At 39.9% G+C, this 60,948-nt stretch overlaps 1 protein-coding gene across 1 annotated transcript; it reads left to right on the top strand.

Moving 5' to 3' along the window:
• Positions 1–14,453: 14,453 nt before the first annotated feature.
• Positions 14,454–54,892, top strand: CDC40 (cell division cycle 40). Its single transcript, XM_065631793.1, has 15 exons — positions 14,454–14,645; positions 23,856–23,942; positions 26,063–26,192; positions 35,771–35,854; positions 37,828–37,967; positions 38,575–38,671; positions 40,359–40,498; positions 42,009–42,083; positions 42,757–42,802; positions 44,185–44,286; positions 45,555–45,670; positions 45,752–45,885; positions 50,506–50,582; positions 52,753–52,897; positions 53,844–54,892. The coding sequence occupies exons 1-15, from the start codon at positions 14,454–14,456 to the stop codon at positions 54,019–54,021; spliced, it is 1,743 nt and encodes a 580-aa protein (XP_065487865.1). The 3' UTR covers positions 54,022–54,892.
• Positions 54,893–60,948: the final 6,056 nt, after the last annotated feature.

Below are 60,948 nucleotides of genomic sequence, written 5' to 3' on the forward strand. Positions count from 1 at the left end.
GAAGATGGAAAGAAAAGCGGTGTGACTTTAAACTTCACTCCTCCAGGAAAAAACATAACGTGATCTTTCTGAGATGAGTTTGGGTGAGGAAGAAAAGTTTGTAATCACACATGAAACATGATTCTGAATTCTAACAAGGTTGGTTGGTTTTTTTTTCTTTGTCTGGGTTTTTTTTTTTTTTAAATCAGTGTTTATTTTCAAGCATACTTCATTTTGCTAAGGAATGCACTAAGAAAACAGACACTATGACTCTATTTACAGAGATATAAGTTATCACCTTTCATTTAACAGATACATTTTTCAGTACTGCATAGGTAACTTTATTCTCACGCACACACAAAAAAAGCCCAAACACCTTGTACAGTTGAAGACAGCTATCTGTTAAGGTGTCTGGATATGAGCTAGCAGCACGGCCCCAGCCCCGTCCCTATGCCCATGGCAGTACAGACTGCCTTTCACAAAAGAATCTGAATTTAGGCTTCTGGACTACCCACATACAGCATGATGTGGAGAGGGTACAATCTAAAATAAATCTATGGATGACAGTAAAGACAGGTAAATTTTATAATCCACCCTTTTTCTAGATCTCACCTGTCAGATTCAAATCCATAAGCCAGCTTTTTTCATCCACTAAAAAAGAACACAGCTCTTTACATTCATTCCTTCACAGAATGAAATAGATGTCCTTATTTTCTCTTATCAAATGTGGCCAGGATGTGTGGCCAGAGTGTCCATCTTTGATACTAGGTCTGTCCCCTACAAAGAAGTATCTTCCGTGGTTCTCTGTGAGTTCCAAAGCACCTCTCCTGCTTCCCATGGGGGAGAATAAAAACAAACACAACTTAGAAAGCTATTCACCTTCTCTTTGCAGTTGTTCCACCAACTACAAAACAATTCAAGATTGACAACAGCAGAAAAAGAGCAAGCATTACTGTATGACTCAGCGGTTAGGGCACACAATGCATTCTTCAGAGAGTCTGGCTGTATTTCATTTAATAACTGTCTACAATTCTCTGTTATTACAACAAAAAATGTTACCAACTCAGAACACAGGCAACATCCTTAAAAGTGTAATACAGGAGAAATGTATGTTCTCAGAAGTCTGACATTGTTATTTTCATTTGTTAGAAAAAGTAGGTAGATACTAAACAGGACAAAACATTGAGGACTGATGATGTGCCTGACAATTTTTATTCAGAGTCTAAAGCAGCAAGCAGTTGACACCTTTTTTAAACAGTAAGGTCCACCACAAGAAACATTCAGTTACAGTTCCCTGATTAAGGTCTAGCATTCTACCACCACCTTCTTGAAAAACAAGATCCATGAAGTTTTCTATCCCAAGGTCTCAGATACTGAATGCACTATATCTCAATTAGCACTAAAACAATGCCAAACCACTTACTTTCTCCTTTTGTTTTCCTGCAAGTTACACAAAAGAGACAAGAATGTACCTAACGTCTCAACCAAGTTGGCAGGCATTAATTTCATTCTACAACTTTCTGACAAAACCCAAGCTGCAGCAGACGGACTGAAACACACTGTGTATTAAACAGGATAAAAATGACCATTGTTTCCTATTAATACTTAAATTACAGCTATTTAATTGAAAGTGTAAGTTCTGAACTTACTGGCTTTTATGTTGGTTTTCATACTCAAAAAGAGAAACTTCCTGTCTACTAACAAGTAAGGTTTCTTCTTAATATTGTTGGTTGTACTAGAGTCAGAACATTAATTTCTCCAATGCTAAACAAACTTAACAAAAATTATTTTCCCGTATAACACATACTAGTCACCTGAGATTTTTGGAGTCCTAGCATTTGAATCTTTAGGAAAGCCTGAAAGTGGCATTCCAGGTGAAGCACACTAAAATTATTAAGCAAGAGTCCTGTATCATGATCTAATTCTGATTTCATCAATAAAAGACAACTTGTCATATAATTGATTGATACATAGAAATTGAAGAAGAAATAACAGTTTATGTAGGGGGGGATTTGTTAAAGCCTGTGCTTCTCTAAGTTAGTTTTAACATCGATATTCTTCAAAACACACTTCCGAAACAAGCTTGAAATGCTAAAAATAAATGCAGTCTCAGGAAAAACTGAAACTCAAGACTTGGCCAGAGTATGACTTAGATTTGTACTTTTGACACAGAAAGTCTGGAACACAACTGATTGGTTTATAGAAGAGTTAAGCAATGTAATAGAAGAAGCTAACAAACAGATCCATTTACTCCTTGTTTATCTGAAGTAATATTAACACTGCTTCTGATGATGACCTTTATAATGTGCAAACACGTCCACTGAAAATATTAAGTTTGGGCTCGTATTGGCCTTGGACCAGAATCAAACTGGATGCCATTCACTCACCTGCCCAACTTATGCACTGACCAACTATACTTAGACAAATTTCTCTCCCTAGGGTATCCACTGATTACGGACTATATTTTTTAAATCCTAACAGCTGCACAACAGCAAACAGTATTAGCAATACTTTTACTTTCTACATATGTAATGATTACAATATATTTCATTTTTACTAATAAACTTTCACTAACTTTGGATAACAAGTGATTTTGAAGCACTTGATTGTAATTATACCTATAACACAAAACCCTCAGCATTTGTAATAAAATAAATAAGACTACATGTCAGTAATTAGCATGGTTTTGCCTAATTAAATCTAGAAACTAAGTTACAATTTTATCATTTTTAAATAGATCTGCATGTCACTTAAATCTTATATCTAAAACCTGCACAATCCTATGCAAAATTGCATATGCAAAAAATACATGTATTACAGTGACACCATCACATAGTAGTTATAAATTTTCATAATGGAAAATAACACCACTCTGAACAACATCATGATTGTCACTATATTAAAATGTTTCATTGTCTGTTTTCTGCATCCTAAAATGTCTGCACTTTTTCAAGTGCTATAACTCTGTGCACTGAACATGCATTTTCTGTCTGTAAGTCTCTAGATATTTCAACATTCCTACAGTCTTACAGAAATAAGGTCCTGACACAATATGTATTTTTCTGAAGTATATCTTTTGAATTAAAGTACTATTCTCAAGTACAGGTAAATCAGGCTTCTCCAGAATCCTTTCAACAACAATGTCCAAAGGGTTCCTCATGTTTCAACATGAAATCAAAACCATTTATCATTTTGCCTGCAACTCAAGCTTAGAGATAGCTGAGTACTCTAGAAATAAGGCTAACAGATGTGTCTTGGGGTCTAAACGGACATTAACGTCTCAAAAATTAACAAACTGCTAACCTGCAAAAATGGTATATAGGCAAGTTGCAACTCAGAAGAAATATTAAAAGCCTCATGTTGCTAGTCAGACATTTGAGGAAGGTGGGAAATCAAGATTAAACACTCTTAATGTGTGTGCCTGAAAGTGTTGCAATGTGAGCTTATGAATTCCTGAAAAAGGAGGCATAAAACAGGTGAAAGAATCTGTCTTTCAGAGTCTTTCCTGTCCTGCTAGAAGGTTACCATCAAGCAGAGTCCTTAGCTCTTTCTAGCTAGCATGCTTCAAAACAAAAACTGACCAGAACAGGTAATCAACATCCAACACCCTTGGGGAGCACATCATACAGTTTTAATGGTTTCTTTTTCTAGTTGTTTCCATTGAAAAATCATATCCTTATATCTTTGCTTAATACAGTTAATCTTTTTTTCTAAAGAGATTCTTTAATAATACAGAAGGTTTCAAAGGAAAAATTACTAACTCTGAGTAAAGAAGCTCATTATAATCAAGGACGGACTAGAACATCTACAACAAGCATATGGTTCTGAAAAACAGAAACATTTGCTTTCTGCTACATAAAAAAGGATTGGATGCTACACTCAAGCTCAAAATTCAGCATTGGTAGCCATTCCCTCATATGCAAGCACTAAGCTAGGGTAAAGTGCTTACATTTCTGAAAATACTCAGACATATAAGATGACCCATTTAGATTGCTTCTACACACAAATGGCTTTGTTGTTCAATGTTTCCCCAGGAACAATGAAAGATAGAATTAAGGGACTTCTTTATGTGACAGGGCGAGAGTCTGAAAATACTCAAAGTAACACGGATTTTCTCTGCCAATAGGTCATTCTACATGAAACCTCTTACCAAGTATCACTTTAGAGCAACACTAATCATTAAGTACTATTCCCCACGGGAACTCTCCAACATCTAGGCAGAGAGTGCATTCAGTTGCTATTAAAAGTTCAGAGTCAAGATATACATAGTATACATTCACCAAGATGTCCCATTATTGGACCACACTGATACACCACAAGGTCACACCAAGTATAGCATGCAATGCCATATTAAACAAATCCACAGACACTCAAAGGGATGGTCCACAGGTTTCAAGAGAATAATCTTTGGGCCACACTGATCAAACCTCTAATGAATAAGCAGATGGTAAACTTGTGAAGAACACAGAGTTTACTAGAAGAAAGCTGTCCCAGGTTTGGTTGGGACAGAGTTAATTTTCACAGGAAGCTCGGAGGGGGCACAGCCAGGACAGCTGACCCAAACCAGCCAAAGAGATATTCCACACCATACGATGTCGTACTCAGTATATAAACTGGGGGAAGGAATCACTGCTTGGAAGCAAGCTGGGTATTGGTTTCTGGGTGGTAATTGCATTGTATACCCCTTGCTTCTTTTATTGTTATTGTTTATCTTTTCTTTCTTGCTATTCTATTAAACTGTTTTTATCCCAACCCATGAGTTTCACCTTTTTTTACTGATTTTCCTCCCCACCCCACTGAGCTGGGGGGCAGGAGGAGTTAACTAGCAGCCGCATAGTACTTAATTACTGTCTGGGGCTAAACCACAACAAAAGCCTATAATTATATTATTCCTTCAAGAATCTATCAAATATAGGAGATATTAAGAACCAATCCCATCTACCTCAATTGCAATAGAAAGTTTGGTATGTAAGGAGTCAAGTAAGGACTGAGGAGCCACAAGAGTTCCTTTTCTCCTTCAATGTAATATTGCTGCTATCAGTGTTCTTCACAAATACTGCCAATACCTGTGAAGATTTGAGTAATGAAGCCCCACTCTGAACCTTCCCACAGATCGGAGAAATATATAAATCCTGGAATAAAACAACATCTTTATCAGCAGAGCAGCCACAAGTGTGGAATAGAGGTCCAACTCTCCTCCAACAAGAAAAAATAGTATGAACAGAAATCTTTCTTCTTGTTAATAGAACTTCTTTCTTCTCCTGTATCATGGAAGTTGCTGAAGGTAGATTTGCTTGAAGGTCATTCCCATGGGAAATGAAAACTGTTAATTCCTTTGTAACTTACTATTTTGGGGTTTTTTTAGTAGACCACTTATGCTAGCTAGAGCCATAGAATACATTGTTGTCCTGCCTGGGGATGTAGACAGTCCTGTTTCAAGTGGGCAGCCACATCTGAAGTTTCCAGAGTGTAATACTCTTGAATCTTCAAGCCTATGGCATAACATCAGTTCATTCTGTGTATGAACGACATGCATAAGTATTCTGCCATATAATGCCATTCTTCAGCTGCAACGTAGACCCCCACAACACCGAATACTTGTATCATTTTTTTATGTGTTTTCCCCAAGAGCAAATTCAGATCAGACTGCAACGCCAGAAACTTTCATTACCACCTCTACAGCAGTCTAGGCCACCTATTCTCCTCAATTACTTCTATGATATTTTTTCCTCCTGCTATGAAGATCATATAATCATAGAATATTTGAGGTTGCTCAAAGCAGGATCAACTAGAGCAGGTTGCTCAGAGTATTAAGAGGTAATAAACACCACTGTCTTCTATTACCAGCAGAGACTGACATTTGCCACACCAGGTAGCTGGGAGGCAGAGAACATTTCTCTCCCCACAAATGACACAGGGTTTTGGAAAGCCCTTGTTCCTAAGGAGAGGCTTCCAAAGAAAGAGCACCTATGGCAAACTCAACTTGTATTTTTGGTTGTATTCTCAAGCCCAGGAAGTTTCACAACTGCACAGAGCATCACAATTGGAAAAGTTTGTCAGTCAGAGCCTTCTCCTTTAATATCAACAAAAAGGCAGAACCAGCTGAGCGTAAAAGACTTCTCCAAGCATTTCTGCACACACGCTCAGTGGCTAGTGGCTGAACAAGATTTAACAAGTTAAGCATTTCCTTTTTTACTGAAAAGCTGACTCTACACGCCATTTTTACAACAGCTGGTTGAACTACTTAAGGTCACATGTATTATCAAGCTATAAACAACTTTTTATTTTCCTTTTTTTTTCTTTTTTAATTACTTGAAGGTCTGTGCCAACAATCACTGCAGAGGGTACTATTTTATCTTATGATAAGGAGAATTTTTTGAGGAAACCAGTCTCAGCTACCAACAACAGCTCTTCAATAGTGACCCTACTTATCTTGTATAGCTGATCTGGCAGACCATTTGAACCCACATCACCATCCTGACTGTGCCTGAAGGTAAAAGATTCTGGACCCTCAAACCATGAACAGTATCATGTTGTAGAAATACAGCTGACAACTCTGATTTTGGCTACTCCATAGCCCCTACTTAAAGACGTCAAATGGGTGCTGCCAGACAAGCTGGTGTAACACAGTATTTAGCGTAAGTGCAACTAGTAAACTACCTCAGTGTCAATCAAGTCTTCCAGTTTGCCATAACCTATCAGTGCTGATACTAAGTAAAAGGGTTAACCTGAAAGAAGACTCCACCCCCCAAAATGACTCTCATGCTCCTTTGGCATATACCTTCACCATAACCTTGCTGGATTGGCCTAAGAAGGCTTCTCTTCAAACACAATTTTCATCCATGGTTTGTGTCCAAACTGGCTACCCCCATGCTACAAGCCATTTCCATATTCAATACTTTGATGTAAGAGTTTCTCTCATTACTCCCCTCATTTGGACTGTTTCATTTTGTGTAAAACAGTTAATTACATCAAACAGCCAGAAAATTACTCCGAAGTCCAGCAATTCCAAAATTCAATTCAGCTACAGAAGACTGAGAATAGCTTATTCCAGTGAATATTAATTTATTTTAGCAGTCACCTCTGATGAAAAAAAGCAAAGTTCAAATTATTGGTTTGAAGCAAACAAAGCAAGGAGTTTAAGCTGGTTCTGTGTATTCAAGAGAAATTATCTAACACTGAATGTCAAATAGATAGACAAATACTTATATACAAACATGGAAAGACAGGTACATTGAGTGGAAGCAAGAAAAAATTCTAAATTCCCCTTTCCTTGAAAAAAAAAATAGTATAGCTGCAATAAACTGTCTTTTACTGAATGCAGCTTTTTTTTTTCTTCTACATATGCTATTTGAGAGCATAAATTCACATCTGTTTTATAACTTCCCACTCCTCACTTGTTTGATCTGCATTTCACTTCCTTGGGTAAATAATTCCAATCTTTTCAGTCCCTTGAAAAACTCTGCCATATCTTTTGTGCCAAGCTCTCTACAATACTGTGGTTTATCTTTTTAAAACTAATTGACAGTTAATAACACACTTTGAATAGCAGATAAGAATTAATGAATTTGTACAGAACAGCGCTTCCCCCTCTATGCTTTTTTCCCCAACTTCTGATTACAGCTATAAATTAGGTAATGATACGTCAGGAAACCACAATGATGCCCAGATTTTCTTTGTTATATTGATACTGTTAATTAAAGAACTTTTAAGACATACAAATGGTATCTTATTTTTCTGCCTCCAAAACATATAGCAACAATCAGTTTTACTTGTGATTCTGCTGTCCTTTCACACAGCTTACTTAGACTTCTCAAGTGACCTTTGCAGTAATTCTCAGTTTGATTAAATAGTTTTGAATCCCCAGTAAATACTGCTACTTTATAAATCAAATTCTACAGATGATTAATAGAAAATATTGAACAGCTCCTGATTTAAGACAAAACACTAAGCTTCCTATACCTTAACATTTATTTCTGTTATTTCCCCTCAGAGATTTTTGTGACCCATGAAAATATTTTGCCTCTCACATCACAGCTTCTTTATTTAACAGGCTGGTGCAAGGAACCTTCAGTTACATGTTTTAAAAGTATATGTAAATTACAACTATATTAAAATTTAATCTGCTATTACTGCAATCAAAAATCCATAGTAGATCAGTGAGGCACCATTGTCTTTGCAGAAGCAGTACTAACTACATTAGTAATACTAGTTGGTACTACTGAGTCTACCATCAGTCTTTGTTGTCATCATGTACTTCTATCTACAGGCAGTTGCAACTATGACGGATGAGAATTACATGTACATGTTTTTTCTTTAAGAGTGCCCAACAATCTTCAGGCCTGTTTCATATGCAAACAAAGTTTATGAGATCACATGCAGAGTATTTGTTGGAAGCTCTCCTTCAGTAACTTAAAACCTATTGACCAATTTCTACCAAATTGGACTCAAGTATATTGAGGTTCTCAAAATTTGTGAAAACAAGAGCCAGCCAGCCAGAGACTCTACTAATACTCCCAGTAAGGGAATGCAGCTTACCACTAAGCAAGGAAAAAAAAAACAAAACACAAAAAAAAAAGGAAAAGAAAAAAAACAACATCACAAAAAACAACCACCACACAGTACAAATGCCCTAGCTATAAGAAATGCTTCAACAGAAGTTAGTGTCTTTTGTTAGATGTCAAAAATCCCACCTGTGTTTAGAATAGATTCTTGTTTTCTAATAAGTTTTAAGTGTCAGACAGTTATGGTATTCATAATAATCTACTCCTGTATGGAGCTTGCTGTCAGAAGACTAAATTCATGTTGTAACTATTGCATCTAAGTAAAAAGTCAATCAACAGCAATCACTGAAAACTATCCATTATTTCTGTTCTTCATTAAGTGTTTTGTTAAAACATAACTGCCTTTGTTATTCTGTAGTTCTTTGTGTGTATAAGGTAATTATGATACCAACACACTAGCATTTTACAATTCAATTTAGCTTCCCACCCTCCCAAAAACATAACCATCTAAATTGATAAATACATTTTCAGAAATGTACACTTTTGCTGACACTTTCTGTCCTTTTAACTGATTAAATTTTTTTCAGACAATTAAGAAATCCCATATTAAAGATATGAGAATTTCTAATTATACTAACTAACTAGTTTGTTTTCCTGGAAGTCTATAATTAATGTTTTGCTGCCCCTCTGGCACATTCTTTGTTCAACTTGTGTTATAAGATACATAAGAACTTGAGTAGTTGGAAGAGGCTACACAGCTTCTGACCTCTAGGGAAGAGGTGGTTCCACCAAAAAAAAAAAAAAAAAAATCATTTGCAAAGTCATTTGAAAGAAGTATGACAGTCTAAATTGTTCCAGTTCTATCCCATATCTTTTTTCTTTGAAACCACATCTTGTAAACATGAAATACATAGCCTGTAATCTGTGTCAGATGACATCAAGATCCCTCCCAAAAACCTTAAAGAGACTGATTCACAGATGTACTGGAACACAAAACTCCTTCTATTGCAATCTGGCGCCTTGATATCTTTGAGAATCTGGGACATAGTCCAAAACAACAAAAACTGGAAAAGAGGTATTATCACCCTTGCAGCAGTCAGAGGCTCCAAGGTGGTAGAAAAAGCAGAGCACGAGTTATAAAAGATGCTTTGCTCTCCAAGCAGTTAAATTATATAGAGTACGTTAAGATGCACCAGACACACAAGCAGGTTATAAAAAGGCCCAATCCAAATGCAGCAACAGTAACCAGATAAGACTTCCATCATACCTTTTCTCAGCAGCCAAAAACATAGGAACGAAGAAAAAAAAAAAACAAACACCTCATTCTCTTTCAAAATCCATATTTCCCACAGACAATAGAACCTCACATTTCAGTTCAATCCTCTGTCTGATAAGTATGGCTTTTTTTTTTTTTCCTTCCCTCTAAACTGCAGACTTACAGATCTTGGTGAATGAGAAGTGAGTGCATACGCAAGTGGGTTGATATCAGTTTAGAAGTGTTAAAATATATACATACTATATATATATATAACAAAAATAGAACAAACAGGATTATATGCATCATGTTCTGTGTAGAAGAAAAACCAACAGAAAATACAGGGTATGAAATAAAGCACATCCACCATGGAAAGCAACAAAAAAGAACTATGAAAGATGAAGTAAAGGGGAAATAAAGTAGGATAAAGCACATTAAAACCACAGGAAAAAAGATTTAGTTATCTACTACAGGGAAGAAAAGACTTATGTGAGGGAAAAACTGTGAAATGTTGAGTTAAAACAATATATTTTACCCCAGCTTTTTAAGGAAATTAGTCTCTTGCAGGAAGTGTTGGGGGGGTTTTCCTCCACTTGGAAACTGTCTGACTGAATTCAATCAAATTTGACAGAAGGGTAGAGGTCTCAAAGATAACTACCTAAGAAAATGTAAAGTTCATGAAATCAAAATGTTATAAGTGTCCTTACTGAAGGAAAGGCTGCAGTGTGCATTAAGACCTTATTAGACATTAGATGATCCACAAGAGTATGAGACTGTAATTGTTTCAAATGGGAAAAAAATTTCCATTACAGCTTACGATCATCCATGAGATTAAGGAAAAAAAAAAAAAAAAAAAAGAAAAAAGAAAAAAGCCAGGTTTCTACTACTTCTCAAGCAACTACGCTTTTAAAATACTTCCTCCTTTATCACCTGGGGAAAAAAGGGAGACATGGTAATGCTTGGTATGGTATTCACCATCGGGAGTAGTAACAAACAAGTGCCAAAAGGCCCTTTTTATATGCAGAAGTGCTGTACAAAATGGGACATTTTTATCTCCCTTTGGAGAAATCAAAGCAATAGAGGGAAAGTGACTGTAAGGAACAACAGCAGTGGAAAAGCTGGATGGAAAGAAAAGCTGAGTAACCCAAATCGCCTTCCACCCACTACTCCAGTCTGCCTTCAGAACCAGCAGCATCCAACACATAACATAATACGTTTTCTGTAACCTAATTAAAACAGAACGTACTTACAGCATACAATAATCGATGAGAAGACTTTTAAAAAAATCTGTATCACTCTCGATTTGTTGTATACTGATCAACCCCTCCTTGAATTCACAAATATTCCGTTAGTAGTCACTGTGTTAACATATTATCTTGACACAAATTATGAGCAGCAATTCCTCAGCTTTTCCAATAAAATCAGATTTAGATAATTGTGTATATTATCCATCTACACTTCTAAAGCATAGACAAGTCAGTATTTCATATGCAAAAATGGCAACTGCATGCTTGCAACTACAGCATTTAATTTTTATTAATCTTTGCTACAATTTCAGCAAGGAGAAACTTCAGTTGGTGTTCCACTGAATGCCGCCTTCTCTGCTTGCTTATATACTAGCCCAAAGGTACCAGAAAGGCAAATAATTTAAACCAGTAAGTGATTTTCATAGGTTCTACCATGAAAGCATCTAGAATCTCAGATGATTAAATTTTATTGGGAAGCGATCTAGGATGCTTGGATACAACATAGCTGAGCATACTTATGCCAAAGGTTTGTCAATTAAACAATTGAGATTCAAGGACAACAAAGCAGAAATAGTTTAATCATTTTCAACACAGTTCTTCAGATAAAATATGACAGACTGGTTGCATGCATGGATCTCGGAATATTTCACTTTTCAGGAAGCGCACCTTTCAACTTCAGAGAACACCCAGCATCTACATGCCAAGAGTAAAAGGAATGCAGTCATATGGAATCAGTTAACAATTACAGCCAATAAACAAATCCGCTGCAGTGGAAGATCCATGTTTGATATTAATAAGCAGTGATTCATGCGAAGCGGCATATAGCTCTCCTTACTTATAGATTCATCATCCACAGATTTAAGAGAAAAAGTCGACTCATTACCATATGAAATGCTAGTTAAACGTCATATATTTCAGCTGTTGGAGATGCAAACAAAAGAAAGGTCTCAGTGTTGAGAATGTGGGACTTCCACCTAAAATCCTGATTCAAGCATACAGAGGCATGTCCACATTCCATAAAACGGATCTAAATGCAGCACCTTGCTCCACTCCATGCTATGAACACTTTCTATTTGCCTTTACATTTATTGCACCGTTTTTTTCAAAAAGAACCCAAGTTATTTCTTCCCAAGCTCAGGTATTTGTTTAAAACCGTGACTGTTGAAAAGCGTGGAAAATCCAACTACAGCATTTAATCTGATTAAATGCCACTGTGTCACAATTAGATGTCACTGTATGTTCACTCTAATCCCGAAAGCACATGCAGCATGAAAGGAAGCCATGGCAATGTACCGCTCCAGGTGCAAGCGCACGCAATGTATATACCCAGCATCAAGGCGAGCCCTTCAGCGCTCTGTACTTTGTATTTAATCCTGTCGGCGAGTGAAGCGGGCGCACAGAAAGGCGTTTTGCTGGATGGAGAAGTTGGAACCTACGTGCTTCTCCCGCTCCCAGCCAGCCGCGGTCTCCCCAGCCAGCCTAACAATGGTAGCAGTGTTCCAGCGGGCAGATCTGCCCTCAACGGGATCGAATCCCCTTCACCTCCCAACGGGGAACCCGTCGCCCGTCCCCACCTCGGCCGAACCGAGCCCCAGTCACCCCAGCGGCGGCCGCCCGCGCGGGGAGAGCCCCGCTCCGCTCCCCGCCTCGCCGCCCCTCCGCCCGGCCCGCCGCTCGCACCTGGCTGCGGCTGACGTCACCCCCGCCGCCCCCCGCCGCTGACCCCGGCCCGGCAGCGGCCCCACCTGCCCCGCCCGGCGAACCCCCGGCCGGGTTACGGGCGCACGGGCTGAGCGGTCTCGGCGGCGGCGAAAGGGAGCGGGAAGCGCCGCGCTCCGGCACGAGTGCGGCCCCCTCCCCGCCTCCGCCTCACAACACGCCCCCTCCTGCCCCTGTTAACGGGGGCGGCGGGGAGACCGGGAGAAAGCGGCTCCGCGGCCGCGACGTGCCTGCCTCCCTCCCGCCGCCGCCCCCCGCACGGACAAAGGGGAGGGGGACAGCACCTGGCGGGGGCCGGGCCGGTCCCTTTGTGGGGAAGGGGAGCGGGACCGCGGGCTCGGCGCTGGGGGCCGGTCCCGCCGCAGGGGCCGCGAGGGAAGGGTGCGGGGCACTTACTCGCCGGCCCGGGCTCCCGTGCGCTGCCTCCCCTCGCCTCACACCTCCACGCCGCTCGCCTCGGCCCCTCCCTCCGCCTTCGCCTCCCGCTGAGGCGCTGGAACTTCAAACGGCGCCTGCCATTCCTCGCGCGCTGCGGCCGCCGGCCCGGGGGGGAAGGAAGGGGGAGGAGGCGGCGGGGGCGCGTGCGGCCCCGGCAGCGGCGCGGAGCTCCCGGAACGCTTCACAATAGGCACAGGACAGCGCGTGTGTGTGTGTGTGCGGGAGGAGGAGCCTCTCCCGGCGCGCCGAGGCGGGAGGGAAGAAGGGAGGGAGGGGAGCGGGGCTGTTTACCCGGCGGTCGGACCCGGCCCCCCCGCCCGATGCTCGGGCTGGTCCATGCGCCGCCGGCCCCCAACCCCGCGACGTGAGGGAGGCGAGCCCACCCCACCCCGCGGGCGGCAGGTGGTACGGTCCGACCCGCCGGCTCCCTCTCCCCAGGGAGGGCGGGCGGGGCCCGTCATTGTGACGTACCCAAAGCCGGCTACTGGCGGCCAATCAACGGGAGGGGGAGGGGCCCCCTGGGGCACAGCCCACCCCGGACTGCCCGGCGGGAGGTAGGGGTGTGCGCCTGGCGCGGCCCGGAGTGGGCGGCAGCAGTGCCGCGGGCGCGGGTTCCCCGGTTGCGCAGCGGCCCGCCCCGCTGCCGCTTCTCTGCCCGGGAGACGGCGAAAGCCCTTTGTGTGTGGGAGGAGGTGGGCGCCCACAAGCTATCGCGCCCGCCCTCTGTCGAACGTGTTCTCCCGCCGTTACGCAAGGTGCAGGCGAGCGCGCGGCAAACCCCAAGCGCCCGTGACGGGCCGTTCTCCCGGTGCGCGCCTGAGTCGCCGGGCGGGAGCGCGGCACGGGCTGCGGACGAGCCGTCGGGCTCTCGCCCCTGCCGCCGGCCGGCGCGCGCTCCCCGGGAGCGGGCAGCGGGAAGTTCCCCGGCGCGCTCGTCTCGCCGGCAAGAGCCGCGCCATAAAGCTCCGCTGCCCGGACGGCAGCAGCCGCGCCACACGACCTGCGCCGCCGGCTGTACCCCCGCACAGCCCCCCGTGCCCGGGCCGGCCGGGGCCGCGTTGCATGCTGGAGCTTGTAGTTCCGCCCAGGAGTCCTGAAAGGTTAAGCACACACATCGGTAAAGGGAGATGATCCCCTCCCCAAGTGCCCGTGTATTTCTCAAAAGGCCATACTTTATCCTTTAAAGCCTGTTTTCCGTTTTAATGAGCTACCTTTTAACCTGCAGCCCCACACCGCTCGTGCGGGGGAAAGGACGCGACGAGCTCCGCGGAGCTGCCAGGACCTGCTCGTCCCGTCAGCCCCCGCGCCAAGATGTCGGCGGCTATCGCCGCGCTCGCCTCCTACGGCGGCTCCGACTCGGAGCCCGACTCGGAGCCCGAGGCCGAGGGCAGCTCCCAGCGCGCCGCTGTGCTCGCCAGCCGCGACGCCGTGCTGCACCTCCGGGCGCCGCCCGCCGCGCCCCCGGCCCTGGCCGTCGACGCGGCCCCGGAAGTGGCCGTGAAGGTAAGGCGTCCCTCCGCCGCCTGGGGCAGCGGGGCCCTCGACGCCTTCCCCTCGCTGTAGCCGCGCCATCGGTGTCCAGCGCTGGGGACAGTCTGAGGGCAGCCGGGGGAGCGGGGCGGACGGGTGCGGGGCCGGCGCGGGGACGTTGCGGCCGCCTGGCCCTGCGCTGCCCCGCGGCGTGGCGGCCAGAGGGAGGGCGGGCGTGTGCCCGGGAGCTCCGCTGGTGGATCCCGCTGGGGCGGTGAAGCTTGTTAAAGCTCCTTATCTCTATTTGAAAGCCGTGCCTTGTTTGGAGTTCTTGGGGCACTCTTGGTTTCTGTTCCCCGGAGTTTAAGATGTCCTTCTGTTTGCCCGGGTGGTGGAGGGAAATTGGTACTTGGTAGTCTGAGTGCAACTGAACCCGGTCTAAAGAGCAGCCTAGAAGTTGGTCGGTGTTTCTGTTTGCATTTCCGGGTCGATTGGGAAAACTTAATTTTCCAAGTTCAGCGTCATACTGGTTCACTTTTATGGTTCTAGAAAGAGGGAGGATGTTGATTTGGTTTGGGGACTTTATTGCACACAACTAGTTTCTAATCAAAGGCAGACATCTCACCGTAACATCTGTCACTGTGGTGTTGTGTTGCTTCCAGTTGTTCTGAAAAGTTTCCTGGTTTGTGACAAAGAGATGGGTGGAATCTTTCACTTTGTTGTCTTTAGTTAACTTGTATGCTATCGCAACTGATCATATTTGCATGTGCATTTTATATTGTACGTACTAAATGTGCATTTTTCTGTCCCTTAAAGTCTTAGAAATATCTAACTTCTTAACTTGCAGCCTTTGACAGGCTGTCTCATAGAGGCTTTGAAAGGAATGCTAATTGACACGTGTAATATCTTTTGAGTGTGAATGAGAATGTGACAAGTAGCACTGGTTGTGTTCTTTGCTACTCTTAAGGCTGTAACAACAGGTTTTCCATTTGCCATGCCAATACAAAGGTTTTTGCAGTTGTTTGGTGGCTGACATCAAGAAACAGTTCTGATTTAAAAAAAAAAAACAACCAACCAAACAAACAAACAAAAAAAACCCAAAAAAAACCCTCTGATGGAGTGTTTTTGTCCTTGGATCTGTTCTTTGATCCAGTTTACAATGTAGCTGCACAAAGGCTGCGCCGGCACAGGTAAATACCTGGTGCCAGAGTAGGACCAAGCAGGTGGAGGAAAGAGATTATAAGTAGCATATTCCATTCAAAGCTGTCTGCCAGGCTGTGCCCTGAAAGAGGTATCCACTGGTTCATCTAGGACTGTCTCTGCCACAGGTGTTCTGCTAACTAAGGTGAAGTGAGGTTTATGAGTACCAAGGTGTTTCATTAAAATGTTTTCTGTCATTTTTGTTTGAGATCATAGATGAGATACATGGAACTGGAAGGATAATGACTTCAAGCTGGATCTTTCTGAATACGCAGTGTACCGGAGCTTCTTTTAGCACCACAACCTTCTTTGAGGAGTAACAGATTATTTCCTTGTAGAGTGATATCATGCCTTCTTTTTAGACTTTTACAGCTCAAGAAAGAAGTGCCGGTCTCATAGATAACATGCACTCAGCACCTTCAATGCCTAAAAATGATAGCAGTATAAGCTTGCCAGTCACCCCACTCAGGAATTTATCCTAATTCTTCAGAATTAGAAAACTCTTACTGAACAAATGTAAAAGACATGACGTTTGAGTGTAGGTCACAAGAATTCTTTAAGTGAAGGGTTGGAAAGACAGCAAGCTGAATGAGGAGGAAAACGGAGTTACAGTTCATTAGTATTACTTCGCTCACATAAATGTTTTGACATGAATGAGGATCAGGAACTCTTAAGTGCATGGATATGTATTACACAAAGGACTAGGCATGGATAAGAAAAGATGGTGGTAAGAGGGAAGGCTAGAAGGGTTAGTCATCCAATAAATATAAACGGCAGCTGCACACAAGTGCATTTTTGGCAGTTGAGAATGTAAATCTTAAGTGGTTGGTACTCTGCACATTAGTTCTAATCATTGTACCTGTTTCTGGTTCAGAATTCAGCCTGTTAACTTGCACAGATGTTAGACTCGTGTACTTAAAAGAGGAATAGGTTCCTCACTCTGTTAGCAAGGCATAATTGTTAGCACACTCAGGCACAGCATTTGTGTTTTTGTTGTTGTTACTTAAATGTGCATATCAAATATAGCCCTAAGATGTTACTCCAAGGTGTATTTCTTTATTCTACAGAAATCTGCTGAGTCCTTGCCTCAAAGTACATCATACAAATATGTGGTCGTATAGATGTGAAAATATTTTGTCTATAACTGAAAACTCTACTATTGATTTTAGAAGTTTGAGAGAGTGGCTTTTGTTATCCTCTCTTCTTACAGTCTGCTTGTTATAATAGGCCTTTTGCTGATCTCAATGTTAAATTACTCAAGTAATATTGAGTTATAATTATTGATTACTTCAATCTAGTAATACTTTAACTATTTTTAAATTGGATAGCTGCCTAGATGAAGTGCATGTTTCTACTACTATTTTTAGCACCACTAAAGTGCTGAAAATGTTACAGTACCTGAGAGAAGACGAGAGAGGAAGAAAGTGTGTGCTTCTGGACCCTTCATTCAGAAGAGGATACATACAAACTGTAGAAAGTTCAGAGAAGGGCAGCCAGGTTGAAGAAAGGTCCCGCTTCTGTATGAGGAATTACTGAGGAGGCCAAAACTGAAAAAGAGATGACTGAGTGGAAGAGTATGACAAAGACCTGCAAAATCGTTAAACAGCAATAGAGGGGGTTGAATACTCACTGTCTCTACCAGTACAGCAACTATAAGCTAACTAGTAGGAACTGGGTTCAAAACAAACAGAAGGATGCAGTTCTTCTTGCGACATATAGTAGGGCTATTCCCATGCCAAGAAATATTGTATATGCAAGAAGTTCACACTGTTGCAAGGAGAGTCTGGACAAGTACTTGGAAGAGATCCATTGAAGGAAGAGATACCAGTAAATCCAGGTTTTTTTCAAGCTCACAAAAGCTTCTGACCTGAAAATAGTTGGCTGTTGGGAGAGCGCAGAAGTAGTATCATGTACACTTGCCCTGTTCTTACTCTGCTCTAGGCATCAAGTTATAGTAAGGCTGATGTGGGAAGACTGGATAGATGAATCAAGGTATTTTCTTACTCCAAATGACATCATCAGGTTGCAGGTGAGCATAGCTGCATTGTTGATAGAGGCTATTCCACATATTTACCTTCACTAGTGAATTAAAAATGCTGAAGGAAATCAAGGAAACTGCACATTCTGTGAAGAAATCACTTTCACAGGAAATGTTGCAGCTACAAGCTTTGCTTTTGGAGAGAACATTTACTGTTTGATCTCTGTCAGTTCAGGGTGAGACTTGGATGGGAGCACATTTTACAGTATTTATCTACAGAGTCTTGTTCGCTGGTTTTGAGGAGAGGATGCTCAGCTGGGTTGGCATCAACTGGGCTGGCCTGGCCCGGTACAGGAGCTGGTGGGTTTGTGTTGTCTTTTATGTGGGAAGGGGTTGGAATTCTCAGGACTATTTTTCTTTTGAATCTAGTTTACCTTTGGCACTATGCAAGTGTCTGGAAAAATACTACTTCAGGGGAAGAAGTAGACTTCAGTCACATTTCTTAATGTTCTTCAAAATGTAATCCTTGCCCAGCTGGGGAGAGAGGAAAAGTACAGTTAGTTTGTGGGCGTTCTGTAGCAGTCATGAAAATTAGTGATTTGGAGGGTGCTATTTGTTAGGAATGCCTCAGTTTCTTTTAATATGGTGAGTTTTCCTGCTTTCTTTGCCACAAAATATCTTATAGAGAATAGATGTTTAGAAATTGTCATCATGCAAGATGCTGGACCCCAGCCTACTTCAACAAAACCATTTAACATATGCTTTTCTTCATGTTTTGTTTTTATTCTGTTGAAGCTGGTGGATAGACATTTACTGTTAAGAGTGTATGAATGTGCAGAATGACTAAAAGCTGATAACAACCAAATTTTAATGTTGGGACTTCACCGTAAATGCCATTCATCTACTAGTAATAAATCTGAAAATCTTTGGAATGAGATAATACTGCGTATTTGACAGCCCAAGTGGTTTATGCAAGAATGAGAAAGTGACCAGCTGCTAAAGCCTCTGTGGCGCATGGGATGGGGTCTTAATTTACTACATCTTAATTTAATGGATAATTAAAACTAATTAAATCTTATGCAAAGCAGCCTGCCCTTTTAAACTATTTGGCTAATTAGTAATGAATTTACCTATGGAGAAAGGAATGTTATAGGTTTGTTATCGAAAATGTCCAGGAAAAACAAAACAAAACCACCACACCATAGACATCACAACTCTTTGCTTGCCTGATATGAAACTGTAAGACTCTGACCTTTGCTTTGTACTAACAAACTTTGTGTTTAGACAAACAGTCAAGATTTACGTGTGGAATTCTGCTTCTAAATGCATAAACAACTCTCATTAACTTAGAAGTAGCCACATATTAGCACAGTGGGCATATTATTAGAGAATTTGGCTGAAAATTAAAAATATTGTAGATTAAAAGGACTGTGAGTTGCCTTAACGTAGACAATATCATATTCTTTCTAAGGAGCACTATTAGCATCCAGTGTTGCAATCTGTGCTGCAGCTTGTTTCTTTTATTTAAGGTTTTGCTTTGATGCCTATTACAGAGATTTGGCCTGTTCTTAACTCAAAGATGTTTTTGTCTTGCATACATATAAAAGAAAACTTCTAGCAAGCTTTTTTCTTTTCTTTAAATTATTGGAACACTATTGCATTGTATAAATCAAGTACTTTTCATTGGTGGTGACAATTTTGGTTTATGACGTTCAGGCAAGGTTTTTCTGAAGAAAAACAGGACTGTGGCATGTTTAAGGAATCTGTAAGAAGAAAAGCTAATCTGATTTATGATCTAAAATCTGTTTTATTTCCTGCGCTCTTTCCTATGCTGACTTTTAACTGGCCAAAGGGCCTTTATGGTGGGACTAAAGGAGGATGCCTTGGTAGGAGCTAGACATTCTCTGGTCTCTAGGGAGTTATAATGAAGCACCTGTTTGTCTACACTTAGTGTCAAAAGCTTCTTTCTGTCTCAGAGTAGAATCCTCAGGAAATGCTGATACTCCAGAGTACAGCCCTGAGTGCCATTCCCCAGTGATAGGGTGAAACACAACACAGAAGAGGCAAAAGGAGGATATTTAAGTATCAAATTATTTTTTAATCTAATCAAATCATATCAGAGCTGTAAGTCAACCTGATACTGCAAGTAAGTATACATCACATCGATTTAACAAAAACAAACAAAACCCACCACCACGTCAGGTAATTCAGTGGTTAGACATCATATGCTGCTTTTTCGCCTTGCATCAAGGGTGATACCTGCATCTGTCTGGACAGACACTCCTTTAACCTGTCTACCAAACCTCAGTGAATCTACAGACTGAACAATTTCAGTGTTTGGCTGTCGAGACTGTTTCTGCTAAGTTGTATAACCTGAATCCTTTTTAGGCTGAATTAAGTTGTTCAGTTTTTCTGTACAGATCACATTTTCCTAGACCTTTGATCATTCTTTATTTTTCTCTTTCGGACCCTTATCAGTAGCACATCTCTTACTGTATTTCAGCTGGGCTCTAGTTACAGGTGCTGAGAAAAGCACAGAGGTGACATGTAGAGCTGAAGTTTGCAGCTCCATTGTATTGTCCTCCACGAAAGCCGAAGTCAGTAAAATATAACTTCCGAAAACCTTAGTTCTTCTTTTGCAGGTTATATGGGGTGTACCACCTTTAATGATAGCACGGCATGCCATAAAGCCCATATTTATACAATTTCCAAGTTGCAGCAAACACAAACGGCTTCTCTGCCAACCCTACAGCTGAATGTTTAGCTTTCTTTGGAGGAACACCATATCTGTTTAAATGGACAGCTTCTTGATGTCCCTTTTTACGATTCTGGTGCCTTTGTGAGTGGAGTAATACTCAGCCCATCACTGAATTCACAGATGCCCTCCTCTTTCAGCCCAGCTGCTGATAGTCTGCCAGCCCGCAGAGCCACTTGTGTCACACTTGGGGCATTAGCGACATGATGAATTGTTCACCTTTGGCTTTTAGATAAATCAAGATGTGTTGTGTGTGACCAAAATAAAAAATACAGCACAGCAGAGGGACGTGATCCTTCAGATTACCTTATCTCAGGCACAGCTCTGCCAGACTGCTGCTCCTGTGATCCCTTCCCTGTTCACTGTAGCTATGGCAAATGCATCTAGAATGCATGCAGCCAAGTTCTGCTGGCTCTTGCCCACATAAAAGGGCGGTTATAAAACCTGTTATATTTACTTTTTTCATTTTGTGTATCTTAGAAAGTTGAATTCTGCTGAAACGGTCTGATGATGCATGCAGTTGTACCCAGTGATCTTCACCAAGTGCAGAGGTTGCTGATGAGTTCTTTCCTCTCATTGAAAAAGAAAACAAACAAACAAAAAATAACACCCCAGTGTAGACAGCCTGCCAATTTGTGAAATGATTGATGGACTAGGTTAACAATTTTAATGTTTCTGTTACCTACCAGAATCTTGTAACGCTGTTCAAAACGGCATTTATCGGATGCTGACCACAGGATAATTTGCTGCAGTTTGAACCCTTGCTGTAGACTAAAAAGATACTATAAATGTTTCAATTCTTTAAAATACTGAAAAGGTAAAGTGGACAGTTGGGACGCATTCAAATTATTGTATAGTTTAAAGCGAAATGGCATAATGAAAAAATAACCATGGTGTGTTTCAGCAGCATATTTATATCATCATTTGATGTCTAAATGTATGAAGGCATGAATAAGGCTGGGGGTCTTGCGCAGTGTAGCTCTGACAAATACAAGATGTGCTTCAATTTCAAGGCTCGGTGGTTTTCACACAGAAGACTGTGCCTGTGGTGGTCTAGGAGTGAACATATTGTGTGGCTTCCAAGTGACTCAGCACTGTTCCACCAGCAGTGAAGTAGAACCAGAATTGCTATAATCATCCATCAGAGGATCAGTTTTCATGGCACAATCTGTTTCTTTTCTCAATTACTGAGCAGCATATAATAGGACTTAACAGGGAGAAAAGAGGAGGAAAAATAGCAGAACTGAAAAATTCTTGGCATTTTTGCAAAACTGGATTTTTCTCACTTTTTCAGTTTAAAGAGCAGAAAAACCCCCCTGTCTTAATTTCAAGTAAACTGGTGTTTAAATGTCACTGACAGCGGATCAGATAAATTTTGCCGTATTATCAATGATATTAATTTTATTTTTTCAAATTATATGGTGGATAAAATGTGAATTCTAGCCGGCAGTGCAAGCTGTATGATGTGACTTGATAAAGTTGTCTATGGAAAATGAACCTCAGGTCATGGAGCTGTGGAAAGAAATGTAAGTGTGCAGGTAATATGGGTTAGGAAATAGTTTTGATATGCTGCTCCTATTCTAACTGAGGATGAAGGGGTCTGTTTTTGTTGCTGAGTGACTGGATTAGCCCTGCTGTGCTGTTTCCAGGCAAGTTCACAGTGTATGAAAGTCAGGGCTGTGAATGGAGCGGTAGCTGTTGTCAACCAAGCCCCGCGAATTGGGAAGGTTGTGTGATGGGAGAAAAGAGGTCAGGCCCAGAACTGGCAGTGCTGAGGGCTCAAGCAAGAGCAGTGCAATGGCTGGACCTGCCTCTTAAAATAATTGATATACAGTGAGAGTAAACCCTTCTAGTTGCACTTAACAATTCTACACTAAAACAAAACAAAAGAACACAAAAACCCCATGCTTTTTTTCCTCCTTTTTTTTTTTTTTTTTTAAATTTTGGAGCAATTTTGACCAACTATAATCAAGTAATGAACCAAAGATCTTTAGGTGCTGTTTTTCTTTTCTGTGTTCTAGAAAACCAGGTTTTAAAACCTTTTAAGTCTTGCATGCCTAACGAAATTTGTTTGTAATTGACCTGCTGTTGAATTGGGGAGAAAAAGTGCTTCTGGGCACGGCATATCAGAGAATAGGGAATAATGTTAAGTAAGTGAAGAACATGCCGTTTTGCTCTTTCAAGATACTATAATACAAAGCAAGATTGAGTTTGTTCAAGGTAATTTTTTATTAAAGAAGTGACTGTTAAAATTCGATTCTCTGTTGTGCCGCTTCCTTCTGTGCATTGCAAATGCTCTTGGATCCTGTAAGCACTGATTAAACATTGGTGCCAAGATAGCTTTTTCAGTATAATTCTAGGGATATTATCCATATACTAGCACATTGTAAATCCCTTTCAAATGCATTTATTCTAGAATAAAGGTGCAGGAAGCAATAACAGTAATAATAACCACAAAATAACATTCTCCTTCATTAACTCAGCCCTTAATTGGAGCAGGGAGGAGGTAGGGTCAATTTAGGATCAGTGTAAATGAGCCTTTGTAGAGCTTTGTGAAACTAGATCTTTTTGAGCACTGCTACCTAATCAGCGTTTTTCTTTCCCATCTTCTCTGTCTTCTACTTCAGCTGCGTGTGCCCTTCTGAGTTTTTCCCTTTGAGTTGCCTAAGAAGTTATTCTTTTATTATTGTCCATTCATCTATTGAGTTAAATTTTTTTCACAATAGGCTTTGAAATGTGTTTTAATACTGAAGCTGAATTACCCTTACACCTTTTGGTAAAAACTTGGAGATAAGGGATCGTTGGATTCTCTAAAACTCATTGTTATGTATGTTTCTTTTAATGTCTGATTTTTTTTCCCAACGATCTTTCAAAACATTTACTTGTGGCTTCTGCCTTCTACCTTTTATGGAAATCTAGTTTTCACAGTTTTGTATTAAATTAGTGGCAGTTTTCATTGGCTGTCCTTTACAAGTCTGTTTTTCAAACATCCTCAAAAAAAATAAGCTCGCCTCCAATCTTGCTACTGGTTTTAAAATGTGTGCATGAAGTCTTTAAAAAAAAAGTACATGATACACATACAAAATTCCACATGTATCTTAGACTGAATTACTCAGTGAGGTCCCGACATTGGTTTTGCAATAAATATTCTTTAAAAATAGAAACTTTGGCCAAGCTATTCTCTTCCTTTTCTAGTGCGAAAAGTGTCAACTTGAACTACAGCCCTAATTTGGTCTGAAATGGGATAATGTCATATATTTAAAAGTCTGTATGGGAAAAATGGTTTATTAATATGTCTGTTTTATTTCAGGAAGATGTGGAAACAGGAGTCCACCTTGATCCTGCTATCAAGGAAGTTCAGTACAATCCTACTTACGATACCATGTTTGCACCTGAGGTAAGGAACAGTATTGATCTTTAGAGCAGAAATGCCTTTGGCCTAAAGGGTAGGGATGCTATAAATCTTGTGTGAAATTCATATAAGATGTCTTTGGATGCTTGATGTACTTTGGAATCTAGTTTGGGCAAATTGAAAAAAGATTCTATGCAGATGTGTTGTATTTTGAATGCTTGAATTTTAATATTCTGCATAAAGCTGTTCTAAGAATAATCTTAAAATGTTTATAAGAATTATAGCTACAGGAATTAAAAATCAAGCTAGGAAAATAGCATTATAAAGATATTGAGTAAAACATGAACTGCATTAAAGTAGTCTCTTACTATTTTTACATTTTTGTTATTTAGTCATGCTACTTAGAGCAAAGTGAATGGTTGTATGTCTTGTGGGTATATGACTTCTAAAAATAAGATTTTAAATTAAAATTCAAGTACTTTCAGTATAACTATTCACATCAGTGTTAAGTATTTTAGTAACTTAAGCTATGCTGAATGTGTGTTGTGATTGAACCCCAGCTGGCAGCTGAGCCCCATGCAGCCGCTCACTCACTATCCCCCAGTGGAATGGGGATGAGAATTGGAAGAGTGAAAGTGAGAAAACTTGTGGGTTGAGATAAAGATGGTTTAATAGGTAAAGCAAAAGCTATACACACAAGCAAAGCAAAACAAGAGATTCATTCACCACCTCCCATGGGCAGGCAGATGTTCAGCCATCTCCAGGAAAGCTGGGCTCCATCGTACATAATAGTTACTTGGGAAGACAAATGTACCCCCTTCCTTCTTCTTCCACCAAAATATATACTAAGCATGACATCATTTGGTACGGAATATCCCTTTGGCCAGTTGGGGTCAGCTGTCTCAGTGTGTCAGCTGTGCGCCCTCCCAGCTTCTTGTGCAACCCCAGCCCATTCGCTGATGGGGTAGTGTGAGGAGCTGAAAAAGGCCTTGACTCTATGTAAGCACTGCTCAATGATAACTAAAACACCCCCGTATTATCGACACTAAATCCAAAACACAGTGCTGTTCCAGCTACTAGGAAGACTAGACTCTATTCCAGCTGAAACCAGGACAATGTGTATAGTGAAAAACCATTTTAGGCTGAATTTGAACTGCCTGGTGCCATGTGAACCACTTTCTGTTTTATTATAACTGGCAGGCTATCTGAAAGATAAAAATAGCTGTTCAAGCATTTAACTTTTTTAGTATTTAACTTCGTCATGCAGTTTGTCTGCTGTTAGACTAGAGGTTAGCATTCCAGATAGACAAAGGCTGCATCAATCTGAAATTTCTACATTAGTTATCCTGCACATTTAGAAAATGTTTTGTAGAACCACATAAATTGTGCTTTTCATAGCAAGCTTGCATTTTGCCACAAACCAAAGCCATGAAGCGTGTGAGCAAAAGTACTGATTTAAACTTAATATAGTGTTACCCTGTATAAGTGTTTTAGTTAGGGAAGCCTAATGTGGGACAGTCTACAGTGTCTGCAAATATGGCTGACAAGCATAGGGGTTACAATTAAATTTAGTTTGATATTAGGCTTAGTGTGTTGCATTTGTTTGTATTCACTGTTCTTTTTCCTAACCATGGTATGGTAAGGAAGACTGGCATTTGCGATCTCGCAAGGAAGAGTTTCATAAGTGTATTTCCTGGAATAATACAGCAAGTCCCTAGTTGCTTTTTAAATGCATGAAAGTATTGTTGGCAGTCTAATTTCTGTATTAAGAACAAGAGTTTAGTAGGACCTGGTATCTTGGTATCTCCCCCTTACAAGGAACAGTATGCTCTGGTTTTGTCTTCTGAGTGCTTATACTGATCACATACTTAATGGCAGTGGTTTGTGTCAAGTAGTTGATATTGATTTGGCCTTTGTACCAGTAATACAGGCGAGAAAGTTCAATCATGAAATGAGCTGTTCAGAGCAACTATGTAAGCCATCACTGTATAAAATAACAGACCAAGAAGCTTATTGTGTAGCCATAAAGTAATAGAAAGTCAAGAGGATTTTGCATTACAATTTTTGAAAGACAAATCTTTTTTTTTTTCACCTGAAAAACTACATGCATAGGAATAAGGAATTTGTAATTCTGATTTGCTTTCTTTTAACATTGTTTGATGTAGTTTGGACCAGAAAACCCATTTAGGACTCAACAAATGGCTGCACCTAGAAATATGCTTTCTGGATATGCAGAACCAGCTCACATCAATGATTTCATGTTTGAACAACAAAGAAGAACATTTGCAACCTATGGTAAGTCCTTAACGGTGGAATTTGCCTCCATCTTTGTTGTGCACAGGTTGGACAAAATAAGTTGTTCTCTATAGAACAGTTAATAGGACTGCAAGTTCTGTAAATTACTTTTTAATAGACTTACTAAAATGGGAAAAAGGTCTTCAAATGTGAAATGTTCTTTCAATGGGAAAAGGTCTTTAAATGAGAATCCATACAGCTGGAAATCATAGTATTTATTTGGGAAATCTCATTTCATAATCGCCTTTGAAACTGTAATCAAGTGTATGACCTCCTACCAAACCCCTCTTAATTAATCCTTCCATTAGTTGCATCAGTGTAAAAAAACACAAATCAAAATGTCACACTTTTAGTATGACAAATAACTGTAGATCTGTTATGCAAATAGATTCTTTCATGTGATTTTAACTCAAGGTAGCTTTCAAAACCAAAAGCAAGCCTTACTGAGTTGTCAGGTTCTTTCTGCTGGTCACCTCTAGATACAAGCTGAATTCTTAGCAAAGACAGACCCAAAGGTGTATCTCTATATTAGTGATCATTATAGTTGCTGCTTTCTCATCTTGAACCTTTTCACTTGTACATAGTTGCATTTGAAAAATGTAACACTTGCATTTTGGAGGGGCTTGATTTTTCAAATAGACTTTTTATGGATTGTAAGAAAAATGGATTTTTTTTTAATAGGGAAATAGAACAACTGGATTCTAAGCATTGTTTTGAACATGTTTGAAAGAACAAAGTGGATGTATTTACAGACAACAGTGGTTAATTTTCCTTCTGTGTTTCATTGCAAGCTTTCATTTCTGTTTTAAACTTTATTGCAAGTGCTTGTCTTGCAGGTATGAATCTTTGTTTTCAGATGAAGTATCACTTTATATTCTTCAAATTCAGTCTATTAGGCAAGTTCTGATACATCTTGTGTAAACTTAGTGTCACAACACTCAACTTTTTGCACAATGAACTTGTGGCTTTATTCATGTTTACTTTCTAAAGACTACTCCCTGCAGACAGTCATGCCTCACAATCAGCTCACTACACACAAGTCACCTGACCTTCATTAGGGCTTTATGCATACATGAATCCACTTACTGCGCTCTGCAATGGACAAGGTTGGGACTTTATTGCAAATAAATATGGGAGCCATGTATTACAGTGCAACCTGGAAGAAAAAAATACCTAAAATCAGAGACTCTAACAGCCTCAGTTTGTCTTCATATTTGGATTTTATTAGAGGGTTTTCTTGTAAAAATTGAAATATATTGAAGATTAGGTGGGTTTTTTTTTTCTTTTACACAGTTTTAGGTAATAAGTGCTTTTCACTGGGTAGTTAGGATGTGGAATATAAGAAAAATGCCAATATATAAGAAATGGATGTGTAGTTCCATAGCATAACTTGACTGCAATTTTGATGTTAGAACTAGACGAACAGTTTAGGTAGGAGCCTATTCAAGATCTGAATAGGCAGATTAGATTTTGTTCTGCAAGATTAAATGTTACATTGTGTGGATTGTGCATTTGTGTGTAAAATAGATATTGGGAAAAAGGATCCGTAGGCATGTAGTGTTTGATTTTTTGGGGCTTGTTTGTTTGTGAAGTTTAGTCTGGGGGAAGATAGAACTAGTAAGTACTCAAAGCTCCTGCTATTGGTTTATATCATCAGGGTACAGCAACTGCCTCGAAAGCTGTATTACAAGAGAGTATAAAATATACTTTCAAGGCTGATAACACTGGCAACTGTGCAACTGCCATATTCAGCTTTCTAGAAATGTTCAATAGATAATGATTGCAGTATGGTGAAAATGGAGCTATGAAAAGGCTGAAATAGGCAATTTAAACTGCAAGAACAAGCCCTGAGAAGCTGAAGTTCAAGCTAGAAGATGCAGTAAATGAGCATGATATCCTGGCTTACTGGAATGTCTGTTAAAAACAGCATTCATTTAAGCTGTCAAAAAGTTATCCATTAAAAAATTCAATAGTCTCTTTTCCATTTTTAAGGCAAAGACCAAGTATAAAAACACAAGTATTACTGCTAGGCATAAATCTAAATCATACATGTTTTTAATGATTGAGTAAGCTTCCTAATTAAAAGCTACAGATCTTGAGAGTTCTGTCCTCTGTGAGGCTGTTTAGCACCATTGTGCTAAGGCCGGAGGTCTCAAACAAATCTGCAGTGGCTAGCCTGTAGATAAGCAGTGACTGTAAATGAAAGAAGAGTGTGGTACAAGACAGAGAAGGTGGTAAATGGGATCATGTATCCAAACCAGCTCAACCAGTGCAGAGTCTTAAAAAAAAAAAAAGCCTTCTATATCATTCTATAAATTAATACATATTCAGTAAGAAACCTATATATTAATCACAAAAAACCCCAAATATTTTTTGGCAAACGACCTTTCTCATCTGCCACCATTGCAGTAAAATATGTCTGGTTTGAACTTGTGAAACTTAACAGCCTTCTAGTTTGACCTGATATCCCCAAGTCTCTTGTGTTGAAACACGCAATGAGCAATCATTTCTTATTCACCATTTCTTTGTCATTCCTTATTCTATAGATCTCAGCCATAACTTCATTTGAGTGTGCTTTTTTTCCACTTGAAAAATTCTGGTCAATCTTCTTGTTCCTCTCTTGCAGCCTTTCCATGCCTATGGCAGTGCTTGTTCCTCTTCTGTGTCTCTTTTAATTCCACTGTATCATTCCTGAGATGAGCAGCAAAGCTGTGTACAGCGTTTAATGTGTAATCTCTCTGTGAATTTGTTCCGTAGCTTAATAAAGTGAGGGGCTTTTCTGTTCAGTATTTTTCTCTACAACTTGGAGTAACTTCATAAAAGCTAATTGCTCCCTTTTACCTGATCATTCATCCTTATGTTGAACAATATGGACCTGAGCATGGACCCACCAGCAACTTTGCTGTGCTGTGGAAACCGACCATTTATTCTTGCCAGTGTTTTAGTAACTCTTAATCAATTGAGCATGTAAAGTCCTGTTGGGCTTTTGAAGTGTCTTTGAGGCACCCTGGAATCAGTCTAAGTTTTGTAAAGGTATCTGACATCAACCAAGTTGTGCTCATTCACATGATGGAATATCACCTCAGAAATATTCTGAAGGTTTTGTCATTCTGATTTATAATTTGCTGTACAGAAAGATGTGTCTGCACTGCTGCAATATATAATGCTCATCCAAATGCCTACTCATTGTTTTCTTTATTATAGTTTCTACTGTTTGAAACTTCCAACCATACAAATGTCTGATTGGTTGACCTGTAGTTCCCCAGATCTCCTCTGGAGCATCTTTTGAAAGTTGGCATTGTATTTTATAAGTTCAGTTTCTGTCACATTGAGGCGATATTAGGCGAGAGTTTTAGTACTGTGATTTGGCTCTGGATCAATTGCGTGACTACTGCCTGGTCCCAGTGATTTTGTTTGTTTGTTTGTTTGTTTGTTTGTTTAACCTTTCGTTTGACTCTTTCAGTCTCCTGACATTTCACTTTGAGGTAAATGTTTTATCATGTTACCCATAAAGAAAGATTCTAGCACAGGAGCCTCCCCAAGCTCCTTGCTGATGCTCTCTTTTTTCATTCCTTGATCATCTGTTGGCCCATATGCTGTCTGGTTTGCTCTCTGCCCCTGCAGTTTTTGACAAAGGGGTAAGTCTTAGTTTTCATACCTTATGTAATATGCTCCTCACTTTGCAGGGGCACTGTTTAACTGCAGTTTTTACTTCAACTGCTGTAGTTTGGTTCTTTGTTTTTCACATTTGGATGCAACTTCAGCTCTTTGAAGAATAGCTCCTTATTTCTAATAGTTTCTCTTTACATACTGCTCAGCCGTGCTCCCTTCTTTCTGGTGTCTAAAGTCTTTTAGTAGCTGGCAGGCATTTATTCTTTTTCTCCAACATGGTATCTTTGAAGTGTCCCTGCATTTGGAAAAGGCTTTACTGTTTGGTGCTCACTTTCAGTTCCTTTTGAAAATCTTCTTTATATAACCATCTTGTTATGAGATTGAGATCATGGTAGTAAATGCTTTTATGGCTTTCTTTGCTTCCTCAACAACACTGATTTGTTGATTTATACTGGTTTTATCACATCTTGCTATGAGATTTGCACAGCCTACTACAAGCAGGCAGCACAAATATCTCCTCATTACTGTGCTTCTTTCCCTAGCACCTGTTTAATCTCTGTTACCATTTCATGGTTGTTGCATCTTCTGTGTCAACAGTCAGTAAGGGAGTCCTGTCAGCTGTACTAACCACTACTTAAACCTGGAATTTTAATCCAAAGGATCCTTTAGTGCTAGTTCACACTGTTAACTTGTTAATCTGATTTCTCTTTAAGCTTTCTGTAGCATATAGCATGTTTTTCCCCACTGGTATGACCCTCTTCTGTATTTTTTCTACATGGTAAAGAGTGTATTCTATCCAATTATGTCAGTATTGTCCTATGAATTACGTTAGTTTGTTAATTTAAAACAAGATATTCCAGTCTAACTGTGTATTCTTTTTAGCCTCTGCCATTTGTATGCATGCTTGGGTTTTCCACTTCCCTGCCCTCAGTTTAAATAGGATTCTGTTCTTCTTGCTATCCCTGTTATCTGAGGTTTCAGATTTCTGTGCTACCTTTTGCTTGAGGATATGGCTTTTTGAAGATTGTGTGTCATTCCAAATTGCTTATTTTTCTTTAACTATTAACTATCCCAAACTATTTCATCAAAAAGCACTCCTTGAACCTTCTCAGTACCAACAAGCTTTTAAATCTAGATAAGACTTACCCATCTCAGTAAGGTTCCCTTCATTCCAGGAGTTTGGAGAGGTGAAGTTGACACAGGCACGGGAGATGTTTTCCACATTAGGCTTAAGATCTGCAGCTTCTCTTTGCAGTAAACAACCTCGTGGGAATTGGCTGCCCTTACAGAATATATTTTATATAAATTCAAAACCACCATCGATTGAGTCACTTTCGTACTGTCCCTCAGTCTATGGAAAACTGAGGAAGAGCACAGCAAATGCAAACCTCAGATCTCTGGCAGATCAACCAGACCTCAGCTTTTTTGTCAAGAATGTCTCTGTGGTACCAGCACGTGGAAGCAGTCAGATACTTGCTGCTGTCCTTATTCTTTAGGATACAAAACATTGTAGTTCAGGCATGTAATTCACAAAAGGAAAAGCCAAGTCTTAGACTGCTCTAGTCATTCTGCATTTCTTTTTTTTTTTTTTTTTTCCTAAAGACTGGATTCTTCAGCTGTCATTTCATCCCTGACCCCCAAGAGGTTGTGAACCCTTGTTATTGTGGATGCAAACCTGCTTCTCTTGACTCTGACTCCCCAGAAGGAGTAAGGAGATATTCAGGTCCTGTATCCACAGACAACAGCTTGAAAACAGTGATCTAGTCAGATCTCTTGGGCCAGAATTGCTTCAGGGTCATTCCTATCTTTATACTATTTTGCATGGCTTTAAAATCTACATAAATATTGTAGTTGTAGTTTTTTCATGAGTGTAATAGTTGAGGTTTTATTGATACCACCGTGAACCTTCTGTGCTGCAAATTTAAATTAAACTATTTTGTGTATTCCCTTCAGCAGCCATATCAAGCCGTAGGGTCATTGCTATCTCTATATTTCACATATTGAAACTACCTTTGATGCCATCAGTTTTTCTCTTTCAGTCCTTGATCACCCTTTAGACTGAAAAGCATGTTTCTTCAGCCTTTTCTTAGGCCTTCTCCTCACCCCCCTATTTTATCATTCTTGTTACTCTCAATTTTTATCTAAATTGTTCTTTAAAATACATTGCTTAAAACAGGACATGCCAATCTAGGTTGGGCCTTACCAGCGCTGTTCCATGTTTTATATAGTTTTTCCTTTGCAATAAATCTCAGATTTCTTTTTTTTTTTTTGTCTCATTAGTGTCAGATAGACTTGTCAAGTGTATCAACACCACTGCCCTTGCAGACTGTTTTTTTTTCCCCTGTACCTAATCAGTTGGTATTTGTCATTTAGCATGTCTTTGCTGAAGTGAAATATTTCACACTTGTCTTCGGTGTCAGCTGCAGGTTTTACAGGTACCTGATCTCTTGCTGATGGCGTAATCCATAAAATATTGAATAAAATAGTCCAGGCAGGCCATTTTATGATCTTGTATAAGATCTGCCAGTTTGATGGAAGGCCATTAATAATTGCTCTGTGAGAGTCTGACCTTTTTCTAACTGATAACCAGTTTTGCATCTGCAGTTTTAGGTAATCTACCCTATTTTGAATCCATTGATATAAGTCAATCTTATATAATTTCAGCTATTAAAGAGAAGGCTTTCTCTCCAGGAAAACAAATTTCTCTTCACGAGCTATTATGATGGATGTAAATGGCCAAAAGCTTAACTAGCATTATTTTTCCGATGTTGTAGTCCTTGGAGCATGGCTAAAAGGGCTAGAGAGTCTTAAAATATAAACACTTGTTTATTCTGTATCTGTACAATCAGCAGAAGCAGCCTCTTTTCTTGCTGATTCCCCTTTGAGCTCCATTAAAAAAAAAAAAAAAAAAAGGCAATATACTCTCCTTAATTCTGTGGGTGTATATAAATTTTCAGTGTGAAGCACAGTCAGGGATTTTTACATGCTGCACACAAACTGTTAATGAATATGGTAGAAAAAACATTTCATAGCTATTTCAGTACCCTGTGCTTATCCTAGAAGTGGACTGCTTCATTCATGCAGCATTTAGTATTTTAAAGTCTCTCTTTCGCAAGATATTAATGTCTTATTTAATAAGAAACAGTTTTCTGTCCATGAATCTCAAAGCTCTTTATGAGTATTCAGTAACTTGGTTATAGCAGGATTACTTCATCAGTAAGACTTGATACATTAAGAGCTTAAAATTATTCTGACTTGGAAATAACACTGCTCATTTTTTTTCATTTACTCATGATATGTGCAATACCTATGGTTTCTATTACCTCTTACAATTGTGGGCACTTTATTCTCTGATTACTTTGATTCTGCGGAGAGGCCGTCGCGGGCAGAAGGGGTCAGTCCGGCCGAGTTGTTCCGCATACCTGAGCTACCTTGGGTCTCTGTTTGCTGCCTTGCACAGTATGGTGTAAACATACTTTTAATTAACTGTCTTCCTGGAATGCACATCAAAGTCTGATTATTATTAAACCAACATTTTCAGGTGCACCGAAATGATGGATGTAGGTGGAATTGTACCTTTCCTTGCTAAAACGTAGCATGAAATATCTACTTCCTGAATAAAACTGAAGGAGATGTAGGAGTCAGGGCACATTATAAGGCACACCAGCTGCGCAGGATAAAAGCAAGCTGTCTTCTGCAGCTGTGTTTAGGAGGCCCAGCCAGATAGGAAAGATTCTCTTTCACATATCTACTAGAAAGTAGAAATTGTTCAGAGCTTTGCCATGAGAACGATGCTGGACCAAATTCAAGTCAGCTAGAAGAAGTCTCTGCTTCCACGGGAAGCTGCATTTGGCCCAGGGGCCCTATTCATTGGAATACTGTCCCTCTTTGACGAGTACCGAGCAAATAGAGTCCCAGAGACTGTGTCAATACAGTTGGAGGACAAGTAAACCACTGTATTGATTTTGACATAAATCCAAAGTAATATCTCTCTGCTGTTACCAGAAACCTTATAGCTTGGAAAAGAACTCACTGAAATAGTGGCTTGATAAAAGCAGGCAGTTAAATTAGCAAAAGTCAAATTGCAGCGTCTGCTCAGTTTGGTTATCCATGGAAGTAAATCCTAAAAACAGTCCAGAATACCTAAGCCAAACAACAAAAAAAGGTTGTACTGAGAATTTGTATTTCATAAGGGGGCATTAGTATATATAATATTTCTATCCCTATATCATATTGACGGAGCATCTGGGCATAGGTTATTCCACAACTGGGTCTTACGAGGTTTGAAGCTCCAGAGTTGGTCTGCAGGTAGATTGCTTCTTGTGTATGGGAACACTTGCTGTGTTCTCGGAATGGCTAATTTCATTTTTTTTTCCAGCATCTAAAAATAAATTAACTGAGCCGTCTTCTAGGAGAATAACCTTTCTGAGAAGTGACTGGGGAGATGATCTCCTTTGGCTATTGGGATGATGTTGATAGGTTGTCAACTTGCATCCACCCAAGTGCTTTTATGGTCCATTGGTCTCTAGGGTGGACTGAGTAATCTCCCACTGTTCATGATTGTCTCTATGAATCAACAAAAACATAAGAATTAAATTATATGCTATAAGATTTATTAGATTTTGTGTATGTGATTACTTTTACCAGTGGTTTAATATCTTCATTGCATCTTCTTCCTTTTTTTTTTTTTTTTCCCTCTGTTTTTTTTCCTTCCTGATACGGAGAAATTCTCATTGGGTCCTCAAGGGGTGTTTTGTCACTTTAATAATACTTAATAAAAATTGGTGATATGTCCACCAGGGTGCAGTCTTTCCAAAAAAAAAAAAAAAGACGCAATGGTCAGTAGCTGCTCAATGCACCTGTTGCTTGGAGAGTATTAATAGATGAGTTTGTTTGTCTGTCTTATTCTCATAAAATCATGCTGTCCACTTCAGGAGAAATGGAGAAAAATGCAAGATATGCATGTTAAAATGAGAACCTCAGTTTCAAAAATTGTAGATATCCTGAATATCTGTGAAATGCTGATACATTTTATAAATTATTTATAACAGTAAATGCAGCAGGTTTGAGTTTTGTTGTGGGTTTTTTTGGTGTTTTTGGTTTTGTGGGGTTTTGGTTTGGTGGGGTTTTTTTCTTTTTTTTTTAAAAAAAAAAAAAAACTAGACTCAATAGCTGCAATCAGGAAATGAAGATGTGAATACTTAATTCTTTTAAAAATTAAAGGCCTTCGCTGCTGCCTCTGATACCGTCCATGTTAGTTAAAGCAACTGCTCTGTCAGGAGGAGGATGAAGTAATTTCTGCTGGAGGAGACAGAATATGCATAAAGCCCTGCAAAACTTTTTTTGCTTTCATTTTTTCCCTATCTCTGTCCCCAGAGAGCTGGAGGGTGCTCTGTGTGCAGCAGCAACCGGCTGGTTGCAGCATGACTTACTGGCTTCTCCAACCAAGGAATAGTGCCATGAACTAAAACAACATCTGTTTAAAATCACATGTCACCAGCATAAGATTTTGAGCTGGTCTTTTCCTGTGCCATGTTACAGCGTGTTTGTATAACAGCAAACTGATCTGAATTCAGTTTTGACTGAGCACGGTTTTGGGTCACCAACCTCCTGAGGTCCCTTCCCACCAGAAAGATTCTGTGACTTTGCTCCCTGTGACTACTCTCCCCTTGTGTCTTATGTTAACTGCTGCCTATTATATTTATGTGCTTCTCTATCTTGTACAAATGTAAGCATTCTGGCAGCAATGCATGCTCAAGGACCTCATGGTAATACTTAGTAATAATCCTAGTACCCAGGAGCAAGTGAAAAGTGGATGGGATTTCAAAGTGTCAGCCTTTACTCGTCCCTAGCTCCTTGGAGCCAACAGGAAAAAAATGATGGAATGTAGGGGGGGAGAGAGAATAATATAAGTTGTACAAAACTAAAAAATTTGAAATAACAGTATTTTTCTCCTCTTGTTCTAGGTTATGCATTAGATCCCTCTATAGATAACCCTGAAGTTGCTACCAAGTATATTGGTTCTGTAGAAGAAGCAGAAAAAAATCAAGGTAAATTATTCAGAATCTCATGTAAATGACTTGCAACTTATAACTGTTGCCATTTCTTCTTCACTAAGAAATGGAATAGGTTTCATCAAAGGAAGGAATTATGAGAGACTTACCCATGTCCAAAGACAAAATAAATGAAGAAGTGTTGCAATTGTAATGTGAAAAGTGAAGATAGATATTGGGGGACTTTGTTTTCCTGAAGTAGCAAATATTTCAGGCTATCATTATGTCTAATTTCAAATTAGGATTTGCAATTGCAACCTAGCATGTACCATTCAATTAATGGAATTGATTTGTATATTTGAAATAGAGCTCTTTGTTCCTCTTAAATTCTGTCTTAGCTAAAGTTGTCTCAGGTCTGCGTTAGGATACTTGTAGCCTGGGCAAATCGCCTTTACTGTGTTACTCAGTAGCAAACTGATCACCCTCGGTGCAACCTCTGGCATTCTGTTGGGAATTGCGTGTTATTTCTGCTTAGCAGAGTTAAGCTGTTTGGCTTATTTGGAGAAGAAAAACCATTGGAAGGTTGCCAAATAGTAAAGGCATAGCATGCCACTGGAGGACTGACTACCAGAGGCATGGGGTTTGTAATTAATACTTTGATACAAGATATTTAACACCCAAAGTGACGTATTTGCATTGGAAAATTGTACCTGTGTAAACTTTACAGTTATACTTTCCCTTGCATGTCTTTTTCTAACATACTATTTACATGTGTATACAAAGATTCTTTATTTCTCTGTCCTGTTCCATGGAATATATCCAAGGTTATTTCACTCTTTCCAAAGTAAGATAAAGACAACAGACTTATTTTGGCATAGCAGCTACAGACATTAGACAGAAATGGCTAAGATTAAGTTGTTTCAAAAACAAAAAAGTAACCTGGGATTTTAGTAATTTATTTTAAGAAAACTTCATTAATGTATGATTCCTTTATACGATCATTAATTTTTATGTTGCCTGTTTCCCCTTATTTATACAAAACTCTTTTTGGTTCCTTTGCACTAGATGCGTAGAACTGATGCTGTAGGAAAACATTGTTTGAAAATTGCACATAATTGTATATACAACCTTATGAAAAACTTTTGTCATTACTTTAACATCTTTTAACTTTAATTGTTTTTCATCCCATATCTTTATCATTTAATAGTTTTGACAAATGAAATTCCAAGGGCACAGCAGCTGTGAAAAGCTAGTATTTATATGAAAGAACAATATAGTGGTTGGAGGCAGATGACTGTGTCAATGGGGACAGACTTTTCAAAAGGGCCTGTAGCAATAGGACAAGGGCTAATGGTTTTGAATTAAAAGAGGAGAGATTCAGGCTGGACATGAGGATGTAATTTTTTACACTGAGGCTGGTGAAACACTGGCACAGGTTGCCCAGAGAGGTGGTAGATGCCCCATTCCTGGAGACATTCAAGGCCAGGCTGGACGGGGCTCTGAGAAACCTGATCCAGTTGAAGATGTCCCTGCTCATTGCAGGGGGTTGGACTGAATGACCTTTGAAGGTCCCTTCCAACCCAAACTACTCTGTGATTCTACAACCTTTTACTAAATTAAAATACAGTTATGGTTGGGGAAATTTGTCTTACCTTAGTTTTGAGGAGGTTTTTTTAGAAACTGAGATCAGAAGCCAATTGTTAGGACTCTACTTTTTCAAACACTGCACTAAAGTATTATGTATTTGTACAGTGTGCAGACTTATTGTTAAAAATGCATGGGTACATGCATGTTTAAATACTCTAACAAACCATGACACACATTTTAAGTGGTTCCTCTGTTACCGTACATAGTGAGCAGTGTTCATAGTTAGAAAAGTTAGCAATGCTTTGGCCGGTTTTGCTCAAATGCTTTTTTAATTTTGCTGTGCATATTGGAAGGAGTGGTGCTGGTTTTTTCTTTTAAACTGACTATGGTATGATGATATATTCTGTATTAGCAGCTAGCCAGTGTGGTGTTTGTTTCTTCAGGTTTGACAGTGTTCGAAACAGGACAAAGGAAAATTGAAAAAAGGAAGAAATTCAAGGAGAATGATGCATCTAATATTGATGGTTTTCTGGGACCGTGGGCAAAGTATGTTGATGAAAAAGAAGTAGCCAAACCATCAGAAGTAAGTACTACTTTAACACAAATTGTTAGTACATTGCAGTGGTTTTAACAGAGATCCAGCTGCACTAGTAGTTTTTCCAAGCAGAAGGTCCATGCTATGCTTTAGGGTTGATAGCAACATTTCATTTGATATGTCCAAATAAGGTGTTCTGAATATTTTGCATTCAATTATTTGCAAGACTGTTTGGAAATAAAATTAACTACACACTACTGTGTGTATAATCTGATTAATAGATGTTTATAAACAGAAGCAGCTTGAAAAGAACTGAAAGTAAATCTTACCTAAAAAAGAAAAAACAAACAGAAAAACAATTACCTCCCCAAAAAAACTCTCTCCAACCAACAAACATCCTTCTTGTTCAGTCAGTGATGCTTTGCTGTAGTCTATGAATAAACAGGTAATATTTTTTTTCAGTGTACATAGCTTTTTAAATTATTCTGGTTTTGATAAAGGTATTCTCTTTATTGATGCTTAGAAATATTTCTAATCTCATTTAGCATATAAATGTGTTATTAATAGTAAGTTAATGGTAGTGCAGTTGTGGAATTTATTATGTGATTCTAAACACTGAATTTTCAACAGTCAAGACCATGTTTTATTTTTCCAGGAAGAACAGAAAGAGTTGGATGAAATAACTGCAAAGAGGCAGAAGAGAGGAAAAATAGATGATGATAAACCTGGAGAGGAGAAGACTATATTACATGGTAATGGCATCTTCCTGCCTGTTCTAATTTTCTCGCTCACTGTGTTTTCTTGCCTGCTGTGTTGATTAGTAAGGATGGCAGACAGCCTCGGCAGTTTTGCTGAGGCACCTTGATGTTTCTGTATTGGAGATAATAGCGCTCACGGACATAAGCATAAAGGACAGGGAAAGAGATAAACCTGGACGAATTCTACTTCATACTGTGAAGAGCAGTGGAGAAATGTCATCTTTCAGGGTACTGGTTTTATTTATTTATTTTTAATGGTACTAGATGCCCATATACTTTTCCTGGTTTACAGAGCAAACATTTTAAAGTTATCAGTTTGGCTTAGTTTCAGATGCAGAATTACTACAGTTTCGTGTGTCAGTACTTCCATCAAAAGGTAGTGCTTTGGGTTACGACTTACATACAATTTAGAAAATCACTTGGACTTCATACTTCCTCAATTCTTTATGTAAATGTTCTTGCTGTCATACTTTGAATAGTTGTGTATCAAATAATTACCTTATGGAAGCCTATGGCATGTGGTACCTTCAAAGAAAATGGTTTGGTAAGTACGTAAAATTAAGCGATTTTTGGAAACTGTTATTTCAACTCTCTCCATGCAAAACAGTCCCACCTTACACTGCTTGGCACAGATAATTGAACCAAGCCTCTCTTTGGTTTGTGCTTCGTACAGCCAGGCTCAGATGCACAAGCTGGAGCATCGTTTCTTTTACACGTTGAAAAAGTGGCTATAAGATACGTGTTGCTGACATTAGCGCTTCATTCCGTTTATATGTAGTGTATCATGACAGTATTTATTGAATAGTGACGAGCACAACAAACCTGAAATTTTAGCCATTGAGCCTCCTATAGAATAATTATTTTGTATCCAGTTTTTCATGGTCTCTACCTAAAGTTTCACAGTGAAAGACCTTACAAGTTAAACTTTAACCTTCTCAAACATAAACATTCTAGAAATATGTCATTTTGTAGACACGTGTAAACATTGATGCCATGCAGGAGGTTATTTGTACAACCAGAAGTGCTGTAACAATATCCCAGAAACTGAGAAATTATTTTAATCAGTGCACACCTTAATGTCATAGCTATCCAACACAAGTTTACTCTGAAATATCCATTTCTATGCACAGTGCATCCCTGCACATCTGACTGTCCAGTCACTTCTTAAATTGAGTTAAAGAGCAGCTGTTGGCTACAGCTGACCAATATTGGTTCACACTGGCCGAATGTTTTCTTCCTCTGGTTCATAATTCTGTTGACATGAGTGACACAGCACAGAGCTGGCTGGAATGTGAATTGCAAGCAAATGCCAGGGTTAGAGTTGCACATTAAAATCCGTGTAGAGTCAGTGTAAACAAACCCTTGTTGGCCTGAGGAGCTTGCTTGCTGTTTGGTGATGAGCAAGATGTGTAGGGGGGAGATTGTCTTAATATTCAGCTTATCAGACTCCAAGCAGAGTTTGCTGAAATGACTTAATTTGAGCTCAACTGATGTCAAATAAGATTTCACGTGTGTCTTATGAATAGTGGTGGTTTTTTTTTTTTTTTGTCTCCTCACTTCACAGCAGAGCAGCTGTGTTGAGAAAAACCTTAATTATGTGTGGCCGTTGAACCTTTCAAAGATTATAACCTCTTAAAATACAGGCGCTTGTATTCTCAGAATTCTGTGTTTACCTTTTCAGTTAAAGAAATGTATGACTACCAGGGGAGATCTTATCTTCATGTCCCTCAAGATGTTGGAGTTAATCTCCGTTCCACGGTGCCACCTGAGAAGTGCTATCTTCCAAAGAGACAAATCCATGTCTGGTCTGGACATACGAAGGTAGGAAGTTGTGTTTGTGAGTGTGCATTGTAAAAACCCCTTTCCCATGTTATGCATGTAACTGGTTGCATTATGTGCTCACACAAGGTGTTTGCCTGCTCAAATGCAGTTGTTTACCTGCATATGGTTTTTCATGAACATAGTCACTTCCTGACCTCCTTTAAAGGGACAAATATCATTCAGTGACTTCTGTGGGATTTGAACTTGTTTCTTAAACTACCATGTGGATAAGAGCAAGGCTAATTCTAGAGATCCCTGAAAATGCATTTTTTTAAATAGTAAAAGTATTTAAGGGCTATTTCATATCAAACTTATGAAAGGTTACGTAGATTTTGTGATTATAATGCATCAGCATTACAAGATTCCCAAATACAGCTATGGCCTTTGAAAGGTGTGCCTTGCTAAGTTTTCTTTGACGATGCTACTTTAAAAGTACAGTTTCTTCTTGTGCCAGAGCCCATAACTGTATACATAATTTTGGTATTAGAAAGTGCTTCACTGGTCAGGTTTGTAAAGCTTATACTAAGTTTTCTGCTGCTTTTATCTCTAGTTTTCAGTATTGCTGAGGGAATATGCTGTGCTGCAATGGACAGCACCTTAATGATATCTGAGAGATGGAAGAAAGGAGGGAACACTTTTAGCTTTTACCTTTTTTTTCAGTTGTCACAACTCTGAACTTTTCTTTAATGACTGCTGCATCAAAGAGCTTGTAGCTGCAACTATCAGTGCTTTCCAGAATAACATCTCCCCTCCAAAGCTCTGTTCACTCCTCTGCCTATTATCCCATTAGAACAGACTGATGCATAAAATAGCTTTTTCCTTCAAACAAGAGATGAATAATGATAACAATGAGAGAAGCAAAAGAAAGATGGGCTGACAAATCTACAAAAGCTAGGGGATATAATTAGACAATAACAGGGAGGATGAAGCACCTAACTCCAACCAGGGCTGGGAGGAACTGGTATGGAATATGAATAGAGTAATTGACATGAAACTGGAAGAAGGGACATCAGACCATGAGTACTTGGTGGTTCTTTGGACTTTCTCTGGAAGGGATACCTGAAAAACAGGGAGATGGGAAGATGCTGTGCCCAGGGAATCTGAGTTCAGTGGGTAGAAGCCACTGGTAGTATATGTAAGAAGTGGAGCTGGCCAACATTTTTGTGGAAAAATTCCTCACCTGCCCCACCTGAAAAGGCTTGTTATACAGAAACAGTCACCCAAACACAAAGTTTGTATTTCATTGCTGTGTTTGCCACGGCAATGGTGTGAATGTTGAAGGAGGGCATATATACAGCTGTTGAAGTAAATCAATTTGTTGCCAATAACAGTTGTTCAGAACACATTGCAGTTTTCAAAATGGAATGCAGGTAGGTTATTTGTTTTCAAGATACAGTATCTGCATATTTTTTGAAGATAAACATTAGCTTTGTGCTTAGAAAAGAGGGCAGGTGAACTGAGGAAATATCTAGATGCTCCACTTACTGTTTAATTTTGTCCTTATTTACAGGGTGTCAGTGCAGTTAGATTATTTCCTCTCTCTGGGCATCTACTGTTGTCTTGCTCTATGGATTGCAAAATTAAGGTGAGTTATTCTTCTGTTTTCATGTATGTATTTTATACCATCATTGATTACAGAAAATGCATTTTAGAATATTAAACATTTGATACTTCTACCAAGTACCTTTTTTCTGTGGTACTTTTATTTTTCTCACTTGAATTTTAAATTACAAATACATTGGAACAAAGACAGAAATAATACACAAGACTATGGGTGTTAGAACAGTGTTAATCATTTAGTAATAGCATTTAGAAGGTCACAAGTTCCTCAGGTTATTTCCTTTGTTATTATAATAATTCATTTTCTATGAAGCCTCGTTTTACAACGAGCAATAGGTTTCTGCTGAAGTGTTTTACTGAAGCATTTGCGGTCTTGAACTTAATCTCATTTTAGTCCAGCATACATCATATTAGAAAGCTGATGATTTTTTTTTCTTCTTTTTACTAGCAAAACCTTAGGGTTTTAAATTTGTAATATGCTATGGGGTTTTTAGTTATTTTAAGGGGGTTTTGCTAACAGGAAGGTGACAGAGCATTCTTGTGGATTTCTGGGTAGATAGTTCTGATTAATCAGTAGATGTCATATGTTTGTAATTAATTTCTGAAAAGATGTTGTCATATATGTTTGCACTTAATTTCAGCATCATTATTGTTTAACAATTGACATATTTTCTCCCCATCCCTTTTTTCTTTCCAAGCTATGGGAAGTATACGGTGATCGAAGATGTCTACGAACATTTATTGGTAATAGTCCCTTTTTTAAACTAATGTATATTTAAAACAACTTCATGGAAGGATATGATTTAGGTTAGCCTATTAATTTGTCATATAGAGGACTTGCAGGCATACAAGGCAAACAGTATTCAATAGGATCTTGGCAATAAGAATTGAAAAAGGTGCGAGTTTTTACAGAACCTTTGTCATTATTCCAAGCAATTTAATGTTGACATATAACACCTTACAACCCTTAAAACAAAACATGAGCTTACTGCGGTCATCAATACTTTATGCAAGGGTCCTTTCCAAAGGCAAAATTGTGACATTAAATTGCCCCATTTTCAGGTTGAGAACAGGAGCCCTCTGTATTTCTGCAGTGAGTGCATCTCACTGTCTGATGATCCTGTCTGTAACAGGTGATGTCTTCTGTGCTGAGTTTCTCATGCAAAAGCATGGGATTTTTTTTTTTTTTTTTTTTTAGGTTTAGGAGCCATCTTTGTTCATGTAACAACTGCTTTTTAAAGCAGAGAGCTGGGAGGGAGAAATACAAACTTCGTAGCAGCTTTGAATGCAGAACAAAAGCAGCTGATTCTCCTTTTGAAATAGGAACATTTCTAGAATGCTGAGTGAATATATGTTGAGTAACAGCAAAGAAGTATTTTTTTCACTGAATATTTCTGATGACAGCAGTGTGGCAAAGATGATGGCTCAAAAATGTTCTCTCTCAATAGACTGCTCTTTCTGAACAGTTTTGCTGTTTTTCTCAAAAGGTCCTTATTATCAACCCAATTCATCTGCTATTTTGCTATATCTAAGTTATTGTACCAATATTTTAACTGAAGAGATCTCCGAAAAGTCTGGTGCAGTGGTCAAATGAAAGTATTGGGATTGAGAGGTAGCAAGGTGAAAGCATTCTTAATTTTCTGATCTAATATTTCACATATTGTGTGCCCACTTTAAATGTTTATCCTTTAAATGTATTTCCCGTAGTGTTTACCTCTCCTCTTTTTCATTAGATGTTGACATTCATTACAGTGTTTTATGCTTCCCTCACAGCTATTAACTGTCATCAAAACAATCTTGAATTCTGCTTGTATATCAGTTTATGAATGATGCACAGTGGTTGGTTCTGTGCAATGCTATTTTTTTTCTCTCCAGTGCTTTAGAAGTATGGGGGCTTTGGGGGGCTTATTCTCATCTTAATTTAGGAGTTACTTTTTCTTTCTCACTTGAATAATTATTTACTAGTGCTCATGAAGAACTTCAAGAAGTGATTTCCTTGTTTTATTTGCATTGTTAAAGACTGGAGCATTTAACATTAATAATATTAAAATAAAAAAATACCACAAACAACATTAATTCTAATCATGAGTGCATGAGTTTGTCATCACGTTTTTTCTACCTTGTAGGACATAGTAAAGCTGTTCGAGACATCTGTTTTAATAACGCTGGCACTCGGTTTCTTAGTGCTGCATATGACCGCTATCTTAAACTCTGGGACACTGAGACAGGTAGGCTTCTATTTGTAGACACTGCTATTTGGCACTATGTTTGTTTAATAGTAAATATCAACATATATTATCAGTCGGGTTTTTTCCAATTGTCCTTATTATCATCTTGTAGTTCGGCATTCAGGATGAATAGTCTTTTTTTCTGAAATGTTTTGTTATCTCTAATGATGCACTAGACACTACCTATATACCTGTATTTCATATACTTTTTTGTTTGAGAAGTTTGATAGGTATTTGTAATGCTAGAACAATGTTCAGCAAAAACTCAAAATTTTACCAAATTGGTTAATCGCATGTTTACATTTACAGGTGTAAAATTAAGTAATGAAATCACACTTTACACCTAAATATGCTTAATTTAGAAGAATTAGTTCACTTGATCTTTCAGTTAACCTGAACTTGAAGAGCACTACAAATAAAAAAAGGTGGTGGAAATTTTGCTGCTGGTATGGGGAGTGGAGGGTGGCAGGTCTGATGCTCTTACAGAACTGCCTGGAAGATACTCTGCAACATTTGTTCCAAGTAGTTTCTTAAGCTAAAAAGATAAAGGATAGATTTTGCCAATATTCTTTTAAACTGAAGTCTGTTCCTAAGACAGGGAGTCTCCATGTTTGAAAAAGACGTTGGCTTCCTTGGTTAGCAGTGCCACTGGTCTCATACAGGTGACAGCCAGAAAGGTAGAAGTCAAGTTCTTCAGTCTGAACTCAGTTATTTAGACACCTGAAAAATCTATTGAACTTGGATTAAAACAGGCTCGTGCAGGTTACAGGTAGCATGCAGTCAGGGTACTTAGGGCTGAGACTGTGAAAAGGGTCATTGGTTTGTTTTGCGGTTGAATTACTGTTACCCTTGTCTAGGCATAAGGTCAAGGAATTCTTGCCCGAGTTTAAGTCTCTTGCCAAGAAGACTTTTGATCCTAAGTAGATGATGTTTTGCAAAGTCTGTGGTCAGCTTGTGATGTCCTGACCATCCTGATGACATACAGGGTACTGAGCAGTTATATTGTTTGTAAATCTGTAGTAAAGGTATGGAACAGTTTGTATGTGTGTGTGTTTATACAGGTGTGTGCATACAAACATGTGAAAGAAGGTCTAATTAAAGAGCAGGGTAAATTCTACCCTGTAATCCTCCCAAGGGCTTAAAAACAAGTCTTTTCTGCTGTTACTAATGTAGAAGTAAAATGAATGTTTTTTATCAATATCTGCGAAGAACTAATCAGCCCGCAGGACTCCCAAACTGACGCACTGTGGATGGCTTGTCTGTTGCAGGGCAATGCGTTTCAAGATTCACAAACAGGAAAGTTCCCTATTGTGTCAAGTTCAATCCTGATGAAGATAAACAAAATCTCTTTGTGGCAGGGATGTCAGATAAGAAAATTGTGCAGGTATGTCTACTTAATCCCTTCCTCTAAAAATTCTGATATTTAGTAAAAAACAAGGTCTTATTCTGACTTTTTTATTTGTAGTGGGATATTCGAAGTGGTGAGATTGTGCAGGAATACGATAGGCATTTGGGAGCTGTCAACACCATTGTGTTCGTGGATGAAAATAGAAGGTTTGTGAGTACATCTGATGACAAGAGTTTAAGAGTCTGGGAATGGTAAGTTTAAAATTTTGCATTTTAAAATAATATTATGAGCAAACTGAGAATTTATTTTCGAAAGTATCTGTAGTACATAGGACACTGGAGTGTAATGAGCTCTAGCTAGCTGAGAAGGAGCTAGCTTCAAAACCCTATTCTGGTTTAATGCTCAAGACTCTTCATAGATTTCCTCTTCCCCCAAAGAAAGCGTAAGACAGCCCAGTCAGCCTGAAGCACACTTCACTCAGTTAGCAATCTCTGTTCTCTCTCCTTTCCCCAAGGGTGTATTAGCCCTTAAATTAACCTTTTGAAGAAGTGTCTGCTCTGTTACATTAGTGTGCCATTTTTGAATGCTTTGAACTTGGATGGGCATAGTATTATATAATATTTGGCCCATGTATAAAACAACTAGTTTAGTGTAGCTTCATTTCTGATTTTGTGGTAGTCTGGGTTTTTTTGACAGTCATTGATACCCACAGTATGAATACAATAGATGACAGAAAAGTGAAAGTCTATCCAAGAAAAAGTCGTAAGAAACATCATTTTAAGTGGCTTCCAATTTTTAAAATATCTGGGGAGAAAACAAATCTCTCCTATTTGAAATGTTTTCCACAAGGTTCTAGGTACTAAGATTTTTCAGTTTAGAACTTTAAACATTTCTCTAGGATTTCAAATTTCTCTTTTAAATAATCACTCCTATATCTTTAGGTATCCATTTCCTTTTGCCGTTCACACATGCAAAGCTGTTGCACAATACAGGCACTAGTTTGACAGCGCTGTGACTAATCAGTTCCTTCCTAGCGCTCGCTCTCTTTTTTTTCTTTTTTTTTTTTTAAATCTAGACAAGAGACTCCAATCTGTGGTATTTGAATGTTACCCAAGCAGCCAGCAAAACCCTCAGCATGTCTGTGATGGGCTGCTATCATTGCCAATAGCAGCAGTGGTAATGACCAAAGTCTGGGAACCCAGGCTTGGGCTAGACATGCAATGCTGTCACCATATGTCGCTCCAAGAGAGCCTCTCTTCGGTACTTCATAATTAGACCCATGTATTTACCAAGCTCCTTAAAAGAAAAATCTTTACAATACCATAGCTGCTAAGAAATGTCTTCTCTCCGCCAAGTGGGAGGAGGATCTCACTTGCACAAATCTGTTATTTCCTTGAGATTGGATTGGCCTTGTTTCGTGAGCTTTGTGTTGATGGCTGAAATAAATAGCAAAGTGGGTGGATTTAATCACTCTGTGGGGAAGAGAAGGAAAGGCAAAAGGGTTCCAGCATGGGAACATCGCAACCTGATTGTTCCAGTAGCAGAATTTTTTTTTCTTTCTGAAGGAAAAAATGTGTACTGAGCTTGCTGTACACTGAAGAGCTCCCTTGTTCAGATAATAGGGAACTCAACTTTAAGCAACATTCTTTCATACCATCATTGAGGACTTTTTTGGTTTTATAAAAGGAAAATGTGATGTTGTCTTCCTAGGCATTTCTACTTGAAAACCTTTCTCCACAACCTACTGTGAAATATGCTAATTGGTCTGTAGGCATATCTATAATTTCAAGATCTGGATTTTTACAATGCATTAAAACTAAGTTAATGCGTTCATTACAGAAACTTTTGGAGCTTGAAAACTTCCATAGCAAATTCATGCTGCACCTCAAATCCTTTTTTCCCAAGTTCATAACGAAAATTATTTGCAACTTAAATGATTTGATTACTGTACCTTTGGCATGTTTCTTGATACGTTCTTCAGCACAATAGTCCTTCAGTATCCTACAGAAATGAGGCAGAAGTAATTATGACATGAGTATGGCCTTAAAAGCCAGTAATTAAAGCTGGTCTAATTGCTTAGTTTCAATTGTCTGGAGGAATTTTGTAGTATGTTTTGTAAACACTTTGACTTGGACAGAGCTGGTAATGGGATGCGTGTCAGACTTCATCACAGTGAGGAACTTCTCCCCTGAGAATTTAAATCTCCTTTCCACAGGAGTTCATCCCATGCACAGATTTCCCTGTGCTGTACGCTCAATTGCAGCTGGTTGGTTGCTGAAAGTTCAGACTGCAAGTATAGCAGAGACTCTTGCAGATTAAATGGTTTCTTTATGAGAGTACTTTACAATTTGTCTGCTTTTGCATTTTGTGTGATTATGTCATTACAGCAGTGATATTAAAGTTGGCATGAGTATCATATTCTGTGTTATTTCTTCTAGAAATGCAAAATGTTATTTTGTCTGCTTCATATGCATCTATCCTGCTTGGATAATCAATGAAATAATTTGGGCAATTGACCTTGGAGGCTTTTATTTCTTTTTACCTTTAAGTCAGCCAGCTAAGCAAGAACGGTACAGTGGTAGCTTAGTTATTATCCTGACAGGCTGAGGAGGCTTGGCCTCTCTGTAAAGCTGTAGCCCTCACCAGGCCTCTTCTCTCCGTCATTCCTGGTAAAGATGCTGTAGTCTCCTGAGGGAGCTCTTCATGATGTGCAGAACCCAAAATTGGATTGAGTTGGGTTTGGGGTTTATTGGGTTTTTTTGTTTGTTTGTGTTTTGGGGGGTTTTTTGGTGGGTTTTTTGTGGGGGTTTTTGTGGGGTTTTTTTTCTTCCTTCTTTAAAAGGATTTTTCTCTCTTCTGCTTGAGGAAGAAGTTGTATTAGAACCCCAGAGTATCACATTGCTAAATCTTGGCTAGCAGGTACAACTTTTGATATTTAAAACACTTCAGCCTTTGAAATGCTATGAAGTGGGGAAAGGACTTGAAGGTCTTTAAAAATTTCGACAAACAATATATCAGCTGAGTTCTGAGGTCAAGCAACCATGACAGCATCTTTCTTGGTAATTTTTTAAAGGTTTTTTTAAAGGAGCAGGCTGATATTACTTATTTAGCAATTTGACTGGAAGCAAGTATGACACATAAATGCATTAATATCTCTTTATTCCACCTAATAGTTTAATGTAGCATATCCTGCAGTTGTCCTCGATGCGTCTGGTAGGTTTCAACGTAAAGCAGAGCTGTCTTGAATAAATTCCAGCAGATAAGCCTGCCTGCATTTGTAAAGGGAGGACAACCTGTGCTGCATTTAAATTTCTAACTGCAGTACAATTCAGCATTGGAGATGCATCTTTTGTGATGCAACTTTTTTTAACGGGGCTTCCAATGGGATTGCTTGTACCTGGCATGGAGGACTCCAGGTGACCAGTGGGCTGAGGAGTGTTGGGTGTGAGGAGCTGATGGGGATCTGGCCTTGCTGCAGCGATGCCCTTGTGTCCTCTTGCCGGTGGGGTTTGAAGCTCTTTGGGTGTTGATGCAAAAGGATAGGATGGGGCACGAGGGGCTGCACTCCCTGTGCTGTTGTATTGGTCAGCCTCAGAGATTACGTGGAGTTTTTGTTAATCCTTTACAGATTTACTGTCCAACAGTAGTCTTAGGTCTGCCTGTTTAGGTGCTGGTTATCCCCACGCATGCTCTTATGCACAGAGTGTATCAAGTGGGTTGCCCTTCTTATTCTAACATTTAACTCACAGGAGCATTTGTGTTGTTTCCTGACAATAGAGCAACTTCTCACCCTGCTACCCATGTGCATGCTGCTTAACACAACATGATGGGAAATAACTTACTCCACAATAAAATAAAATTGTAATTACCTTGCTGATGTCGACTGTATTGCCATCCAGGAAGGCTCAGTCAGTGATTACAAGGCAGCCACCCATGCTCTCTGTTCTGATAGTGTTCCAACAACTCTTCTACTGTGTGAATTAAACAACGAAGCCATAACCATCCCCTTTGTATTAATTAATGTTGCTACAGAACAGTATGCATGTGTTTTCTGCTGAATACATTAATCAAGTCTACTTTCTGCTGGAGATTTTTTTTTTGCTTAATGAGAAAGACACGTGCATGCCTGCCTTTTTTTACCAGCCTCCTAGTGTAGGATATGAGCAATACTGTGAATATGCACAGTCCGTTAGTAATTCAATTTATATAGTCAAAACCAAATGAGAGTGCTGTGGAGTAAGGATTAGACTGTATTTGTTTTGTCCCTAGGCCCACATGCCTTTGTATAGGACAGGGTATGTTGTTAACATACACAGGCACTGTCCTGTATGGAATCAAGACCAAGGAGTTCACAGTTCAGCCATGAACATTTGGAATTGGTTGGCATCCCATTCGGGGAGAGCAGGAGGGAAAAGGCATTGTCAGAGATGCGAGAGGGAGGGTACTGTTTTCTTTTCCTTTAAAACAAAAGACAGAAATATTCTATTGAAACAAAAGTCAGTAAGACATTCCACTAAGACACGTGCATATATCAGTCTATATAAGAATTTTGTAAGACCTGCAATTAAACTGGAGGCAATAGAGTATCTTTGTGCTACAGTTTTATTCCTAACAATCGGAATTATGACTGTGATTTAGACTCTGGGTCATTTGATTGGGGTAAATTCACTGTACCAGGTTATCCTGTAAAAGTTTCCACCTCTGGAGCTCTCTAGGTGGGCATTCATAATATTTTTGAGCTTTTGCACTTTCTAACTTTGGGCATCACCATCCACTCCCATGGTTCAGTGGCTGAGTAAGTCAGCTGGCTGGAGGCAGCCCGTTGGAACATCTGCATGTCTTCATAAAACACATACTTCTTCCTTTTGCAGGGACATTCCTGTAGACTTCAAGTACATAGCTGAGCCAAGTATGCATTCAATGCCAGCCGTGACTCTGTCTCCAAACGGTACGTTAACACTTCACTACTGCCTTAGGCATAGTTTACGTAGACATGTCTTACTGATTATACCTCTGTAATGTTGCCATTTTGCATCCTCTGCCACCCCACACTACCCTCCTCCCCCCAAATCTGTGTGTATTTATTACAAGGCTGGACTGGATCTGGTTTTGATTTAAAAGTCTCAAGAAGTATGTCAAAATTAGGGGTTATATTGGGATAACTGTATTAATTTAAATTTAGACTTTCATCCAGACAGGGCAAAATGACTCTTTCTTTTCATACAGCTGTGATGTGCTCTTTGCTGTATTTAAAATATTAAGAGAAGCAATGGTGGGAACTGACTATGGCTGCAAAGTACTAAGCAAGTTCAGCAGTCCTGATGGTGCCACCGTTAAAGCAGAGACTGATGTTCTACATGATCGTGTTAATGCCATTCCTTTCTGTTCTGAATGTAGCCCAAATGATTTGCATAAGAGAAATCCCAAGTTATCTCAGTGTTTCTATATGTTAATGTTTCACTGATGTTTATGTTTACTAATTTCAATTAGTATCAAACCGAAGAAGGATAAAGATTTAGTGCCTCTGGTAATCAGTGAAAATGCTTCTAACAGACAAAATCTCTGTTATCTGTGTTGGCCAAAATTAAATAGCTTTAGTGTCAACATTATTAAAGCATTGCCAGATTTACAGTTAACATTCGCATTATGCTGAGTAGTTGCTGATCCGCTTGCTGCACAGCTAACGTTTTCAGCCAGCTATCAGCACAAAATTGTATCTGCTTAGCTGTGTAAATACTTTATTCTTAATAATAGAAGTGAGGTTCTAATATAAAAAGGAAGGTTCTAGAGAAAGAGAGAGCCACATTTTAAAATGTTAGCTTCCCAGGCTGGCGATTTCAACTCCTGTTTCTGAAATTGTTCAACTTGCTGTATTCTGATCCAGTTTTTCAGTTATCTCATTCTTCCACGCTGAAGTACTGGATTTCTCATTCTTTTTCCAGTTCTGACTGGCGAGCATTTGAGTATTTGATTTCCAAGATGAGACAGTAAATGATGTTGGGGATGAATTAGAGTCATCTTTTCAGCTCAAGACATCACCTGTCACATTAACATTATCTTGACCTACAGTGGTTCAATATCACACAAAACAAGTGATTTTGGAATAGTGATGCTACAGATTGCACCGGACACATCATGCATCATTTTGGAGTTAAATGAATCCTTTAAAGAGAAGTAAATTGAAAATTCTACAGGTGTGGAACTTTTCTGCTTAGGGGCACTGATTTACGAATCTCCTTAATTAAAATTTTCCTCCTGAGTGATGCAGGCAACAGACCTTTTAAAATGTAGAAGAGGAGAATAATATGTTTGAGATACATACTTGATGTTTTTCTTTGGGAAGCTGAAGAAAATACTCAAATGCCAAGCTAGTAGCTGGAAGTGTCAGCACGTTTTATATTATCGCTGTTTGCTTAAAACACTATGAAGGCAGTGACGATATGCAGAGTTCAGGACAAAAGTCTCTTGTTCTCTGGTGTTCTGTAGCACATCATCTTTACTGGATTCTCAGGCAGGAGTTAATGCACAGGCAAGATGCAAAATGAGGTAGAGTTAAGATTAGAAAAGCCTGGGATTTTTCTTTCACTTAAATGTCTTTATTAAATTGTATGGTATTAGGGCAGAGAATACAAAATATTTGCAAATATATAAAGATTTTCAGACTCCTGAGTCTACCTTAGACCTGTTTTTCCCATAAAGAAAATAAAAGGTGACAAAGTACCTACAAAACAGGTAATCAAATGGATTGCAGCTTGATGGGTTTTTTTCACCTCATCTGGATTATTAGATTAAGTGCACCAGCAATCTTACTCAGTAGTTTAAAAATGTATCGGTGAGTCAGTGAGGTTGATGCAGCACATTTTTATAACAGTCAGTGCATTTTCTAGGAATAGGCATCCCAAATCCTGTCAAACATAATGTTTTGCCTCTTGGCAGTTGTACCAGGCAGAAGCAGTATCAGCTGCTACCTAGAACCCTGACAGATAATGAAAACCTGAATGAAGAAGAAAAGTTATAAAAGTGCAAGAAAAGTTATAAAAATCTCTTAAAACTTTCCAGTTAAGTCTGTTTCTTCAGAAGTGGCACTCTCATACCACGTTTGTTTATTGCATTTATAGGGAAATGGTTGGCTTGCCAGTCGATGGATAACCAAATTCTGATTTTTGGAGCTCAGAACAGATTCAGATTAAACAAAAAGAAAATTTTCAAAGGTCACATGGTAGCTGGCTATGCTTGTCAAGTGGATTTTTCACCTGATATGAGGTAAGTTGTTTTTTGTGGGAATGAGCTTCATCTTAAAGCTTGCCGGCACAGACCCTAAATTTCTGTTTAAATCCTCTGCAACATTTGTTGATGGACAGCCATCCTATTAACTCAGCATCAGACAGAGTTCTCTAGCGAAGCAGCAAAATGGCAAGTTTGCTCTTGTCATTTGATAGGACTAAGTTATATTATAAGTGAGTGGTTGCTCCGAGCAACGCTTAGAAAACAGTCCATGTGGTCCAGATTCCCCGTTTGCCAAAGATGATCTTTGCTGCGGCTGAACTGTCCAGAGTCTCCCCTTGTTTCACCCAGCCCTGGTGAAGCACAAGAGGCTTCCACTCTGACTTGTATCTGTCTCTTTTTGCTCATGGTCTTCAGCGGTCTCCCCAGAAACCTTCAGGCTCTGTTCCCGCAATATGCACTTGTCTAGAATACCCGGGATTTGCACTTGCCCAGTTTTCCCAATTTGCAGGTCCAGTGCGGGTATCCTCATGGATGGTTCCGAGAACCGTCTTTTTTATCCTATTTGCTCAGGAATATGCTCACACATTTACCACTGTGCATACATAAGATATTAATTACTATAAAAATTGGAGAATAACCTCAGCAAACCTGGAGGAAAAAGTGGAGAGGAGTGTCTATAAATTTTAGACAAACTTCTGGCACTTTCTCTTTTGCTGGTGTATTCTCTTTAGTTCCAGTAACACAGTGTATGGTATAATCGTATTGCTTAGCACATTTATCTCGCAGTTGATGAATCACCTTCTGCAGGACTCGGGTGCTTCAGAGCACATCGTGAATGCTAATTCTGTGGCAGGTGCGTTTGCAGACTGTCAGACTGGAAGCTCACTGGGCAAAGCTTTTTTCCAGTTGCTCAATGTAGAAGTATTATAATACGAGCAGTCTTCACAGGATTAAAGCTTTTATTTTAATCCTGTTAATATAGCTATGTGATATCTGGAGATGCAGATGGAAAACTTAACATCTGGGACTGGAAGACAACAAAACTCTACAGCAGATTAAAAGCACATGATAAAGTCTGTATTGGCGCAGTGTGGCATCCACATGAAACGTCTAAAGTCATTACGTGCGGCTGGGATGGCCTTATTAAACTATGGGACTAAAGAGGATGCTACAAAGATGTGAAGATGTAAGTCCTGCGTACATCTGAGACTAGAGTGAATTCTGCTGTAAGGGTGGGTAGACATTTGTAATATTGCAGTTCTCAGCTTGCTGTATATATGCACTAAAAATGGAAAATCATCAGAAGACACAAGTGAAAGGATATAGTTCTAAATATGACCTCTGAGTATGAGAAGCTGAGGTCATCTGAAGCATGCAGAATCAAGTGTTACTTTGTCATGTCACTTTTTGTGCAAAACATTTTTGTAAAATAAAATAATTTTAGGAAAAACTATTTTTGTGGTTCTGGCTGTCAGGCGTGTGTGGAGTTAAAGGATGAAACCAGCAATTGTGTATAATTCTCTTCCTAAGAAGAAATCTTTGATACCTGCTGCAACAGAGCTGGAAAAGATGCATTTGTTTACCTGGTTTTGGGTGGTATTTTGTTGTCCCCCAAATACTTATGCCTTTATAGTACACAAACCCACTTGCTAAGATCTGTTAATTCACAGTAGAAATGAAGAACTAATCAGAAGCTAGCAGTCATCAGATAAACGGTATCAACTGAAGACTGTATTCATAAACTCTTGGTTTCTGTCTGTATTTAACAATAGCATCATGCTGATCACACAAGTACTCCTCAGTTTCAAGATTTTGCTTGTATTGTTTGTGTGTTAAGTGTTGTTTTTGTTTTTCCTCTTCCCATATGCTGATAAGTTCCAATAAGCATGACCTATTAAAAAAAAAAAAGTCTTTTTCAGTTTAGAATACATTGTATTATAAGCCCCATAAATTTTTTGACAATTTAATGTATATACATGTCACACTTTTTCTCTTTAAAGGACTTATTTTTAATAAATCTTTTTATAAAAAGTCTGCTTATCTTCATTCTATTCTTCTGTCTAGCAGTGTCCATATAAAATATTTCTTACCATTTGGTATTTTAATTTGCCACGTACCAGCATTCAGATAAACTTATTCTCTTGCACTGTTCGTACAAAACTGAACAAGCTGGAAGCAGGAGAAAAAAAATCCTTTTGACTCCCTATCCACTCTCTTTTCAAGCACATAATGGAAATAGAAACATGCACCAAATCTATCCCATTGATCAGTCTTTAATTACAGTTTTGAATTACACTATATTCTTTACTATAAATGCAATCACTGCTGATCAATTATAAACAATAGCAAAAGAGTAATTGCTTTAATTGACAGCAGGATAGAAGATAAGGCACTTCCATGGATGAGATGCAAAGAAGCTCAAATTGTGCAGATAGATGGAAATGGGGTGGATGTTTTGTGGGGTTTTTGTTGGTTTTGGTTTTGTTTGGCGTTTTTGTTTAATTTCCTGTTGTGGAAGGCTTATTCTTTCAATGAATACTTGCTAAAGTTAGGCCCTTTTGAGTGAACATGGAGCTTACGCATTTTTAGACCAACTCTCTAAAGCTGAGCTTGAGAGTCTTTCCACTGTCCATTTATGCCATCGCATATCTGCACCAAGTTTATGTGCTTCTGTTTATTTTCCCATCTCGGTAGCCTGAATACCTGAAAAACTCTGCGGACTGTTTTCGCCAGTGGTGTGCTGGTGGTAACTGGGTATTGCCCAGGCTGGTACCTCTGCGAGTGCTCAGACAGGACACGGTGAAGCCTGGAGTGAGAGGGAAGAGCCGCTCCGGCATGTCCTGAGGACCATCCCCTCTGCAAGGAGAGAAGAGGCTGTTTTTTCTGGGCTCTTCAGGGTGGAGGTAGCAGTGAGCTGCTTCCACCTCAGAGGGCAAATTTCCAACGTGGTTCTTCTCACAGGGACAACTCAGCTCCTGAGCTGGGAGTTGAGCTCTGGTGAGCACCGTGCCCTGGGTGCTGCTGTGGGAGAAAATGGCCTGAAATAATTTAGAAAGGTTTTCTTCCTGCAAATTCATTTCCTAAATGGATATGTGGCAGCGTGCCCTGACCATTAACAGCTTGTAAGTACAGGGAATTGGGGAGGAGAAGGGGAATAGAGCAGATACAAAAACTTCACAAAGGACTGTATATTAGCTTCCATGCCAGAATTACCTTTCCCAAATGCTTAAAAGCCTTTAAATCATAATACCCAAAATGCTTGGCTCTGTAGTTGGGACTGTGTTTTTCCATGTGTCACCTACCAGGCAGAACTTGAGTATAATAAAGTATAAAAATAAGTGTATAAACTTTTGTAGTAATATGCTGGGTGTTGTCTTTAGAGGAAAAAAAAAAAAAAAAAGAAATGTTGAATCAGTTCTGCTGGAGTTGATGAATTTGGATTAAATGTTTGCAATAAGCCCAGAATGAAAATTCCTATAGAAACTTTCAGATAAAATCCTTTGTCCATTGCTGTTGGTCACCGTGTTAATCTTTTCTGGAATTTCTCACATCTGCACTGAAGCCTGCAGAGGGAATTTTTCTGAGGATAATTCCCTCTTGTCAGCTTGACAGTTGCCAACTCCAAAGCTCACATTGTCAGCAAGTTTGCTGTGCAGGAGGATAGATGCTGTGGTATGAGTCTGGGCTTGTCTTTCCAGCAGCCACCTGGGAAAAGACTTCTTGCTGGGCTCATTAACTCGAATCATGTTCTCTTTATCTTCCCAATTTCATGTTTTGCCAGAAATTGCTTTGTAAAAAATGTTAGGACAAGTCTAGACTTAGACCCCTAGGCTGAACCTGGCGTGTGAGCAGACAGAGCAGGGGAAAAGGCAGCGGTGGGAAAAAAGAGAAAGAGCATCTCGAGTTCCAAAATTTACTTTCCTCTAAGGTGAGGCAGAGGGTGCAAAGAAGTGATTCAAGCTGCAAGGAGCTGTTTGGGAGGGCTGGAGGCCAGCGTGTTGCGCTGCCGGGAAGGAATACGTGCAGCCCAGAGTGCCAGGTTGCTGTCACAGCATTATAATTTTGTTCCCCTTGATCATGCATCTGTAACTTTCAGAAATGATGTGCCAATATATTGCCACTTTTATTAATACCAATTACTTTTACAGTGAGGGTTTTACAGATAAGTGAACTATCTTCTTCCTTCTTGGAGTTCTGCCGGGTAAACTTGATAGTTCCTTTGGCCTTGTGCCATCTTTTTCTTGGACCTTTTTCATATGCGAGAGGGGGAAATATCCCACATATCCTCATGCAACTTGCTGCTAAGAAGGCTGTCTTTCTTGAAGCAGATGGTCTTGGCATCTGCCTTGCACAGAGTTTATAACTGTCCCCACTAAGATGGGGCTGCTCAGCCTTTGGCCTCATTACAAAGAACAAATATCTAAATTATTGTATAGCCAGAAACATCTAAGATTGTCTTGTAAAAAAGCCAATTTTTATCAACAGGCAGATGTTCAATATACCCTTTAACACTGTGGTCTTTAAAGGCTGATTTAAACAGTAAGCTTTGCAGCTCAGCAGCCCAGTAACACAATGTACTTTCCTTCTTTCTACCAGCTGGTCATTGCAAACTCCTGCTTGCGTTTGCTAGGAAGGCTCCATATGACAGGCAGCCCGCACGAGGGGGAACACGTGGAGAGTGGAGGAGGGAGGGGAGTTTTGCTTGGAAGACTTTACACAAAAAATCAGTTGCCAGGGAGGTTGTTCCTCTGGAGACTGCTTAAGGGTTTGCTACTGTAGGTTGAGCATCCACTCAAAATTTGTCTCACATCTTGCCGTAAAATGTCTTTTCTGTCAGGCTTGCTGATTAAAAAAACCCAGACACACCACAGCTGTCTTGCAGCACTCGGCGAAAACTGCTTGCAGTAAGGTTATGTTTACTGATGTTCCTTGCAGAGTTTAAAGCTTTTTAGTTGCAATGGCTTTCAACAGGGCACGGACCTCCAAACTCAACAGGTACACTGAAGTTTGACCTCAGACCTCGTTGTATGACGGAACATTTGAAATACTTAAATCGCTAAAAGCATTGAGCCTTTCCAAGTCTCTGTTTAACTTGCTGCAGTTTATGCTGCTGGAGACTGCTAAAACAAAACGTTACAGCAGTTGCATTGGGTTTGTCCTTCAGAATAAGAGGTTCTCACTAGGCTTTGGGCTTTTTGGGTTGGTTTGAAAGATGTCAAGACTAACTGAGCCTGCCTCCCCTCTGATTTGGAAAGGATGACAACAGACAAATCCTCAAGGGAGTTCTTTCAGTAACAGGGATTTTGCAGAGCTTCAAGACCGCTGACAATTACCCAGATGTGGTTCTGGGAGCTGCACAGCTTTCCAGCTCTCCCAGCGTGATTACCCCACAGCTGGTGTGTTGCTCTTAACTCCCCACTTCACTTGTGGAATAAGTCTTGGTTTTCGGTGGAGCTTAAACTCTTGCAAACCAACGTTAACAAAAAAAAAAAATGGCAAAAATGCCCTGTGCTAGAACAGCTGTAACAATTGAACTCCCTACTTTAGCTTGCACCAGGCTATTTTTGCCACAAAGATATGATTTTGCTCATCCAGGGTAGTTGTTTGTGTTTTGCTTCCACATCCTTATACTCCTTCAGCTCCTCTGTATATATTCTGTAAAATGTAATCACTTCCAATATTACTTGCTCAGGAGATGAAGAGGGAAATTGGACTCGGAATGAAGTCAGTTGTCAGGCCAGAGGTTTACAGGAGAAAGTAGTAAGCCCCGTTCCCTGGAGTTTTCAAAACCACATCGAGTTTTGTCAGAACAGCTGGTCTGCAGCAAGCTCCTCTCTTTCTCTCACTGGTGCCGACCCTTTGGGAGCACCTTGGGGCGGGGGGGAGAGCCGGTTTTGTTTGCTTTTTGTCATAACCCTTCCAATATTAAAAAGGTGGAATAACCTTATCTTTAGATGCTGAATTCTTCTATGTCTTAGAGCGATTTTCCTTCCCTTCACGAAGAAGATACAGTAAGAAGGCATTCGAGGGCCTCTCCTGCCTGACAAGTCAGTCTGGGAGGTCAGCATGGGGTTTGATGGATTCCCAGCCGCTGTGTCGTGGGTTCTCCTGGCTGGTGTCAGCGGAGGGACATGGGTCCTGCCAGGTCATGGCAGCTGCTGCTGCGTTCGAGGTCTGACGGCGGCCAGGCAGCCGTCCCCACCTCCCTGCGAGGGTGGTGGCACCCGAGGTGGTGGCTCCACTCTAGATACCTGAAGGTGGATGCAAGGGTGGGATGCACATTGTTTGTGTTTGATTCGGAAATCGAATTTCAAATGAGGGCGGGGGCGGGGAGGGGCAGAAATACTAGCTCAGGTGCAGGAGTATTTCAATTACTTGCCAAAGTTTTGTACAGTGTGCACCAGTGAACTTTATTTTGTGAAATTGCTGAAAAATAAGCAGGTATGGTGGTAATCCACCAAAAAGGGCAGGGACCTTGCACTGGTATTCACATTCGAGTCATCTTTTCTAGGCAGCGCAAAGCAGGCTCCCGTTTTCTCCTTGTGTAAGGTCCTGCCGATCAGGATAAGGGATGCAGCACGGGCTGTCTCTGCAAAGGTCTCTTCCTGAACCAGGTGAAGCCCTTTACAACAGGCAGGTCAAACTACACCGTGAACAGGGACTTCTATTCAAGGGAAGAGATCCATTCATTGCCACCAGCAGAGCCCTTCAAAGGCCAGGTTTGCTCTGCAGATGCTGCCCCTGAAAGCCAGTGAAGGGAGGCAAATATAAATATGTCTCTGAATGTAGGTCAGCTCTGAACTTCCACCGGCACTAAACCAGGTCTCCACTGACTGCAATTAAATGTCACATTGTGTTAACAAGCAGGAAGAAATCAAGAGTGATTTCCTACTTGAATAACCCTCAGGATCCTTTCAAGGGCAAAGGAGCGGCTAATGAAGCTCATGAAATCAAAGTTTTTGAATGAACCAGATGGTCTCAGCTGTTGAATAATTCACCAGAGAGAAGGAGTCCTGTTTCTTCAGGTGTGCTACCGGGTGATACATCTTCCTGGCATCTGCCAAGAAAGGCCAGACATATGTTCCCTTCACGCTTTCTTTGGTCTTCCACGGTTGAGAGGCACTTGTGAAGAGCAACCCTTCACAAGTCACCAACAGGATCAAAGCCTGGGGCCAAAAGTGCGTGCAATAAACATCAGGGTTTGGAGTAGGGCAGGAGGTCAGACCTTTTTTGGTCAAATTTTGGAACCTCCAAGGAAGCCAGTACGGTGTTCAGGAAGGGACCGGTTCCCCTGGAGAAGAGTGTTAGTGTCCCATCATGTCCCCCTCTGTGCTGCCACAGGCCCTCTATGCCGTCTCTCTCTCTCCGGCTGTGTTGCAGTATTAACTGTGATAGTTTAAGGGATTCAAATCTGTCGCTCCTCTTCATCTTTACTAGGTTACAGGCAGCACCTGAAAATTCTGGTTTGCAAATGTGTGTGATTTATAAACGCCTGTGGACCTTTCTGAAAGGGAAATGCCCTCACCCCCACACAGGATCTGCGCAAATAGAGCTGCCGCTACACACAGGTCATCTCAGCAAAGATCTGTTTTAGACCCAGCCGAAACATCTCCTGGTGGAGGTGTCCAACTAATGCCATAACAACTTGAGGAACAAGACCTGGTCATTATGTCCTTGTTAGCTGGGGCTGGCACTGCTGTGGTCACCATGAACGACCAGAGGCAGGGCAGTAAGGAGGCTCCTGGGCCGGGTTTCACTCGATGCCAGGGTGGAGGCGATGGGCTGGCTGCTCTGGAGAGGCGATGGGGACGCCTCTGGGGAGATGCCCCGTGCACCCGAGGATGGAGGGCCAGAAGCCTGAGAGCAGAGCTGGACAATACCCGTAACAGTGGCACTGAGCAGATCCAGGTTGGCAGAAGGTGCCAGGAACACCTGACAGATGGCATAGTACGGATATACAGCTTGGGAAAGGGGACAGGGCACTTTTTTTCAATGAACGCTCTTGCAAGCTCGTTACTGAGCATGCTGGTGGAAGGTCAGTCCACAGAGACATTTACCAGCTGCCACGTGATGATGTGGAATGATTT

Source organism: Caloenas nicobarica, chromosome 3 (genome assembly GCF_036013445.1).
Source record: "Caloenas nicobarica isolate bCalNic1 chromosome 3, bCalNic1.hap1, whole genome shotgun sequence".
Lineage (NCBI taxonomy): Eukaryota > Metazoa > Chordata > Aves > Columbiformes > Columbidae > Caloenas > Caloenas nicobarica.

Coding starts and splice junctions, on each gene's coding strand:
- CDC40 (XM_065631793.1), top strand. CDS start 14,454: ATGTCGGCGGCTATCGCCGCGCTCGCCTCCTACGGCGGCTCCGACTCG. Junction 14,646..23,855: donor CCCCGGAAGTGGCCGTGAAG/GTAAGGCGTCCC, acceptor GTTTTATTTCAG/GAAGATGTGGAAACAGGAGT. Junction 40,499..42,008: donor TCTGGTCTGGACATACGAAG/GTAGGAAGTTGT, acceptor CCTTATTTACAG/GGTGTCAGTGCAGTTAGATT.